A 72,089-nucleotide genomic window follows, 5' to 3' on the forward strand; every position below is an offset into this window, starting at 1 on the left:
GGGCAATATGATGACTGTAAAAAAAACTGCTTAGAGAGGGCTGTAAAACACTGTGAAGTGGTATATAAGTGTAAGTGTTATTGCTATAGTATAGGTATAGTATAGTATGGCATGGCGTAGCATAGCATAGCACAGTATAATAATGTAATACAAAGCAATGCAATTTATCAATATAAATATCTAAAATAAACCTAAAATAGGAAAAAGAGCATTCAGGAAGCCAGAAAATGGTGAAACACATCAATATTGCTACCAAGAAATCTATATCACAGCATCCATGATATCATTGGAATAGAATGTGATACGAAAGTAATTTTATTTTCCATTGCCTAAACAAAAGTGAGCAGATATGATGGGCTGTACTATCCATTGTTATCTATAAGTATAAGTATAATCTTTATTGTCATTGTACTTAAATACAACAAAATTGGTTGCATCTACAGCAAGAAGAGGGAAAATCTGGGCAATTCATTACTCCATGAACGAGCGCTGATTAAATTAAACACAAAGCTTTGGTAGGAAAGAGAAGTACCTGCCAAAGGAGATAAAGAAGCACTTAATTCACTGCTGCTTTTCTCAAATAATCTGCAAGCCACATGGAGAGTTAATGTGTTTGCCTTGCCACATTTCAAGCAGATGCCATTATTAGGAAGACTGTTACGTGCTTTTCTATATGAGAATTAATATGAGTTCCTGCCTCTTGCTCCTTATTATGTTGCATCACAAAATGGCAGAAGCAAGGGAAAGTGGGAAAAGAAGGGGGGGAACCTTGCTATTTAAAGAGCTATGAAGCTGGTTAAGGCAGGAAATCTCACTGATGGGACAATGGATGGGGGGGGGGGGAGACCATTGAAAAACTAAGAGCTTCCCCATTGCAAATAGAATGATTCTTAATGTGCATCAAAAACGGGATTGATGGTATGGGTCAATTTTAGAACTGATTCTGGAACAGGCTGTGATGCTATGGTTCCCATCCCGGAGTGGAAAATGCCTTGGTTTCAGTCCACTGTATCAGCTGGCTAAACCAAAGGGGTGGAGAAGAGCTGCTGCCGGTGGCCATCACCACAGGCAACCTGGTGGCCTCTAAGTGTTTTAGACTTCAATTCCTGTCTTCTCCATGACAGGCCATTGGAGGTCTGTGATGCAAAACAGATAGAGGGCAGCATGCCTGGGCTAGACAAAGTGAAGCCAGCTTAGTCACTCTTGCATGTTCACACCATGCCTTTTCCACCTCTCCCTACAAAAGAATTCCTTTAAGTTCTGCAAGGTAAGCCTGTGCACCAAAAAAAGTGGGGGGTATTCTGAGCCTGCTATTCTAATTCACCCCTCTTCATTTTCCAAGATCAGCGATGGCTGGAAGTACATAGAGAAGCACATTTATTTGGTAACAGTCCATATACTTTACCATACAATTCTCGCAAGTTTTTTTTCTTTAGGGAATAAAAAGCACTCTCAACACGACACAGAGATCTTGGCTTACACCAGGGATGGGGAACTATGGTCCCTTTATGACCTGAGGAATTCAACTCCCAGAATTCCTGAGCCCCATGGCTGGTTCAGGAATTCTGGAGTTTGGAGTCCACAGGTCATAAAGAGGCCATAGTTCCCCACTCCTGCCCTAAACCATGGGTCCCTAAACCATGGGTGGGTTGCTGCAGTGTTACTGCCATTTCGATGCGTGTACACAGTTGCCTATAAATAGGTGTGCGTATGCGCAGAAGATTAAAAATGCCAAAAAAACATGCCCGTCGACTGGGGAACCAGTTCCCTACTGGTTCGGCGATCCAGTCGCAATTTCAACTACCAGTTCACCTGCCCTAATCATTTCATCTCATTGACCCCTTCATGCATCTTCAGATCGCTTATTGATCCCAAACTTTTATTAAATGAAAGTAATTTCATATGTACTACTTTAACCATACTACAACCATACTACATACCACAATAACAGTAACAGTAACAGGAAATCCCATATTGACCACTTAGTACAACTCTGCCCTAAACAGTTCTTTTGCATCAGGTCGTCCTCTGAGAAAACAAAAATAGCTGGAGTAGAAAGCCTGAGATACAACAATGCAAATCAATTTTAATCAGCAACTAAAGGAGTAGATACACAATGGAGAATCAGCTGAGACCTCACAGCTTTTTGTTTTAACACTCTACCAATGATCCCCGTATCATTGTGTTCCTCCAATAATCATCTCATTTTTAAAAGAAAAAAGAAATCCACCCTATAAGCACAAGTATTAGAATCCATTTAATGAAAAGGGGAATTTATTTTTGTTTCTCCGGGTCAGGCGATTGTAGTTCAGTGCTGAGGAGAGGTGCTGGCAGCAGTTCATAGCGCCAAGGTCCTGCTCAGAGGCTGCCAGTGTGAAAGTACAACAATCAGCTTGAGAAAAGCTAATCTGCAGAAAGCATCTGCTTTTGTTATGCAAGAAGAAATCAATAACAGATTGATTCAGTCACATGAGTAGGAGGGAGGGGGCAGAGAAACAAAAAGGAACTTCTTCCTTTCTTCTTCTTATGAGTTATTCAAATCCTGTTATAAGAATATGGTAAGGGGCATGATGTCATTCAAACACGGACGGCAGTACATGAGGGTGGGCTTGTGGCAGGTTCTGGGCAAACACCATGCTTCTTTCTTTCATGAGGGTTGTCTCGTCTGCAGCTTCTCTTCCTGTCACCCAAGGTCATGCCCACAGGCCATTTACAAGTAGATGGTGTTTTCTGACATTATCAGCAGGGACAGTCCTATAGGGTAGAACAGACTAAGGGACTAACCCCATATAAAACTATTCTTTATTAGAACAGCTATAGTAACAGAATCCTGCAGGACTGAATGTGCTTCCTCACTTTATTTCACATGGAGTAGAGCTTGTCTGAGGCTTTTTCTCCAGAGAGTTTCTTGGAATGAGCTTAAGCTGCCTTTGTCAGATTGTTTGCTAATCAGTCTTCTGTTCACTGTTCTTTAAGGCCATTCCCTATGCTCTCTCCACAGAAACCCTTGAGACAATGGTGGGATTCAAATTTTTTTACTACCGGTTCTGTGGGCATAGCTTGGTGGGTGTGGCATGGCTTGGTGGGCATGGCAGGGGAAGGATACTGCAAAATTCCCATTCTCTCCCGATCAGCTGGGACTCGGGAGGCAGAGCATAGATGGGGGTGGGGCCAGTCAGAAGTGTATTTGCCGAAGGGAGGAGTAGCGGGATAGAAGAAAGAGGGGTAGAGAGGGTGGGAGAGAGGATTGGAGGGAGGGTGAGAAGGAAGGGAGTGTACCGGGAGAGAGGAGTGTTAGAGGGGCAGGGGAAGTAGGGTAGAGGGGAATGATGGAGGGAAGATGGAAAGTTGGAGGGGGGGGGCGAAAGAAATGGTGTATGGAGGGTCGAAGAGGTATATTGGGTTTCTATTTTGGGGGGTATTGTTGACAAGAGGAATGGTTGTGTTTATTGTTTAATGTTATATGGCCCCGGTTATGCACATTATATATGTGACTGTACGAAAATGAAAAATGGAAAATAAAAAACACATTATAAAAAAAAAGAAATAAAAAAAGAAGAAGTGTATTTGCCAGTTCTCCAACCTACTCAAAATTTCTGCTACCAGTTCTCCAGAACTGGTTAGAACCTGCTGAATACCACCGCTAGAGCACCAGAATATATTCAGGAGCAGATGTCAAATTTCTCTCACATGTGCTCACCAACACGAAAACTATCTGATTTTCTAAGACAAGAGGAGGTTAAAGGGATCAGATTCTTGACCTGTTTTTCTTCATAGATCTGTTTATCTTTTAAAATATCCGTTGAAAAACTTAGACAAAGCTCTTGTTTTTAGAGGATAGAGAGAGCCACCTTTTAATTTTACTTTGCTGCTGCTGCTTTGATTTCAAATTCATTTGTGTAGCTGTCATAATGTCTTTGGAGGTCAAATTCTTGACATATCTCCTCAAACTTTTCATTTCTACTTGCATGTAGCCTAAGTACAGGATGAGGCGAGACTTTACCGTTTGACTCTGTCCATCTTCCCTCCAGGAAAGGAGGAGCTTTCATCACTATTTTCATTGTTTCTCTAGCATCCAGCCTCCAAAGCTATTCCACTGCCTGAAAATGCTGGCTTGGCCAAGGAAAAGGTTGCATGCTTCACAGAGGTGTGGGTGTTTCCCTGGCATCCCACACCTTAATTGCTTCAATTCAGCGGGATGTCATTTGAAAAATAACATAAGCTTTTCTTCTCCCATCATCCTTTTTTTTTTCTTTTGTGATGTGACTTTCACATTGTAAGACTTCATGCAGGGTCTTTTTTTTCTTCGGAAATATGAAAACTACTTTGAATGTCTTTGAACAGTAGGCTGGGGAGCGAAGCATTTAAAAATAAGCCTTGTCTGCTGCTTTCCCCCTTTTCCATGTCTTTTTCCCTACAGTCTTAATGCAGCCAATGCTGGTTCAATTAAAGCATTGCACATATTTCCGTTGCAGAAAACTATGCATTCAACTATCTCAATTAGTATCTGACTCCGCTGACCTCTAATTCATTCCCTGTTTTTCTGTAACTTCAGGTTAAAGTTCCTGACTTGAATTTCATAGCTGTGTTTTCCATAGTTTTATAAGCACATGAATATAAATGAGTGATACATGGTAGTGTGGCATTTATAAAAGGGGGAACAAGCAGAGAGACACTTACTTACTTACTTACTTACTTACTTACTTACTTACTTACTTACTTACTTACTCATTCACTCACTCACTCACTCACTCACTCGCTCGCTCACTCACTCACTCACTCACTCACTCTTACTGACTTACCGTATTTGCCACCACAAGGAGACATGCATTGTACCTTAAAATTAGAGTTCCAAAACCGGAATTTGGTCAGTTGGCCATGTTTTTCTCCAAGTCATTCTAAACCAAGAGTAACTTGGTGTCCTCCAAAAGCTGTGGACAACTCTCATCATCCTTTGCCATTAACTCTGCTAGTAGGATTAGTGAACGTAGAAACCCAAAGTTTCCAAAAGACATCTGGAGGTAACCTGGTGCCCTTGTGATATTTATTAGATTTTTAATCCCATCTTTATTACGTTGTAAGTAACTCAAGTTGGTGCTTATTAGTTTACAAGCAACTCAAGTCCTCCTATTTTTTTCCACAATGCTGTGAGGTGAGTTGGAGAGAGAGGGGAGGAGGGAGGGAGGTTCAGACCCACAGTGGCTTTCATGTCTGAGGTGGAACTAGAATTCACACTCTCCCCGTTACTAGGCCAGCACTTTCATCACTACATCAAATTAGCATTTGCATATATGTTTAACTTCCTACCTAACAGAGCCAGGTAATTACAAGCTCCAAATAGATCAATTAATGTTCTCTTCGCTCCCTCACTGCTTACTCCAGTTTATTTTCATTTTGCCTTTCAACTGATACTTTTCTTGGATACCACAGAGCACATTCAAGCATCACTGGCTGCTATTTCTCCTTTTTTCATCTTTCTATTCGTTTCATCTTCCTATTTGTTTCTTAGCAGTTTTTTTTTCTGCAATACTGCCACAAACACTTGATTGGACGAGTTTGCCATTAGAGGAAATGCCATATGCAAAAAAATAATGAACGGGGAGTGTGAAAAGCAAAAAGGGAGGTTGAAAATGCGCACATACTCTTTATGGTACTTATTGCATACCAGTGAGTTTATTTAGGTATTATACAATGTTCATCTTAGGTCAAACAAGCAATTAAAAGTTTTTCATCAGTGGTCTCTCGGCGAAGTCATTAAGCAGCCAGCCAATTAAAAATAAACATAAAAAATTAAAGACTTCCCTGTAAAATTGATGCTCGTAATATTGAGATGCAATTTCTCTGTCTTTAGAGAATGGATATAAAATTCATGGCAGATTAGAGCATCTGGGAGCTCGATACTCACCCACTCTTTTAAGACCCCTGAACACAGTGGGGCTGAGTTTGAGTGGGGCTTCGTTATTTTGGGAAGTTCAGATTGTTGAACTGAGATTTAACAGTGGTTTCTGTACCAAAAATCCTACATTGGATCACTTCTCTTTTTTTCCTTAGTCTGTTCCTTTTTCTTTAGAACAGAGCTTCCCCTACTCTATATAGCTTGGGACAAGTTTCCCAATCCCCAAATATAGGTAAAGGTAAAGGTTCCCCTTAGCTCATACATATGTGCTAGTCGTTCCTGACTCTAGGGGGCTGTACTCATATCCGTTTCAAAGCCGAAGAGCCAGCGCTATCTGAAGACGTCTCCGTGGTCATGTGGCCGGCATGATTAAATGCCGAAGGTGCACAGAATGCTGTTACCTTCCCACCAAAGGTGGTCCCTATTTTTTCTACTTGCATTTTTACTTGGTTTCAAACTGCTAGGTTGGCGGAGGCTGGGTCAAGTAACAGGAGCTCACTCTGTTATGCAGCGCTAGGGATTCGAATCACCAAATTGCTGACCTTTCTGATTGACAAGCTCAGCAACAGCCACTGAGCCACCACGTCCCTCCCCAAATATAAATACATATAAAAAGAAGAAAAAATGGGAAACTCCCACTAATGTTTAAAGGTTCATTCTTAAATTTCAAATAAAATGGCCAGTCAGCTCCAGGGTGCACTTTATAGCTTTTATATAAAGCTCTTCTTGAGGATTGCTATAGAAAGACTCTGTACCTGGAGCAGCCTTAAAACAAGAGCATGTTCATATTACAGAGACTTTCATAGTAGGCTCACTCTCTCATTATTACACAAATATACAAGAGTGCACATAGTACAAGGCAGCATCTCCCAGTTGCCTTCAGATATCAACCCTATCAAAAGGTTGCCAAGTTCTGTGCAATGATGCTCAAAATTCATCAGATGATGTTTTCTTGTCTTCAGGCTTAATTCTAAAAGTAGTCCCAATATGCACCTACATTGTCATATTAGATATGTATAGCCTCTCTTTATAGCCTATATTCTCCTATACCTTCTTAATGCTCCCATTCTTTAAGATTATTTATTATATTTTTAGACCTTCTATTGCATCTCTCCCTCCCTCCCTCCATCTCTCTCCATCTCTCTCCATCTCTCTCCATCTCTCTCCATTTCTCTCCATCCCTCTCCCCCTCTCTCCCCCTCTCCCTCCCTCCCTCTCCCCCCTCCATACTTTTTACCAATTATATGCTTGTGGTTCTTCCTAATGATTATATTCCATTCCCTTATGCTGCTCTGTGACAAAATATTGATTTAATTTAATTTATATAACCAAGAAAAGAATTAATGGAGAAAGTAATATTGTTATGTAGCAGTTATATCCGGAACTCAGGTCTTAACAGAATAACAGAATTGGAAGGGACCTTGGAGAGCTTCTAGAGTAGACCAATGTTCTATCTATTTCTATACGTAGTTTTGAAGAAAATCAAATTCAAGAAACTCTTTCTCTAAAAGGATGTTTTATTGCTCTTGGAGTGGAATTCTCTACAGTGAAGAGCGTTACATTTGAATTAAACACCGACATCATGAAGTTGGTTAATGATAGCCTGCTTATGAGACCCATTTTGCCTGTATCTGAATTAGCAAAGCACTAAAATTAATATTTTTAAAAGTTGAAGTATCCTTATAGATGGTAAATATGAATGCTTGGCATATTCTCTCTCCTTCTACCACATTAGGAATCACAACTCTGGGCCCCCTTCTTCACAGCTGTTACTATCATGCTAAACCTTCACCTCCACTCAATATGTGTTGTATAGCAGAGCATTTTTAACATCTGTGCTTAGGAAGCAGTCATCCTTTATTGCTCTACATGTGCGAGAGGGTTTTCTAAGAGATACGTTTTCATGTACCCAGTGTAGCCCTGTCTGAAAAGCTTAGCTTTCAGGATTCTTTTTTTTTAAACCCCAGTTTAGTATTAAAGAAATCTGTTGTTGGCTTGTGCTCTGAGCTTGGCAATTTGGTTGCAAATGTTTCATCCCATTAGAGGAGGCAACTTCAATGCGCTTTGGATTGTGCTTGTCTTGGGGAGCACTGGCCTTTAAATACCTTTCTGAATCCTGCTGTATACTCCCCCACACAAGCACAATCCAAAGCGCACTGAAGATGTCCCCTCGAATGGGGACGAAACATTTGCAACCAAATCGCCAAGCTTGGAGCTCAAACCAACAACATAATCAACCAACCTGAGCTACTAATATTCAAAGACATTTCATTAAAGAAATCTTCTTGAAATCCATATTACTTTTGGTCCCTTTGTTTTTGTCAGCTATGGACAGCTTGACAACATGCTGACAGCAGGAGAGGGGATGAGTTGAGATGTGTGACAAGTCAGTGCAATTCCACTTGCGCAATGGAACATCACATGAATAAAACAACAGAAAATGACTTTAAAAAAAAAGTCCAGTCATTTGGTCACATCCATTGCTAGAAGGTAGCACTACCCACTGTCATTCATATCTCTAGTAATGTAAATGACTGTTCACTTAATTAACACCAGACCAGAGAGCTAGATACACTGGATCTTGACCCAAATATGATCCACTATTTTCTCAGTTAAAAGTCCAAGGCTTTCTAAGCTGCTGTGTTGTAGTCTATGACAAATGAATGTTGACAGCCCCTCTCTGAGCTTTTATTTTTATTCTCATTGTAGCAGCTCTCTCATATACCAGAGAGTTCCTCAAGGGTGGAAGAACTCAACCCTAAATCTAGAAAACACATGAAGAACCACCAATTTCTTTTGTAAAATAGGGGGGGGGTTAGTGCGGGAAAAGTTCATTTCTGATTTCAATGTTAACATCACCCAATAGTAAAGAAAACACTACTGCATTCTGGTAAGAATTTGTTCTGTCATCCAACCATTTTCCATTTAAGAAAACGTCTGTGGATAACTACTCCAAATAAAATATGAATTCAAATCAGTTTGTCAACCTTTAAAAAATACCAAAAATATACCTCTGTTCTTTTTCATCATACTTCAATAGTTACCTTTGGTTTCTTTAATTATTCTTTCATTACAGTTCTCCCTAATCTGATGACTTCCAAAGGAACCACAATTCTCAAGGACTGAGAGGGCCATACATATGGAAATTATAATTTAGGATTTCTGGAGAAACCCAAAAGGAAGAAGATAATTCTATAATTATTTTCATTTTGATAAATTTCCTATGGTTGAATAAGAATTCTCAAGAAAGCACACACATGTACAACTTCCCCATGATGTTAAAAAATATGATGACTCTATCAAGGAGACAACAGTTATCTGCTCCCAACAAAATTTGGGTCCAATTTTAAAAATTTGTGGCCTTGGACTATTCCTAATGATTTAAAAATGACAGGCTATAGCCGGGATGGTGAACCAATGGCACGCAAGCCGTTGGCCAGCTCAGCTCCACTGCACATATGCCTGCTGGCCAACTGATTTTTGGGTCTCTGCCATGCATGCGGGAGATGCACACGCATGCGCGGGGGTCATATGTGCATGCATGGGGAGCACGGGGGTGTGTGGCACTCCCCCCCTGCAGTCCATTTTTGGTCCCAGGAGGCTGCAGGGAGGCCTGCTGCACCTGAAACGGGAGTCACACGCGCATGCACGGGGGCAGGGAAAGCATGGGGGTGTCACATGGACGTGCACAGGAGGGTGGGGCACAGGGGGGTGGGTATCACACATGCATTATGACTGTCGTGCATGTGCACATCCTTTCGGCATGCGAGGACATAAAGGTTAGCCATTTCTGGTCTATAGGAATGAAAGGAAAAAGATGTTACAATGGATATACAAATGAACCCAGATGATGTCTTAATAATTAAAAGGGATAGACAGGAAGTCTTTGAGTTACAACCATGCATTTTGAAACTATTCAAAGTTACAATGGCACTGGGGAAAAAAAGACATGAGTTGTTACCGTTTTCCATACTTATCCCCGTTGCAGTACCCCCATGGTCACGTGATCAAAATTCGAGCACTTGGCAACTGGCATGTATCTATGACAGTTGCATGTCTTGTGGTCATGTGATCATCCTTCAACCTTCCCAGCTGGCTTCTGACAAGTGAAATCCATGGGGGAACTCAGATTTGCTTAACCATCACATGAATTGTTTAACAATGGCAGTGATTTACTTAACAACTGTTGCAAAAGAGATTGTAAAATGGGATGAAGCTCCATTGTGATTGTAAGTTGAGGACTACCTCTACAAATAACAAAGCAAATTAGCCTGGATAACTTTCCTATATTGGATTTAGAAAAGGGATTTGTTAAAGCTTTGAAGAATTTTGTGAAAAGGAATAAAGAAAAAAAATGAAAAGGAATCAAATTCTAAGAGGTGTAATTCAAGGCACTACAGATCAAGATGTTAAAAGCAAAAGAAAAAGTTGGTTTATTTGACCAAGATATCTATTTTAGATATGTTATCTCTGGTAACTCTTAATGGACTTTTACTGGTAAGTATGGAACAACAAGGCTTTAAGGATTTGTTTACAGATAAGAGATGGGATATGGGAAGAAGGAATATTTGTTACACTATCAGAAATGGTGCTAAATTTCTAAAATTATGTATACTTGTTGTGGAGGGTGAAGTCATTTCTTTATACCTTTCTTTTCTTTTTATTATATTCTTTTTTTCTATTTTTGTTTTCTCTTTTCCGCCCTTTCTCTTTTCTTTTTTATACTTTTATTTCTTTCATTTTGCATTTGTTTTCATCTTTTTAATTGTAATTTATAATAAAATTACTACTTAAAAAAAAAAGAAAAATTGTTGCAGATGAGAATGTGCATGGTTGAAAGCGAACCATAGTCATAATAGAGGTTCACAAAATAGGTGCAAAACAAAGACATTTGAGCTTAAAATAGTTTTGGAATATTGAACAACAGCGAGCAGCAGAGAAGACAATTGGAATATGATTAACATTTTCCTTAGCTTCTCCATAATCATAATTGTTCTGGGTTCTTTCAGCCCAACACTAAAGATGATTGTTGCAGAAACTTTGCCTTCATTTAGGTTTAGTCCAGGCATGAAATCCTCTTACCTTCGTTCCCGGTTTGGAACCTTCTGCGCATGCGCAGAGCGTCTGTGATGATGTCTGGTACTTCATTGCCAGTCGCAATTTAAAACACTATGAGTAAGATGCAGGAAAACACAACACCAATGAAATCATCTCAGTTTGCTGTTGCCTTTACTGATATCTCCTGATTGATCCGAAGAATGCGACAATATGCAAATTTTACCTCAGCCATGAAGGGCAATGAAGAAGCTTTTGAACGTGTAACTTGTTCCTAAACAACTGAAATCTCCTCCCCTCGTAAATCTGTAACAATATATTTGTTTACAACTATCTGGCACAGGGCTGTAGTCAAAATCAATCTCTCTCCTGCACTGTTAAAACCAAACACCTCCCTGCCCTAAATGTACCTTAACAGAAAAAAATACCTATTTTGCATTCTTCCAGGGTATGAGTCTCAAGGGAAAAAATCCAGTGGATTTGTACCAAATCCTTCAGATGCCCTAGATTTGAACTATCAGACAACTTATTCAGTCACTCAGATTTAGAGCACTAGAAATAATTTGCTTCAAGTTTCCACGGTGGGAGTGAATCATTTTTTCCCCAAGGAATGGGATGAATTAAGATCTCATTGAACAGGAGAGAGCAATTAGTTGTTTATTGGGGCTAATATATCAGCTCAGCCCAATAGGATTCAGTGTAACATTACAGGAAAAGATGGATTGTTTCCCAATTTTTAGACACAAAAACTCCTCTGGTTTAAGATGCCCTGTGCTGAACCCAAGGAAAATAAAATAAAACATTCATCATAATTAGAAAAAAACACATGATTTAGGCCTCTCCAAAGCATTTTTCTTGAGAGGGAGGTCCTCTCCCATTCACTTTTTAAAGATCCATGCAGAAATCACATTGTGATTAATGCAAAGCACTGCCTTGTTGCAGTGCATGGACTTTCTCCATGAAATTCTTCTTAAAAGGCATCATGAAATCATCATCAAAGTCCACTTCATAAGTAAAACGCTGCCGACGTAATTCCCTCTTTCTGAGAAGATCTTTTGTGGTTGCTTCAGGACTCCAAGACTGGAAAAAGAAAAGCAGTTCTTAGTCAATATGCAGCATGATATATTAAGGAATCATATCGATCTGCTCTGAAAAAAGCAAAGTTATTGCGAATGTGCTAGAATGATTGTCTGGAACTCTCAGTCTATTGATATCAAACCTATCATCAAAATATGGTTGCGTAGCATCTATGTGGCATGTGTTTGTCTCATTAACCAATTCCCTAACTGGCAATGTTTAATAATTAGCAGTATGTTATCAATAAACAGTAATGAATAATGGTGTGTAAGTTACTTCTACTTCATTACATTCAGTACACTCAAAGCAATAGCAATAGTACTTGAGACTTATATACCACTTCACAGTGCTTTACAGCCCTAAGTGGTTTACAGAGTTAGCATATTTGCCCCCAACAATGTGGGTCCTCATTTAAGGTCAAGATTTGGTTTGATAATAATAATTATCTGACTATCCTTTGATCTAGAATAACTTTTCCCAACAAGCCGCCTTAGAGAAAATCAACTATTCTAATTATCAGAAGGATTCCTAACCCTAACTCTATAGAACTGGATGGGAAGAAGATGGAGGTAGGTTAAAAAAAAGGAAAGATGGTGACAACAACTACGCAAATGGAACCCTTGTCTGCTGTATCTACCATATTTATTCTTTGACACACACAACCATCTACCATGGATGCCTCAAGATCTGGAGGGCATTAGGAAATTGTAATATCATCCCTGAGATTGTAATTTTGCAGGCAGCATAATTTCATTATCCCAATGGCTTAATGACAGTAGCATTTGTCATGCTTTTGTTAGGATTTTGTCATTTGTTAGGATTTTGAACCACCCGATTTGGAACAAATGGGAAATATAAACTGAACAGGACAAAATGAATACAATAATCTAAACTAATAGATATGAGCACCCACCAGAAAAATAATCCATAAAATTGGAAGCTCAGTGAATTATAACTCTAGTCCTATTTTATAGTGGTACTTACTCTCTGTGGTGTGAAAGTGATATTAAGTTTCTTTGTAACCCCTCTGGTTATCAGGGAATTCAGATAAACTACATTATCTTTGATGGATTCCTTCTCTTCTTCAAAGAGTGATTTCTCAATAATAGACTCAAGGGGTTGTGGTATCTGAAATACACAATGTAAATTATATTGGGGTTTTCAAGATTTATGTTGCTAAATTTCTTTCTGTTTTTTTGCAATTAAAAAGTTAAAGTCAAAGACTAGTAGCTTCAATGGCTGGAACTTGAGAAGGATGCTTTGATTCTTCTCTTAATAAGCAGGAAAAGGGAATAGAAAACCTGTTGCATTTAAAAGATCCTAGGTTCAATCACAGTAATCTCCGGATAAGACTGACAAAAAAAAAAAAAAAGCAAACAATCATCTTCACCCAACTTCAAACTCTTGAGAACAGTTTGACAGACTTCTGGATAGACCAATGGCATTACTGTGAATGAAGCAGCTTCCCATGACCCTCTTCCTTATTTTTTTCCCTACTGATAATGACACTTCCCTTGTCATGCTATTCTTCAAAAACTCTGTAACAAAACCCAAAGTATTTGCTTTATTGGTGTGTACTCTATTTAAGCTTCCATGGCGCAGAATTTCCGGATTCCCCTGTCCTGCTTTCAAGCAGGGTCACATGCTGAATTCAGCATGCAGAGATCCTTTCCTGTGGTGGTTGTAGGGACTCAAGCAGAGAATGGACAGAAATTGTAAATTGTGGTCCTTCCATAATTCAGAAGGATTGCTTCAATGACATCAAGAGGGGAGGGAGGGTGTTTCTGGTGCACCCCAATGGAAATCCCATGACATCATACCAGAGACAGGAGTTCCCCTCCAGTCACCTTTCTCTTAAAGTGATTTTTCAAACATTATGAAAAAGCAAATTTAAGCCAAAGAATCTTGGCAATCATACCTCTTCTTTCACAGACTCCTTTGAGTCTTCTACAGGCTTTGGCTTGGGAACAACTGGAGCCTGAGCTGGAGCTCCTGATGGAGCTGGAGTAGTAGGAGAAGCAGCTTTAGGCTTGCCCCCTTTTTTTCCTTTCTTCTTATCCGGTTTGACTTCTACGGTTTGTGGCAAGTGGTCCAAGGTATCTTGAATGAAGTGGATCAGTCGGTTGTCTGCATAGGCCCTGGCAATTTCCAGTGAGTTTTGTCCTATTAAATAAAACTTACAGTAACTTCTCTGTACAGAGAACTGAGCAAATATTGCCCTTTGCTGGATCTCTGGCTTAGATTTCAATCAGCTCTCGCTACAACTATCTCCTCTTTGATCTTCTACTATCATACCATGACCTTCTGAACTCTGTTGAAAGTAACTCACCCTTCTGATGACTTGGAGTGGAATCTTTTCCTAAATTCCTGCAATCCAGCATCATTTCTTCCCTCTTACATACAAATCTTCCACTACCAAAGAATCTTGGCACATCCCTTCCCATGGGATCCAGGCCTTCAGCTTCACCAATCTTAGCTTTCCTAAAGATGTCCCACGTATTTATATTTATATGTCCCACGTATTTATATGACTCTGCACCTTCTTCTTTGGTGCTCCTTCCAAAGGCCTACAGGGGATCACCTGGAAGCCTTTCTTTTGCCCATCTCCTGATCCCCTTTTGAAACAAAAGACTTCTTATTTTTCAAAATGTCATTTTATGAAAGTGTGGAGGAGAAAATGCTGATCACTAGAACACATTTATTGAACTGAGAAGCTCCTTTACTATCACTAGATAGTATTGGCTTTTCAACAAATATGTTTGGATTTCGTATGGCTGCAGCACTAAGAAATCAGATTAGATTTCTGATAAGCTTCTACTTAGCCACATCATTGTTTCATTTTCTTTGCATCATCAGAGGTACAAGAGGGGTAATGTGTTGAACTTCAATTATTTAAATTACACTATGTTAATTGATTGTACAGTACTTCATGTTAATATCTCCAGGTTTTCAATAAAATTCTCCTCTATCACATTAAAAATTACATTATGCAGGCAACTTTGGAAGAGGCTCTGGAAACTACATGTAATGCAGCAGTGGGCTGCAGGTGGTATCCCCCGGTACAGGCATACCGGAGTCTGCCCGGAGCACCAGATACCATTCAGTACGGTGCTCCGGAAGGCCCACCTGTCCGCCCAAGCTCCTTACCGGTCTTTTAAGTCTTCGGTGCTTCTGTGCATGCGCATGGCACATACAGTGCCTCCGCGATGCTGTGCTGAGCAACTTGAGCATAGTGGAGGCTCGCGGAGATGCTAAGGCACATGCGTGCGCTGCGCGCATCCATGTGGATGCCGCCAGGCCTGTTCCAACCATACCGGTTGGAACGGGATCCAGAACCCACGACTGATGTAATGCATGTGAAAGGATTAATAACTAATTAAAATGAGTGCTGGTACAATGCAGTGGTTAAGTTGCTGGACTAGAAACAGAGAAATGCAAGTGCCTGTCCTCTCTTAGGCATGACTTTGTGCAAGTCATTCCCTCCAAGCCTTGATCAGTATCATGCATTGCGGCAAGCTGGCTGAAAAATAAAACTTCCATTGCACCATGCATTGATGGCTGCCTTCTAAGAATCACTGTGAGTAGAGTGTAAAACAAGCAAATGTTACAACCAAGCAGGACAGACGCTAGGAATAACACAACAAGGCAGCTGGTAAAAATCAGCTGGAAAGAAAAAAATGAATAAAGCAAAAGGTCAAACCATCTATTTATTCTGTTAATCAATACTTTGAAAACCAATTAACTCCATAACATTATTTAATAAGGGGGAAAACCCTTCCTTTCTATAGCTGCTTGTTCATCTGCATTTAACAGCCAATAATACATTGAGTAATAATAGCAATAGCACTTAAGACATATATACCGCTTCAGAGTGCTTTACAGACCTTTCTAAGCAGTTTTACAGAGTCAGCCTATAGCCCCCAACAATCCGGGTCCTCATTTTACCCACCTCAGAAGATGGAAGGCTGAGTCAACCTTGAGCCTGGTGAGATTTGAACTGCCAAATTGCAGGAAGCCGGCGGTCAGCAGAAGTAGTCTGCAGTACTGCACTCTAACCACGTGGATGGTAATTATAATAACGCAAAACTTTACCTCTTCGGTTTGTCTTCTGCGCCTTAGCACCACTGTTGATTAAATACTGCACGGTGTCCAAGCGACTGCTCTCAATACCCCTCATCAATGGGGTCCCATCATTGATTGAAACGGCATCTATCGTGGCACCAGCTTTGACAAGGAGTTCAGCAATGTCTTGCTGTCCTGCATGGCAGGCATGATGGAGAGGAGTCCACATGAAATTGTCTGTGGTATTCACACTTGCCCTGGAAAATAAAAACTCCGTAAGGCACATCTGTGCTTTTCTAGTTAGTTCTTTGTATTCTTCAACTGATTCTAGGCAAAGGGATCTAGTATTAATGGACTACAGAGATAACAAAATGCAGTCCTTAACTGAATTCTCTTCCTGTGTTGAAAGAATGTCTAAACGCTAATCTCTCAGCATCCCAACTAAATTAACTGAGAAATGGAGAGGGCTTGTTTTTTCTTTCTTTTGAAAGAATGAATCATTCAATGAAAGCAACTGGCAGTCAATTTGAGTCTGATTAAAACAACAAAAGTAATGGCACCAAAGGTAAAGAAATGTATTGCAGTATAAACTGCAATTAACTGCAGTACAGTACAGCATAATAAATGCTGTGGATTACAGCCTACTTTAGTCTATGAAACTCTACCTAACTAAATAACCCAGGTAGGATCCTAAAGAAATGTGAGCCATGTCTAGGGCTGCATACAAAGCTTGAATCCAAATTGGCCCATCTCTTGTATTTGATATTTGCTCAGCCTCTTGTTCTCCCCAACCTTTCTGTCCTGTCTGAAGGGCAGCTGTACTCACAGTTCTCTGTGCACGCCATGGCCCTAATAAGGCTGGATTTAAGATCACAGCTAAAATTGTACTTAAACATTCAAGCAAATATTTGAGAGACTACCTCCTGCCAATCGCCTCCTTGCGACCCATTAGATCACATAGATTAGGCTTCCTCCGAGTTCCATCTGCCAGTCAGTGTTGACTGGCAACTACGCGGAGGAGAGCCTTTTCGGTAGTAGCTCCGACCCTTTGGAACGATCTCCCCGTGGAGATTCGCACCCTCACCACCCTCCAGACCTTCCGCACAGCCCTTAAAATCTGGCTATCCCGTCAGGCCTGGGGTTAAAGAATGTAACTCACCCCCACCCAAATGGTATGAATGTTGTGTTCTATTTTTAATTATGTATTGTCCTTATGTGTTATTGTTTGTATCCCCCTTCCTTTGAGTTGTAAGCCGCCCTGAGTCCCCCCAGGGAAAAGGGCGGCCTATAAATAAATTTTCAAATACTCAAAATATGAATGCACTCCTGTTGGGACCTGCCCACCCAATCTGAAAAGACCGAAGAGCAAAGGGCAAGATATCCATGGAGATTCTCAGTCATCCAGGTCCTGGTTGTCCTGAAGATGCTTTTTCAAAAGGCAACTGGACTTCAGTTTTTCCCCCTTGAAGACATTTCACTTCTCATTCAAGAAGCTTTTTCAGTTCTGACAGAATGGAGGAGAATGGAAAGATTTATATTCCTTGCTTTTCTTGCCAGTTCTTTTTATTCTTCTTCTAATTACCAGATGACTGCACGGAATATAAATCCTTCCGCTCGCCACTGTTCAGTCAGAACTGAAGAAGCTTCTTTGATAAGAAGTGAAATGTTTCGAAGGCAAAAACAAAGTCCAATTGCCTTTTGGAAAAGCAAAGGGCAAGATGATCAAATTGAAAAGCTATCGAGAGCAGGACCAATGCATATCTCAGCCTCTTCCTGAATTCAAACCCTCACCCCTAGAGACAGAAACACAACCAGGACTGAAAAAAGAAGGCCTTTAGTTATTTAGTAGGTTTTGAGGATGAGTTGATTGTTGGACTCATCCTTTGTTACTTACTTAGACAATTCCTCTTTAAAACCTATTCATTACCACCTTTCCTTCTTTTCTGCTAAATCCTAGATCTTATTTATTTTGCCACACTATTTTAATTCACTTTCAGGGAACAGGAGAACTACTGATCTGGAGATAGTGCAGAATTTGATCTCTTTCCCGACGAAGAACATAGTTCCCACCACTACAAAGGGATGCTTGCAGAAAAAAGCAATTACAGACATGACAATAAAGAAACGCAGCAAGCTACTTTGATGGGCACAAACTGATGACTTCCAATATGGAGTAAATGGCAAATTTGTCAAGCACAAATAGGAAAAGCAAGTGTGTTCAACAAAATATCACAGCTTTACCAGATGCCATGCCTGTTTTTATCGAACTCTACCCCGCTCATCTTGGTTTTACATTCTTGGCTTGCCTCCACAACAGTTATGGCCACTGACTAGGAGAGCCTTGCAGTTCAATAAGGAACCCAACAAGCTTGAAAATATGCTCTATCCAACATTAAATCCACAATGCCCTGGTCATCACATGGTCCTCACCTCACCCTGGAAACCTACTACCAAGCCAACAATGAGGTTATTGGGAGGGGGGCGTGGAATTCTATCCTTGGATTCCTGGCAAGCCCTTTTAAAAAGTTAGCTCACCCCTTTTCAAGAAGGAATTGTACTGCTTCCATGTTGCCACTTGCACAGGCAGCCATCAACGGAGTCTTAAAGAAATGATCTCTGATGTCTACTGGCACCCCTGCCTCGAATGCTTTCTTTATAGATGAAAGGTCCCCCTCTTTGGCAAGATAATTGATGTTGGCATAGTTCTTGGGTGGGTCTTCAATGTACCACCAGGAATCATCCTGCAATGGGTGTTCTGGAGGATGATCCCGATTAAACCGAGTGCAGTCGGTTACATTTTGATACGTTTCGATCATGTATTCTGGGGGTCCCCCGTCTGTCCGCCGAGAGCGAGAGCTCTCTGGAATGACACAGATGGGCATTGGCATGGCAAATTTTCCTTTTTTGCCTTTTGCTTTCTTGGGCTTCTTCTTCTTTGGACCGTAACTCCCAAGGAGGAAAGCCTTCTGTAAGTACCGGCTGCCCTTCAGAAATTCTTCAATGTTAACTCCTGCAGCACGTGTTTTCTCGTGACTGTGAGCTATTGCTTGTAGCTGCTCCAACTCAATAAATGGATACCTTTCCTCAATAACGGCTATAAAGTCTTCCTTGCTCACAGTCCCATCCCCTCGATCCAATGGCTCAAGTGCTTCCCGAAGGCTCGCCTGGTTTTCTCCAGACCAATCGTGCAGCCTGATAGCCCAGGGTGGATTGGGGTCCTTAACTCCAGGTTTAGGTTTGGAAAATTTGGCAAATCGCCGCTCAATTTTACGTATCTCCTTTGCAGCTGCTTTGAACCCCCCTTCCTTAGCAACCTGCCTTGGTAGCTTCTTCTCTAAGTTTCTCCAGGTAGGATCACAACCTACAAATTTAGAAGAAATACATTGAAAAACAAGTTGTGGTTGGAGATTAGGAATAGTGTGAATGAGTGGTTCTCAACCTGTGGTCCATACGCCCCTGGGGAGGGCGTGGTGTCATTGCAGGGGTGTGTGCGAAGGCATGAAGAAATATTATGATTTAAATCTTGAGTTAAGTCTTGGTAGTCTGTGGGCATGGTCTGCCCATGGTCATATTAGTTTGTGTGTGTGTGTGTGTGTGTGTGTGTGTGTGTGTGTGTGTGTGTGTACACACATATACTTATTAGGTTTATACCTTACCTTTTTACTTATATTTGCAAAGCAGATTTCAAAAATACAAAACATAAAACATGATGTTAACAGCAAAAAATTAACAAAAATATCTTCACAGAGAGATGTTTTTACAATTGTTATAAATACTAAAGAATGGGGCTGAACACACTTATCTAAGGGAAAACAATATAAACCTGAGAGCCATATAGAAGGAGGACCTAACTTTCTGAAAACTTCAGGGCTCCAAAGGACCACTCCTCTACTCTGAGTAACCATGTAGGTTCAGCTAGGAAGAGGCAGTCTATTGGATAGTCAGGTCCCAAGCATTTGATGTTTTAAAGATCAATTGTCATCCAGTAGAGATCATTCAGTGGGCAGATCAATTGGTCCCTATATCTTGTACTGGTTAGTTTATCTGCTGCACTTGATACCAAACATAATTTTCAATAGCAGCCCTGCATTCAGATTATTGGTTCAAGCTGAACTAAATACAAAATTCAGCCTCACTGCCTAAGCAAGGCCAACTACCAATTGGGACAATCCATGGCCTTTATGGAACACATGAAACTACAAGCCTGTCTTGACTGGGCAACACTGAACACTGAATTGCTAGAAGACAAGAAGTCTTGGTAGTCCATTACTATCTGATTAGTTCAGGAAGACAAACTGTTGTGCGTCAGTTAAATAGTGCACTGATTGCATTCTTACAGCATTTTGGCCGTAGTAGCATAGCACCAAACGTTTGGAAGAAGCTTTTGGCCATGGACTATGGTTATATTACATCCCTGCTTTCCCAACTTACTGTATTTTTCAGACTATAAGACGCACTGGAGTATAAAACGCACCATGATTTTGAGGAGGTAAATTTAAAAATTTTTTTTTGCAATCTGCAGGCCTCCCAAAGCCTCAAAGGGGGGGGGGGCATGGAGAGCTTTGCGAGGCTCTTAGAGTGCTCCTGGGGGCTGGGGGGGATGAGCAAAACCAGCCCATTTTTTTGCAAAAATGGCCCAGTTTTTGAAAAAAAGGGGGAGGGCATGCAGAGACTTTGGGAGACTTGTAGAGTGCTCCTGGGGGCCGGGGGGGCAAAAATTAGCCAAAATGGCCCATATTTTGCTCTTTTTTGCCTTCCCCGACCCCCAAACAATACTCCCAAACTCTCTGCACATCCATTTTTGCAAAGGGGGCAGGGTTTCAGTAGGCCAAAAATCTGTATTCAGTGTATAAGATGCAACCAGATTTTCACCCTCTTTTTTGGGGGGGGGACTGTATGCTGAAAAATACGGTAATCTACTTCATGACACTTTGGCAATATAAATACATGCTTGGTTTGTACTTTCATTCAGGGTTTAACCAGATTATATTTTATAAGTAATGGATCTGGAATTGAGTTCCCATTTTTGTGGATTAAATCACAGTTGGAAAGGAAGAAAGGCCAGCCAATGGCCTTTTTGTATAAGCAACAATGAATTCAAAAATCAGATACTATATCTGAAACTCCACGTTTACTTTAGAGGCTCTTCATTCTCCAACATTTACAATTTACCTCTTTGGCCGATAAACCTGCAGCACTCGGCAAAACCTCCAGCAGCAGCATAATGAAGAGGCGTATTTCCATTCATGGCTATAAGGCCCACATCTCCATTGTACGAAGAAATAATCCTCAGAATCTGGGGAAGCAAGCCCATGCTATTACACACAAAAGCAAAAATGTGGACACTAATAACATCTATCAAACTAAGCAAATACAGACAACTTCACTGAAACAATTTAAAAACGACCACCGTCACTATAACACGGAATAATAGCGATTAAGATAGGTGACTGTATATTGGCACGCAAGCAAAGTTCTTACATGGTAATCCTTCTATAGAAGGAGAACGGATTTTTTTGTTTGTTTTATCTTTTAGGTCAAAACTATATTTTCACATTTGTTCTGCTTTTTTATAAGAGGGTAAGTTTGATCTGCTGAGCTCTGGGGGCTATTAAAAAAGAAGCATAGATGGGGTATGAGAGTATAAGCCGAGTTTTTCAGCCCACTTTTTGGGCTGAAAAAAGCCGCCTCGGCTTATACTCGAGTCAGTGAAAAATTTGCCCGAAATGGAGGAGAAAAAGGGGCGGGGCCATGCCGCTGGGTGACGCTCGTGAATGGCCCAGCGCCCCTGTGAGTTTCCCCTCCCTCTGTGTCAGTTTGCCGTGCAGCGCACACACCGCACCATCCCCCCTCCTCCCGTTCTAATGTAATGCAGGGCTGTCTTACGATTCCCCTTCCTCCCCCTCCTGCCGCTCTGCAACAATGTCCTACCTCCTCCTTGTTATGGCAAGCAGCCACATAGCGATGTCCCACCTCCTCTGGTACAGTGATCCAATGATAGGAATCACTGTGCCGTGTGTCATAGGAGGCGGGACATCGCTCCCGCAGCTGCACGGGACATCATCATCACAGCGGAACATCAGCATCATGAGGTGAGTGAAGTATTTCATTGAATACACCACTAGTTTACTGTTTTTCTTTGAAATAAATATTCAAAAACATTATTGGTATCTATTTTTATTTTTGAAATTTACCGGTAGCTGCTGCATTTCCCACCCTAGGCTTATACTTGAGTCAATAACTTTTCCAGTTTTTTGTGGTAAAATTAGGTGCCTCGGCTTATATTCGGGTCGGCCTATACTCGAGTATATACGGTACCTTGTTTGCCTTAAGAGAAGTTCTTCATTAAATGGATATTTGCACTGTCTGCATGAGCTGAGAGAAGCAAAGACACTGATTTCCAAAGCTCTTATTCTGATTCCAACCAAACATCTTTGAATTCTTTGAATAGCTTTGAATTAAAATGACCCCATCTTTTAGAACTTAAACTCCAAGTCAATTAACTCCCATGAGAACTTTGCCTGCCAGACATCTAATTTCCAATAAGTTACTGCATGAATGTGAACCTGTCTCTGCAAATTGGCTTTCTTCTTACTTGCTTTTGGAGCTTTGCATATATAAACCTTGTTTGGTCCTTGAGCCAATGGAAATTGCAAAGCTCTATTTTAAGAGCAAAGAACCAGTTCAACTGAACTTGCTGGATATAAATCGGCCAGGATGCTATTTCTCGTAACACAAGTTTAGGAGGCGAGGAAGGGTAAATAGCAGCAATAGGGAATGCTGAGGCCCAAACTGATATAAAGGCGTGACCCGACAAAAGTGCGCACGACAAAAGCGCGCCGACAAAACCGCGTCGCTAAAAACGCGACGTCATCAATGTGCCAACAACAGCGCGCCGACAACAGCGTGTCGACAGAAGGGCGATTTAAGTTAAGGTAAGGGTTAGGGTTAGGGTTAGGGTTAGGGTTAGGGTTAGGGTTAGGGTTAGGGTTAGGGTTAGGGTTAGGGTTAGGGTTAGGGTTAGGGTTAGCGTTAGGGTTAGCGTTAGGGTTAGGGTTAGCGTTAGGTTTAGGGTTAGGTTAGCATTAGGTTTAGGGTTAAGGTTAGCGTTAGGGTTAGCGTTAGGTTTAGCGTTAGGTTTAGGGTTAAGGTTAGTGTTAGGTTTAGCGTTAGGTTTAGGGTTAGGGTTAGGTTTAGATTTACAGCGCGCTTCTGTCGGCACACTGTTGTCGGTGCGATTCAGCACTCATTCGTCGGTGCGGTTTAGAACTCGCGGTTTTGTCAACGCGGTTTAGTCGGGCGCGCTTTTGTCGGTCGCCCTTTCGTCAGTGAACCATATAAAGGTATAAAGTTGGCTCCTCCCATCCCTCACAACTGTTCCGCTTCGAGTTGAAAGTCACTGATCTAAGCAAACTTAAAACAGGCAGACAAACAAGTGAGGTTTTCCTGGGGGATTCGTTTGGGACAAATCCCTGGCATAGCAACCTCAAATCTTAATGAAGAGAATCCTCAGAGTGGAGGCTTCTAAACGAAGCAGCAGGAAATATTTAACATTTAAACAGATACACTTCTCAGCCAAGACTGCGGCAGAGAAATCAATTTAAGAGGATGACAGAATGACAAACAAAAACCCTGAGCAGTAATTCTCGATCACGTTTTGTTCCATCAAATGTGGTTCTGGAAGTGCATTAGCATAGCACAGGGATGAATTTTTTTGTCTCTTCTGCTACCAGGAGGAGGAAAAACTACCAAATGGTAGCAAAACACATTCCTTCAGCAGCAGCAGTACCCACTGATGTAGGTGGGTCAAACTTAAGGTCTTAAAATGTTGTGTGTATTTGTAAATCACATTTATGGAGACAATTGGGGAAATTCAGTTCAGAACTGCCATTTCTTGAGAGCAACTTTGCTACATACAGTCCTTCCCCAGTTCAAATCCTTTCATCCATTTCTGGGCCTATAATCCCTTTCACATTTACCCCTGTACTCTATGAACCCTTTTTTTTAAGGATAGCCTCCCCATATTACCAACCCATAGAAAAACCAAGTATTCCAGAATTCCCTTTCTAGTGACAGCTGATTATTAATAATTAACCAAGAGATCCTTGGTTGGGTACCTTTGCTTCTGACAGCATCAAGAAAGAATACCTCAAAAAACCCTCCTTTGGCAGCAAAATGGGCAGCATGGTGTCGCTCGTTGTCAAAAACATTAACATTCCCACCTCTCTCCAGGATACCCCGGACCACCTCTAAAACCCCTTCTCTTGCTGCTTCCATCAAGGCAGTGCGGCCTGTTGCCTGCAAATCAGAGAGACGTGATTATAGATTTTCCCCAAATTTTAAAGGAGACAGAAAAGCAAGCAAGCTTCTATTGATAAAACCATTTGCAGAGATTCAGACTTGCCCAAAGAAAGAGTCAGCTTGGGTGTACCAAGATACACCCATGTTACACCTATCCTCCGCGAGCTGCACTGGCTTCCTATCGGTCTCCAAACGCACTTCAAGGTGCTGGTTATCACCTTTAAAGCCCTACATGGCCTAGGACCCGGATACCTGCGAGACCGTCTTCTGCCGCATACCTCCCAATGGCCGATAAGATCACACAGGGTGGGCCTTCTCCAGGTGCCGTCGGCCAGACAATGCCATCTGGTGGCTCCCCGGGGGAGGCCCTTCTCTGTAGCCGCCCCGACCCTATGGAATGATCTACCCCCAGAGATCCGGATCCTTCCCACTCTCACGGCCTTCCGAAAGGCTACTAAAACCTGGCTATTCCGGCAGGCCTGGGGCTCTTGACCTCATGAAATTGAGGTCTAGCCCCGCCTAGATTGAGTGCATGAAGTGATCTTTTAATCTGTTTTTTCTCTCTACTTTTTAAAAAAATTTTAAAATTCTTTTTAAATATGTATTCTGTAAGCCGCCCGGAGTCCTTTGGGATTGGGCGGCCTATAAATGTATTAAAACCTTAAACCTTAAGCTTGTTTTTGTCCTCTGGTCTGTAAAAAAAGGGCTACATTTCAACCTGGATCAATTGCATCATATCTATAGGAACTTTATTTCCCTTGGATAAGGGTTTCTCAATTGGTTAAGTCCAGGAGACCAAGCCGCATAGACACTTGTAGACTATGACTGTGATGGCGAACCTATGGCATGCGTGCCAGAGGTGGCACACAAGCCCTCTCTGCTGGCGCTGGTGCTGTTGCCCCATGTCAGATTGCCGTGGTGTTTCTTTCATGAGCTCTGTTTCCTGGAAAATGATGAAACAGAACCTCATAAAGAAAAAGATCTTACCTCTTGCCACACTACCAGTATTGGAATGCCCTGCCTCCCGCCAGCCAGCTGTCTTAAGGTCTGTGCTGTGCGAGCATGTTAGTGCATTCCTGCACATGTTCACACATGTTCATGCATGTCTACACACACACACCTTTCAGTTTGGGCATGTGCACGCAGCTTGGGCACTCAGTGTCTATTCTGCCTCAAGTGTTGTAGGCTTGCTCGGGGCATGCAGTTAACTCCATGCTTAGGAATCTCATTCAGATCAAGTTTATTATCAGGCATTCTTAATAGCAAAACGTACAGTTCAGTATTAAGATACTTCTGACTTTCCATAATCTGTCTCATCACGTGGTGTAAAAAGATGATGATTTTGCTCCCATGTTGAGCGGAGACACCAACACTTCTCTGGTTCACAAAGGCATTTAAAATGACCGGCTATAACCTCTGCACGCATGCAGAATGCCCCAGTGGCCAATCAGAAATACAGATGTGATCACATGTCATGGGACCTTCCCATAAGGCAGTCTCTGCCTACATTTCCCAGGAGGTACTTTCTTAAAGGAGACAGCTCCTAATTCCTACACTAGCTATATATTGCTGGGGCAGCACAGCGTCTAAAAGGTTCGCCATCACTGGTCTATGGTATTTTCCAAATGAAAATGCCCCTTATCTTTACAATAGCCTTCTCTTTGATGTATTTGTTTCATAAAAACTAAGCAATTGATTCTGGGAACATTATAAGCAGGGATGTTTACATTGCACATATGTGCAATGTAAAATGGCAGCAGTCCTGAATTCTACCACTGCCCTTTGCACAAAATGATTCCGAATGTGTTGCTATTTCATTCCAAGCACTCCACTTAAGGTGTGGAATAGAATGACATTAAGAGTAATGGATCATGTAGAATAGTTAGGGCATGATTGGGACCTGTGCACAAGAGCATTTCTTGCTTTGTTTTCTAGGATACACTGATGTGTTTAGGGAAGCCTATATTGGACGAGCTATTGCCCTCTGGGTGGGAAAACTGGGGCTGACTTTTATAAGATAGAGCCTGCCACATGCTCCTTTTTAAAGACATGTTTTTAAAGAAATCTAGCCTCCAGTTAATGAGTTCCTCTTTCAGTCAGTCCATCAGACTGAACAAAACGGCTTTATGCCAGAAGTGTCCAAGGTATCCGCGTAAAATGTTAAGAATGCTCTTACTGGGTTTGTTGCATTGGGATCTGCTCCTCTTTCCAAAAATGTCATACATATATCTTTGATCTCGTGGGCTTGCTCACAGGCTTGTACAAAAACTGGCTTCCCCTCAAAAGTGCAGTTGTTAACATCCGCTCCAAATTCAAGGACCATCTGAACACAGCGGAAATGCCGTTTGGTGGGCAGAATGCAATAAAACAGCACTCCTGGAAAGAGCACACAGCACTACGGCTTAGTAAATGCCCACCACGCTGAACACAGCTGTCAACCACTAAGGGAATTGAAACATCCAGTCGGGTCTTCCTGAAAACCCGCCCGCCCCAACCAAAAGGACACGCGGTTCGTCTTACCTTTTCCTTCTGCATCCACTATTGTCATATCTGCCTCTGCCTGGACTAGCACATCCAAGGCCAAGTCATGGCCAAGTTCTGCCGCTTTCATCACGGGGGTGCGCCCCATTCGATCTTGGACATCGGGGTGAGCGCCAAGCTCTAAAAGAAAGTTGCACATGTCAATGTCGTTGGCCACACAAGCCAAGTGAAGGGCGCTGTCTCCATTTTCTGGCTCAGTGAAATTGATGAGTTCAGGGTATCCAAGCTTGGTGAGCTTTTCAATCTGTTTCTTGTCCTTCTGGCGAACACACTGAAGGACTTTGTATATCTGGAGGTTTTCAAGCCTCTTGTCAGCCAAAGACATTTTCAATATCCCGAGGAAAACTCTCCCCTTAAAGAAGGATCCTGAGCAAAAAGAAAAAAGAAGAAAAAAACACAATAAGAGAAAGGGGAAAATCAGACCACTCTAAATTCTTCACGTTTTGTGTTTATGGTCCTTTGGGTAGCTAACAACACCTGTGATGGGCAATTTGCATTTAGTGGATTCAGAATGGAGTATGGGTTGTGTAAGGATTGGGATTCAAAGAAAAAAAATATGCTTTGGAGTATGTGGGACTGCTCAAGTCTACAATGCTTTAAAGCAGCTGCATCTTTCCCCAAGGTCACAAAACCTCTCTACAGAGTTGTAGTCTTTTCCCATGAAAACATACTTTTTAATTTAAAGAGTTGCTACTAGATGTTAATTGTGCACCCATGCACATTCTGAAGCATCTTTTTCCCTCTGAACTAGAAGCACTGCTCAGCCCCATGAAAGGTTCAAGAAATGGGTTTACATCCTTCCCCAGATATTGTCCTGACATCTCCTTCCCTCCTGTGGCATACAAGCAGTGGTGGGATTCAGCCAGTTCGCACCTATTTGGGAGAACCGCTTGTTAACTTTCTAAGCAGTCCAGAGAACCAGTTGTTGGAAGAAATCTCCTTTTGCTTTTTTCTCACATTACAGGGCTAATCCTGGAAGGAAGGAAGGAAGGAAGGAAGGAAGGAAGGAAGGAAGGAAGGAAGGAAGGAAGGGGAAGGGGAAGGGGAAGGGGAAGGGAAGGGAAGGGAGGGAGGGAGGGAGGGAGGGAGGAAGGAAGGAAGGAAGGAAGGAAGGAAGGAAGGAAGGAAGGAAGGAAGGAAGGAAGGAAGGAAGGAAGGAAGGAAGGAAACATTCTAGTGTTGTTTCTAGCTTAATCTTTATTGCCCTGATTACAGAAACCGCCTCTCCGGTTAACCCTTATTACATTTTAACAGCTAAGGCGAAGCGTCCATCGATGTGAGTGATGTTGAGTGGGCCATGCCCACCCAATCACATGACCACTGAGCCATGCCTACCCAGCTGGTCTTTAGGGCAGAGAACCGGTTGTTAAATTATTTGAACCCCACCACTGCATACAAGGATGCAACAAAAGAAAAGTGAGACTGAGATAAACCAGTTCCCTTTTTTGTTAACTTTTATATCCCCCAGTTCTGGTGTCAGCAAAGATCAAAGGCGAGGTTCATTGGAGCCCTGTGGAGTTGCTAGGTTCTCATTGGATTTATCAATTAAATAAGAATACATTGCTTTCATGGCTAGAAAGAAAAAGCTTTGCCATGCATTTAGTCCCATTTAGAGCCTTGTAATAATACAGCAATAGCAAGAGCACTTAAGAGTTATACCACTTCATAGCCCTCTCTGAGCGGTTTACAAAGTTAGCATATTGCCCCCAACAATCAGGGTCTTCATTTTATCAACCGTGGAGGGCTGAAAGGCTGAATGAGTCCTGTCAGGAGAAGGTATAGTACCATTTATATGTATGCTAAAGTCAACCTAACAAAATAAGGATAAAGCTGAACTCAAGTAATGCTATGGAATTTTTCTAAATAAAAGGTGGCAGAACAAGGCTTTCCAACAAATAAACACTACATGTAGAAATAAGGATGGATGTGAGAAAGGCTGGATGGCAGCTCAGATTTTGTCTCCAAAAGATTTATTGTTGATGTTTACAAAAGCATGGATGCAGCTGTTTGTCTGTCTTAAAGCAGGTGTAATTTTTTTCCCTTGTGCTGCTGTAATGCTTCCTAATTTCCTGGTCGATTTTGGTGTCATAGCTCTACAGTATCTTAACTGTGATGGCACTTAACTATTTCTGAAACACTTCTGCCTCATACATGTTTGCAAAGTCTTTACAGTACTCCCAATTCATTTGTCAAGAAAAAAAAAGGTTATTTTGCACATGTTCTGTGCATTGGCTAGTCAAATGGCCTCTCATAGAAACTATGAATTAATAATACATCTTTTCCTACCCCCATGCTGTGGAAACTATGAATCTGAAAGCATATGCTATCGCGTGCTATAGCTCAAGTCAGTTAGCCAATAGTCGCTACTATAACTATCACTTTTACTTTTTATTAACATCACAAAATGTTATACTGAAAGAGCATAAGATGGAGAGAAAACATAATTCAAACAATGTACCTTATCCATCATAGCGCAGCAATACTATAGATATTACCAGCTGGTTTCCATTTCCAAGGGTTTTTTTTTTTTGTTTCCCAGTCCAATTCCTATTAGCATCTTTCCTTATTTTCATGGACCAATCCTCTGCCCCCTTACCAGATGTGTAAATTTTCATACTGTTTGTGTGGAAGGGAGTAATAACTAAGTTTTATAAAGGTTATACCAATCAATTCCCAGACCTCCAAATCTGAGTTTCTATCTTGTTACAAAAATGATGACATTTTAGTGGTCTTGTTACTGTTTTCAATCTAACACATTCTACTCATTTAAAAAAAACCCCAGCTTAACCATTCACATAACTTATATAAGTAGAAGCTTAAGAAGGCATGGACATGGCTCAAATACCCAGGAAAAGTTAAATATACTCAGATTTTTGGAATAGTCACCGATGTCGAGACAACCACTTCTGGAAAAAAGATTCAGTCTGTCCCTTAGTCTTTCATTTCCTAGCTACATTAGGAAATAAGTGATCTGAGACAACTGATCAAGCTACTCGGTAACAAATAATGTAATCACATTATTTTCAATGACTGCTGTCATGCTGCCTTCAACAGTTCCAAATAAATGGAATGTAGAATGCAGCTCTGGAGATTCCAAAGCCTTTTTGCCATTCCACAACTTAGAACCCAGGGAAACAAAACAAAGGCATCTAAATAAATTCAGATGCATACACACCCATTCATCCCAGGCACGTCAACTCAACCCACAAAGCAAGCTTGTTTAAAAGTCCAACATCGTAAACAAAGCTTTCCTAAGATGGGGCAAGCATCGTAAACATTTCACGTTGACACATGTTGCTGTGCAAGGCAGGCCTGTTCGTACAACAATGCCGGAGAATGCCTGCCTTTGTCCACATTTCCATCTTGTATCAGAAAACTGAGTAGGACCTTGGGAGATTTTAAAAGGATGAAGCAGGATGTGTTTTTGTGAACTAGCTGAATACAGAGCACAGAATAACAAAGTTGGAAGGGACCTTGGAGGTCTTCTAGTCCAAGCACCCAAAGGCCAGATAAGGAATAATGGATGGAAGCTGATCAAGGAGAGATTCAACCTGGAAATAAGGAGATTTTTTTTTTTTACAGTGAGAGCAATCAACCAGTGGAACAGCTTTGCCTTCAGAAGTTGTGGGAGCTTCATCACTGGAAGCTTTTAAGAAGAGACTGGACTGCCATCTGTCAGAAACGGTGTAGGGTCTCCTGCTTGGGCAGGAGGGGGGGTTGGACTAGATGACCTACAAGGTCCCTTCCAACTTTGTTAATCTGTTAAACTCCCTGCTTAAGCAGGGAACCCAATATCATTTCAGACAAATGCTTGTCCAATCTCTTCTTTAAAGCTTCCAGAGTTGGAGCATCCACAACTTCTGGAGGCAGGCCGTTCCACTGATTAATTGCTATCCACTATCTGAACCCAGTTTTTTCCATACAAAAGCTATGTACCAAAATCAATCCTTCAGCAATAGAGGAGACATTCGCAGACACATCTACGGGTTAGCACCCACTTGATGGTCTCCTCATCCCCACCTGATGTCAAGACGTTGTCCAGACACCTCAGGAGGCGTCCTGTTGGAGAAGGTTGGATGACATCATCTAAGTTTAACGGCCATTGTTTCCCCGTTTTGTTGTCCTCCTCTTTCTCCTCTTGCATTTCGTTCAACCTGCTCCCAAGCCAGCTTACCTGCAACCTTGCCGATGCTCCGGGAGAGCAGGACGACTCGCCGTAGCGCATGACTTCTTCCAAAGACCCCGCGCGGGCTGCGGCTTGGAGAGCCAAGGCTGTTTCCCGGCGCCGGCAGCGGGAACAACCGGAGCCACGCAACCCGGAGGATTCAGGCGAAAACGAGATTGTTAGCCAGGAGCTCCTATAGCAACAGAACCGTGGAAGAAAGCAGGCGCGCCGGCACATGCGTAACAATGGTAGCCAGATCCAGCCCTGCCGACGACCTCCGGGGTGCTGAGCTGAATTCATCCCACCCTGAGATCACGACGGGGTTGCGGGGGGGGGAGTGGGGGGAGCGAGGGAAATGTGTCCTTCACCCGCGGAGAAGGGCGGCGTGAGCTCAGGGCGACGGGGGTCTTTGGACTGCGGCTCGCCATCGAAGTCTTTTGCTTCTCTCAGCGTAGGGCTGAAGGTTGAAAAACCTCAAACAATTGCTGGTAGGGACCACGGTATAAAATGTGGAAGTCAGTCTCTCTCTCTCTCTCTCTCTCTCTCTCTCTCTCTCTCTCTCTCTCTCTCTCTCTCTCTCTCTCTCTCTCTCTCTCTCTCTCTCTCTCTCTCTCTCTCTCTCTCTCTCTCTCTCTCCCCCCTCCCCCCCTCCCTCCCTCCCTCCCTCCCTCCCTCTCTCCCTCTCTCCCTCTCTCCCTCTCTCTCTCTCTCTCTCGGGGGGGGGGGGGTAATCAATGTCTTTCTTCGAAGGAGAACCGGATCAAAGGCATGGCCATCCCGGCTCATGTCTCCTCGGCTGACCAAAAAAAAAAGAGGGCAAACGTTTAAAAATGCGCTCCGGTGCTCCAGCAAAATTAATTGGAAACGTGCATGAGATGCATGCCGAATCGATTCAATTGTTGTTGAACCGATGTAAACTGTCTATAAATTACTGCAGCCAATTAGAGTCCAGCCTGCATAAGAGGGGATAGGAGAGGAGAAAAAGAACGGATCACTCCCCCCCCCCCCAAGTATTCTGATATTAATTAAGGAGAGTTAAATCACTGGGATTTTTCCCTTGTGTAATTTGAACATATGGTGTTTTTTTTAAGATTGTTGCAATAGCTAGGTGCATATTTCAGAACTCTCAAGGAATCTCCAAGCTCCTAATGGGGTTTTAGGATGTGCTGTCTCAACAAGTCTGCAGTTAGTTTTTGGATCACTGACTTGGCTCCTGTGTCGTGTAACCCCACAATTTCTCAGAAGTTGGAACAATAGTCTACTATGATCTTTCCTTTGCAGACAAAGAGACTTCTGTCAGTCTTTTCCCAGGGTCTTGTGGGACTTGCCCGTGGTTTAAGGTCATCTGTGATATCCCAAAGGTGCTTTTTCAAGAGGCAACTGGAGTTTCTGGTTTTTCTTTGAAGATGGTTGAAGAATTGAAGAAATTTCTTAGGTGAGAAGCAAAATGTCTTCAAAGAAAAACCGGGAAGTCCAGTTGCCTCTTGAAAAAGCATCTTTGGGACAACCATGACCTGGATGACTGAGAATCTCCATAGACATGTAGCTATGTCTCCTGTGATACTTATCACAAGAAGAGCATTTCTGACTTTTTCCTATGTTTGCCTTCAACAAGTCAGCAAACATACCTACAACAAGCTCACTGCAAGCCTCAATCAATTTGTGGTGTATGTTTTTTCCATAAGTCTTTTGTATAGTAAGTGAGGCTGGAATGGCATGTACCTTCAGATTAAAGCAACTTTAAAGAACTCAGGATCCTTCTTTAAATTAAAGACATGCTTCAGCACCTGCAGGCACGGGTTTATTTGCTGACCAGCTTTACTGTAACTTGAGAAGGAGCGGCTCCCACTTTTAGTAACCAGCCATTATTTATTTATTTTTTTTAAAAAAAACTGGTTTGAATTACCTAATTTCTATCAAAAGATCACCCTGCAACAAAAACAAAAAAAACCCCACCCTATTGTAATAATTTCAGTTTATTATGTATTTTGTCAACTCAAGCACAAAAATCAGTGGATGCCATTTTCGCCATTTATAAAGGTATCAGTTACCACCACTAGTTTTTATACAGAGCCTTGGTTAAATAAGCATGGAAGAGTTTACTTACAACCTTTAAAAAAAAAACGCTGAAAATTAACTGGAAGAGTTTTGAAGCATTTAAAAGAAGTCACCGTTATAGTTAAAATAAAGGCATGATCCTCTTGATAAAGGTCTTCATTTGGAAAGCTGGAATTGGATTAGTTCTTTTGCAGGTAGATGATTTAATGCAAAACAATTTCTCCTCTGAATTGTGGGAGGACACACACCACATTCATAAGTTGGCCACATGCTTTAGAGTGACTTCAAAGGACTCACCAGTTGTACAGAAACTACTAGTTCCAAAATACCTTGCCGGCTAGGAATTCCAAGAACTGAAGTCCCTGCAAAATGGGAAGAGACCAAATTGACAAGCAGTGTTTCTCAATCTTAAGAGAGATGGACTTCAACTCCTTTTGGAAGTCCGCCTTTCTTAAAGTTGGCATAGTTGAGAAACACTGCTGCAGAGGGGTCCTGCTTGACAAGTTTGAATTGCTTTCAACAATGGAAAGACAACCTTAGTGAATCCTTGAATTGCTGGCTTTTAAGAAGCACAGCCTCTCACAATCTGATCTACAAGTTATTGATTGGCAAAAAGTTGCTCCCTTTCTCCAGTGCTGACCTTTTGCCCGGAAAGGCCAGGTTTCTAGAATATTTCTGAAGAATGAGGAGGTTTGAGTCTCATTAGCATTTGGATGAGAGGTCCTAAGGAAATACCAGGACTTCTGAGCTGAAAAGTCATAAAAAAATTTTTCATGTTAAAGACAAGTTGTATCCATAAAATCACCAGGAGTTTAAAATCACCTCTAAATGTAAAGATAAAGATGACCTCAAATTGAATTCAATTCCTCAGCACTTGGCCTAAATCCAGCTTCATCTTACATTCCTTTCTCTTCTGCATTATTTATTTTTGCCTGAGATGTACCCTCTATTGCTGCTACACAGTATATACTGCAAGCCCTTGCTTTCACTTTTAAAACCAATTAAAAACAATAACCACCTAGATTAATGCTCAATTTCTTCTTTCTTATATACAAGGTTAGTGGATTATTTATTTGCATACCATTGTGGATAAATAGCCAAATGGTAAAAGAGAACAACAACAACAATTATAATAAAATGGGCCAGAAAGAGAAAAGAAGAAAATTGGAGCACAAACTTAAAATAGGGGCCTGCTGTCTTTTTACCAGGCTAAATTCTTGCTGTGCACTTTGCTAAGAGACCAGTGGGGAGGGCAGGGAGGAAATCAAGCAATGCAAAATGAACATTATTGAAGAAATGGAATCTTATGCCAGCTTGCTCAAATATCTACTGGAATATCCTGCAGCTACTTAAGATTTGTGTATCTGGAGAGCAGAATCTCAGGGTTGGAAATTTTTACAACCAGGTCATTAGAGGGCCAGTAAGAATTGTGTTTTCTACACATTTGCTGTGATGCTTGGACAAAAAATATCTAAATGCATTAAGCAAACAAATAAATACACACACACACAGCATTATATTACTGCAGTGGGTCATCTGTTGGTTTTCTTTTGAACACTACAAAAATATCTGTGGATACAAAATAAACAGCACTTAGCTTCTTATTTGGGCTATTATGGAGTTAAATGGAAGTTACTTTCTAGATTGGTTGCCTCCTTGTCTGAGAGCATAATTCGGGGAGATGCTGATAAAAATAAGCAAGGCAAATATGATTACAGTGCACTTTTAATGTTTATAAAACAGCACATGTATCAAAAGAGGGAAATTAGAAATTAATTGTTTTTTTTTTGCTTTATTTTTCTTTTTTTCTACATTTGAGAATTTTAATTAAAATTTAATTTAATTTAATTTTAATTAAAGTTGCTCTTTTTCATTAAAATAAAAAGTATCTATGTGTGTGAATTCAATAACAATACTTTGGACACTTTAACATTTAAAAAAAAAGCTTACTTTTGAAAACTTTATTAATGAAACTTATATACTACCATCTCACTACATAAGGGTTTCTAAATAGTTTTCAATAAAAAAGACCATTTGGGATAGATAAGATAGGCATTTTTTTTGTAAATTGATTACAATAACACTTGGGTAATAAGAGTTTTGAAAATTTAACCTTGTCTTTTTTATTATTATTAGTGTTCTTTCTGTTAACTATTTTGTCATTAATGTAGTAGATAGATGACAGGTCAATAATTTGCAAATAGATTTACTAAATAAAATAGGGGGGCTTTCTCTCAAGGGGTGGGAATCAATATTATAGTAATGTATTAACCAGTATTCAATTAGAGGGGATAACTGAAGACCAGTTTTTTAATTAATACACAATTATGTGTATGCATATTTAATGCACTTTTTAAATGTCTTGATTGATTGTTGGGGTTTTTTTAATTTTTTTGGGGGGGGTTGTATTTTAACTTCTCTTTATAAAATGAAATAAAATAAAATAAAAACATCATAACAAACATACCAAAATATACAAAATATACAAAGATAGCGAGAGGTGCCCTCAAGGTACCAGCCACACCCAGCCTATGAACCAGTCTTGGATTTCCATGCTACTTAAAGAGCCAGACCTTTTATTGTATGACAAATGCTTTGTTGTGAGGGGTGGCAATTCTTTTTTCAAAGTAATATTCAACTTTGAATGAAAACAGAAAATAATTGTATGTTTGTAATATTGACATCCTAAATTATAGTTAACTAGCTGATAACCCGGTGTTGCCCGGGAATTTATAGAGGGGAAATGTCCAGACCAAATGTAATTTCTAATGTTGGATTTTGCCCCTTACCAGAGGGAGCCCCCTTGTGGAGTACTATGAAGCCGTTATCATGGCAACTCCACTGCGCCGTACAATAGTAGCCATTTTACGGCTGTTCAGTAGAAGCCATTTTAAGGCACAACAGGTTGCATTTTAACAGAAAACACACCGCAAGGGGTGTAAGGGGTGTCTTATCCCCATAGTTTTTTTTCCCCAGAGAATAAGTCATCTGTGTGCCAAGTTTGATTGAAATTGCTTGAGACGTTCCAGAGTTATGCTGGAACACACACACACACACACACACACACAGGGGGGAGGGGGGAGGGAGAGAGAGAGAGAGATCTTTTTACTTGTCTGTTTTCAATCTACGAAGTTATTTAAAGAATAAAATGTCAGTAATCTTTAAACATCACTGTATTTAAAATAATACAAGTTATCAACATTTAATCCCAGCATTTGAGAGCTAGTTCTTAAACAGCCTCAAGCAAATCCCCTGATCCAAGATCAGTCCATTACTCAAATAAGGAACAGTACAAAGCATCTCTCCTTCTTAAAAGGAAGATGTTTCTGCTTTATTGCATTGCATGATCAGAAGAAAGAAGGAGAATTTGAATCTTGATTTCACTCCTAATTGCATTTGTTACAGAGCAGTCACCTGAAATCTTTCATAATAGCTTCTTCAGCATTTCCATAACATACCTACCAGTGGTGAAATCTACTTTTTTTCTCACTGGTTTTCTGGGCGTGGCTTGGTGGGGGGATCATGTGACTGAGTAGGTGTGGCCAACTTTTTTCACCTTTTAAAGCATTTTTTCCCTGCCTATTTGCCCGAACCAGCAGAAAAATAATGCTTTAAAAAGCAGGGGGGGAAGCTTCCCAAGATCACGCGGCTCACAGCTGAGCCGTACGATCCTCAGAATCTTTTTTTAACTACCAGTTTGCAGAACCAGGGACAATCATCCATACTGGTTCGGCCAAACCGGGTAGAACCGGGAGGATTTCACCTCTGATACTTACTTTCTAAATATTCCTGTATCTTTGGGTGATTGTTTGTTTTCACTTTGGCTTGTAGGAAGAAGCCTGACTTGGTATCTTCAGCCAGGGCTGGGAAAGGATCTGTCCGAAACATCGAAAAACTGTTGCTGTTATTCAAATAGTGCTCCAGATGTTTTGGAATTGCACTCAAGGTGCCTATTAGAATTGGTATTTTATTTATTATTATGATTCATCACACAGTCGGCTAGATGTTTAGATGGGGTTTGGCATTTTTATCCACTTATTGCATCTTTCCCAAGGACTTGGAGTAGAAAGATGCTGTAGTTTGATGGTATTAAAGGTATCATTGCAAGATGTAAGCTGTAAACTGCATTTTGTAATTGACTATAATTGTGATTTTTGTCAATGCCAATAGTGTTCAAGTGATTCTCCAGATATTTCAGGATTACACCCAAAGTGTCCATTACTATTGGTCCTATTTTTACTTTCTTTGGCCACAGTCACTCTCTTTTTATTTGCAGGTCTTTCTGTTTTGCTCAATTATTATTTAGCTATTATTGTATTTTCCTTATTTGGATTGTTGTGAGCTACCAGAAATGATGAGAGCCAAGCAACATTTGAGTTCGATTAATAATAAAACAATATGTGGAATATCACAAGCTGCCTTTATTTCCCCCTGATATCGTTTAGTTGCTTGTACATGACAGCTTGTTGAAACTCTCAACCATGTCGATCCCTGCTTTTCATATCTTTATTTATTTATTTATTTATTTATTTATTTATTTATTTATTTATTTATTTATTTATTTATTTATTTATTTATTTATTTATTTATTTATTTATTTGTCTTGTATGACGCCCACTCCCGGAGGACTCCGGGCGGCTCACAAAAGACAAGGGAAAGAGGGGAACGAGACAAAGACAACATATTAAAAACAAAACCAACATTCACAATTTCCATGGAGGTAAATGCTTCTCAGCTCCCCCCAGCCTGCTGGAACAGCCAGGACTTGGTGGCTTTGCGGAAGGCCGGGAGGGTAGTAAGGGTCCGGATCTCAACAGGGAGCTTGTTCCAGAGGGCCAGAACTGCAACAGAGAAGGCTCTCCCCCGGGGAGTCACCAGCCGACATTGGCTGGCAGATGGAATCCGGAGGAGACCCAACCTGTGCAATCTAATTGGTCTGAGAGAGGTAATCGGCAGGAGGCGGTCTCTCAGGTACCCAGGTCCGATGCCATGTAAGGCTTTATAGGTAGTGACCAGCACCTTGAAGCGGATTCGGAGACTAATAGGTAGCCAGTGCAGCTCGCGGAGGATAGGTGTAACGTGGGTGTACCTTGGTGCACCCACAATTGCTCGCACGGCTGCATTGGAGTCTTCGAACACTCTTCAAGGGCAGCCCCATGTAGAGCGCATTTAGAGATGAGCAGAGAAATACATTCATACATTAATTAAAACACACAAAGAAGCTTTTACTCAAGATTCATTGCTGTTTGGCATTTGACTGAATGTAGGTGTGCACTGATTAATTGGTACAAGCTTATTTCAGTCTTGGTTTATGCTTCTGAATTCGAACAAGGAAGCCACCAAAAACTAAACAATGTACAATCTTGATTAAACAAGTGCATAAATGAGTAATTGTGAAAATAAAGACGCTTCTCTGCAGGTGACCTAAATCAAAAGAGAATGTTTACATATCTCTTTAGCAGCAAACAAATTTCCAGAGCAAAGCAAAATATATGATAGGAGATCCAAGTAGAGAACAAGACTGCCATAGCCAGGAACATGTTATCTGATATTCTGCAATGGCTATTTCAAGCAAAACCCAAGACATATCCTATGCATAGAAAATATGACAGATAGTCCTCAAATTAAGACCAAAACTGAGCCCAAAATTTATGTTGCTAAATGAGAAATTTGTTAAGTGAATTTTGTCCCATTTTATGACATTTCTTGCCACATTTGTTAAGTGAATCACTGCAGTTCTTAAATTAATAACGTAGTTGTTAAGTGAATCTAATTTTCCCATTGACTTTACTCATCAGCAGGTTGGAAAAGGGGATCACATGACCACAGGACACTGCAGAGGTCATAAATGTGATGTCAGCGTTCCAAATATCATGCAGAATTAAATCAGAGTCCAAGGCACTTTAAGGATAGCTCTGCCTTGGACTCTGATTTAATTCTGCATGATATTTGGAATGCTGGCATTATCCCAATTCTGGAAGTTACCTAGGATTCCCACCCAGTTGAAAATTCATGATCTTGTCCCCACACCCACAAATCCATCACATGGTCCAATCTTCTTCTTCCATGCTGGCATCTCCACCCAGCTGGCTCCGGTCAGGTGCAGAGGTGCGAAGACAAAAGATGACCTTGGGCTTCTAGAAAAGAATGACAACAACACATTCCACAATTCTACTCTTTTCCATTGCCCCCTCCCAACTACTACACTAATGAAACAGCATAATGAAATAAGAGAGAGTATGGCAGGCCAAAGATCCTAAAAGGGATATAACTGCAGGCCTGACATGTGAGTTGTCAAGTATCCAAATGTAAATAACATGACCATGGAGATGCTGCAATTGTCATAACTCTGAAAAATGGTCATAAGTCACTTTTTTCAGTGCTGCTTTAACTTCAAATGGTCACTAAACAAACTGTTGTAAATCAAGGATTACCTGTAAAGCAGCCAAACAGAAGTAATATTTTGCCTGCTTTTAGATAGCTCTACTAGCAATCCTTTGAGATGGATTGGTGATGTAGTATCTCTTAATCTTGCAGGGAACTCAGATATGTGTCACTGATGGTGCATGTTTACATTTACTACCCAATTAAAGTCAAAGCAGAGACATTCCATTTTCCAAGAAAAATGTTCCTCATTAAAAGCATCAGACAACCAGGTATTATTATCCTTGTTCTAGAAAGGAAGCATCCCGTTTTACATCAGTGATTAAGGAAGTGGTGCATGTGGAATCCTGGGAGTTGACGTCCGCACAGATTAAAAATTGCAAAAATTGAGAAGCTCTGGATTAGGGAATGAAATTATCAATGGAAAGATACCAGCTCTGAGATGTTTTCCTAGGTCATAGTCCAGCAGAAAGAAAGAACTTGAAAAACAGGAGGAGCAGGTAGAAGAACATGGTTGATTAAGGCTTAAGAATCCTAGCCTGGGAAAATTTCTACCTACCAAGGAACCAGGATTAGGAATGATTTTAATGCTAAAGTACACTAATATTAATGGAGCATAGATACTCCGTAGGAATAAATAACCTTATCTAAAAGCCATGTTTTAGCTTTTTAATAAAAATCCCTTTGTCCATTGTTTCTCTATTAACCAAGTCTCAGTGCTAAACCTATATTTTCACCATTTTCCACAAACTTCTCTTATTAAATTTCTAAATCAACAGGTTGTTTATTTGTTGAAGCATAACAAAGAGATAATAAAAAAAAGATTCTCACGACAAAGATGATACATGACAGCAACAACAACTGGTTTATAATAATGTAGTTTTCTTTCTTTCTTCCTTCCTTCCTTCCTTCCTTCCTTCCTTCCTTCCCTCCTTCCTTCCTTCCTTTCTTTCTTTCCCCCCCAAACATACAGTAGTGGGAAACTTGTGAGTGCCCAAATGTTGCTGGGTTCCTTATCACTTGTGTGGTCACCAATTTAGACTGATAAGAGCTGAGGTGCAACAATATCTAGAAGGCCACAAGCTTCCTAACCCACCTTTTTTTTTTCTCCTTCAGTGTTTACAATCTTAAATTCATTCACAAAAAATGCATTATTTGTCCACAAGATGGCTCTTTATACAGTTATATGTTAAAAACATAAAGCAGCTTCTTCTCCCCTGGATTTTAGAACAGAATGACAAATTGATGAGTTTGATTGTCGTATTGCAATTATATTAACATTTGCAACAGCATGCAAGCATAATATAGTATCTTTCTGCTAAGAACATTTATTTATCTCAGCTTTTTAGCCAAGAACTTTGCCATCATAGATTGTACGTCTATGAAAACAGAAAATGTCAAGGAGTGCATGGATATCCACCAGAGGTGGGTTCCTATCGGTTTGGATTGGTTTGGTCGACTGGAAGTAACTCGGCCGGACACCCCCCCCCCGGAAACGGTTCTATTGGCGGTGCCATAGGCACTGCCATCTTGTTTTTTGCTTCTGCACATGTGCAGAAGCAATTTTTTCACTACTGTGCATGCGCACGTAGCGCGGTCCTGAGCTAACCAGCAGTACAATAAGCCAAAAGCCACCCACCCCTGATATCCACATATGCACAGACACACAAACCTTTCCCGAATTACATACAATCTCACTTTCTTCTCATTCCCAAAGTGATAGAGACAATAAGGCCATCTAATCAAAACAGGGAGCAAGAGGATCCAAATATGCAAAGTGTCATGCCTGCAAGCCATCTTTTCTTTTTGGACTTCAGGCCTGCCACACTTTTTACTGTGGGAAAATAGGAAGGGGGATTATATGGAGTTGGGTGATATGTAGCCATAATAACATTCTTCTTAGAAATCCAAGGTCATCTTTGTCTCTGCACCTGGCCGGATCCGGATGGGAGGAATCTGTCTTCATGGCAGTGGGAGATTGGACCATGTTATGAACTTGTGGGTGTTGGGAGAGGATCTTGAATTTTTAACTGGGTGGGGAAAACTGGAAGCTTTCAGATTCAGGTTTCCCCAGATTTGCCAACATGGCTCTTTTAATAAATTGCAACTTTGAGGAACCTCTAGCCTTGGAGTGTTATTCGTTTGAGGATGCTATTTGGAACCCTGACACAAAGATCTTTCCATGCTTTATGCCTTAGATCAGGGTTGTCAAACGCAAGGACTGGGGACCAGATCTGGCCCACAGGGCTGCCCTGGAAACAATAAAGGACCAGCCTGCAGTCCCTCTGACAGCAAAAATAGAGCTTGGGAGCAATGGTGGGATTCAAACATTTTTATTATCGGTTTTGTGGGCATGGCTTGATGGGTGTGGAATGACTTGGTGGGTGTGGCTTGGTGGGCATGGCAGGGGAAGGATACTGTAAAATTTCCATTCCCTCACCACTCCAGGGGAAGGTTACTGCAAAATCCCCATTTCCTCCTGATCAGCTGGGACTCAGGAGGCAGAGAATAGATGGCTAGTCAGAGGTAATATTTACCGATTCTCCGAACTACTCAAAATTTCCGCTACCAGTTCTCCAGAAATTGTCAGAACCCGCCGAATACCATCTTTGCTCGGGAGGAACGTGTGTATCCCTTCAGAGCTCCATTTTCATTGGCAGATGATTGCAGGAGGTAGTCACAGCCAAAAACGGACATCGGGAGCCCATTTTCACTGGCAGAGTGCTTGGACCACCACAGGTGCCCCCAACACAAATGATGTCGAGATGGCCATGCCCCCCCCCTGCTCCCCAAAGTCAAACACAACCCAGATGCAGCCCTCAATGAAATAGAGTTTGACACCCCTGCTTTAGATAATAAAAACAGGAATACAACTAGAGTAGTCTTCATCTCATAATCAAGGTTACAATAGCCCATTTTATAGCATATAATTTATTGAGCAATAGCTGTTCTGCTGATTTGAGAACAATTCAGAGAGCAAAGAAAACATTTAAGATGGTCGTGGTCTCATCTATTCTAATATCTTCTTCCTTCGCTGGGAAAGTCTGTAAGCTGCACATGACAGCTGCACATGACAGCAAAAAGGCTGTCTCTAAAACAATATATGGAAATTTATATTTTATAAGCATCCATTCCAAAGTAGGGAAAAAAGGTTGCTTTTTTTGGAAGCTATTTGCACAGGAATAAGGTTGTGTGTCCTTGGCTGTGGAATGTTGCATATGCTAAAAGTAAAAACCGAGGGATTTTCTTTCATCATCTGGAAAGATCCTCTGAGGTTTGACATTATCTTGTTCTTTGGGATTTAGTGAGAGCCACTAAAAGTATGCTTGTTAAATAATTAACAACTCAACAAAAAGCTGCTTGCACAACAGACCTTTAGCTCTTCCCTCCCTCCCTTCTTCCTCCCTTCCCATATATTACCCAACAGTTGAAGGAATCCATTACAAAAGTTAAAATCCCAACACAGGAACAAAACAATAGGAATAATCTACAAATTAAAGAAAACCAAGAAGAGTAGCTGCCTGGCTGGTCTCCCTGAGTTCCCTACTGTTTTCCTGATAAAAGACAAACCAATGTATGCCATATGGCCCTTCCTGCTTCTCCAAAGCAAACTTGCTTTTCTCAAATGGTATAAAGACTGACTTACCACCAGAACTAGGTGTGATTCAGTAGCTGGTCTAACTAGCACATGAATCTGTGGGTTGGTCCTACAAATTATCTATTATCTGTTCCCTTCCCAATTAACAGTTTTTAATGTTCTCAATGTACTTAATGTTCTCAAGGATTAGTTCAGTAAACTTCCCAAAAGAGTCTGTTCCACGGGATTAAAACTGCCACTATGGGAATGAAGTTGGCCATTTGGAGTGCGGGAAACTAGAATTGGCACCAATTATAATAACATGCTACCGTGTTTCCCTTTTCTTTTGACCCCTGAAATAAACATTTGGCCGTATTTTCAGGGAGGTCTTATTATTTTTTAGGTGCAGGAGGCGGCAAGTGTGGTCACCTCATGGCTGCTGCTGTGTTGCAATATTTTCAGGAGGGCTTATTTTAGTGCATATGCTCAAAAGCCTGATTAGGTTTATTATCCGGGAGGTCTTATTTTGGGAGAAACAGTATTATACTGGAAGTCCATGTTATATTGACCACGTATCACCAGATACAGAGTTGAAGAGTGAGCTATTTAATAGTTAATCTTTTCTATTTTGACCAGGAAAAGTTTTCTTACGTTACAACCAGTTTTTCTACTAGCACACTGAGTTAGTGAGTGCAAACAGGACTGTATCCATAAAATGCCATCCATCTGGCACACAAAAGAAAGTCAACTTACTTGAGAATATCCATATGTTTGCATAGGTGCGGTTTGGTCTGTGTGGATGTTTTTTTTTGTTTGCTTTTTCTTTTATATATCTCAGGGAAGTCAATCCATCATTGTCATAAAAAAAAAAGGAGAAGTAATTTTAAAAGTATGGTATGGATTTTAGATTATCGGGAAGCAGATTAATTATTGTTCCATTAAGGGATATAACTTATCTGTGATTTATCATTCCAACTTGTTCCTTAATGGCTACCCAATATTCTCAGTGTCTAGGGACAGTGAATCTCCTTCGGATGAAACTGATCATAAACACACACAAATGTTTAGAGTGATCCATATGTGATGCTATTGCAGATCACTTGGGTGATTATAAATGTTTATAAATGCTTCTGTATCACTTTATAACTAGAGAACATGGATTCCTGATCTTGGCCTTTTTCACAGGGCTACATATTGTAAAGAATTGAAACTTTTCTTGCGTGACTGAAAGTTAAATGTCACTTTTTAAAAAAATACTTAAGGATGTGCATGAAGTTGGCACTGCTTTCCAGGAACGCAAATGGGAGGGTGGGAGGGAGGAAGGAAATGATATGAGGACCCAGATTGTTGTTGGGGGCAATATGCTGACTCTGTAAACCGCTTAGAGAGGGCTGAAAGCCCTATGAAGCGGTATATAAGTCTAACTGCTATTGCTATTGCTATATGTTGTTGTAGTAAAAATCATCTCCCAAGAGAGAATTCTGAAAGGCAAGAGGAGCGAGATCTGTTAACATAATAGTCTTTTTATGAATACTCCCATTGGTAGCCATTTTGTAAGACTGTTCACAGAATGCTTTCAATGTCTAGTTACCCCAAAGGTTTTCCACTCTGATACTTACAACTTACAAACACTTTCCCAGTCATCAGTAAACAAAGATGCTGCTTTTTCCTCTAATCCAACAAGTCCATTTTACATTTATCTCAGCAGATTCTGTCATCTTCACCAACAATTCTTCAGCCAAGGAATTGCCATATCTTTCCATCTTTGTGCATACAATGGTCTTGCTGCAATTATCACATATATAAATAATGTTCCATGGTGTCCCCCCCCCCCCCCCCGCTCAACTGCTTATCTACCAGTCTCAAAAGGAAAAACATATCCTGGTTTCACAGGGATACTCCCTTTTGAATAAAAATGGAGAAATTGAGCTGTTTTGCTCTCACTCTTTTCAGAGAAACAATTTTTGCCTCGGGAAGATCCAGCCTATGTATAAGGCATAGTTAATATTCCCCCTGAAAACCAAGCTATTTTTCAATATACAGGTTAACTTAGAAGTATCATTTCCATCCATGTGAAACTGGCCAGAAATTATATTCTATTTCCTATATCCAGCAGAGTGCTAGAGTCATTTCCCCTTGAAAGTTATGACGAAGATATGTGATCTGGGCATTATATTTCAAATCGATTCATCAGAAGGTAAACAATCTGTTTACATCTCTGGTCTCATGTCCACTAATCTTAGTATTTTTTTGCATCCCAGAGCACGTGTGTTTTGCACCAGATGTTCCTTCTCTCACAGGGTGATACAAATTAATTTTCAGGTGGTCTCCATTTTTAAATCATGGATAATATAGTATACTTATTTGTGCTATTACAAAAAGAACACATTGAGAGAATTCTGAGTAGAGAGCCAGCATTTAGTGCCTCCAATGTTTCATCAGCTATTTACGAAAGCTTTCAGCCGAATTTTCTTCCTGGTTTTCTTGTATTTCAGATCACTTATGCCTGCAGGTAAGATTTCAACATACTTCACCCAAACCTAATTTGCGAGTTACTTTACAGGCTCTCAAATTTTTCTCACTGCCTTCATCTGGTAATTTCCTCACTGCTAAGCAGGAATTTTTTTTTTATCCTTATCTTTTTTTTTCTTCCTGAATTCTTTGTATCATCTATTATTTCTGCCTGTGATATATACCTTCCAAATAATGCACCTAGGAAGTGGAAAACAGAAATGTGCTCGATTATGTAAAATGAATTCTGATGTTATTCGGAGGTAGATCAGTGTGTCTCTAAAATCACATCACTTATAGGTGAATCTGTGCAAAAATACAGAAGAGGCATTTTAATAAACTGCATTTTGGCAGGAAGTAACAGTTCACACGTTATGCCATTGCCCAATGATTTGGGGGACAATGCCACAAAAAGATTTCAATTAAACATAGTAGACTCTTCTCTTAAAAAGTCTATGGAGATTCTCAGTCAACCAGGTCATGGTTGATCTGAATGTGCTTTTTCTGGGTTTTCTTTTAAGATGATTCACTTCTCATCCAAGAAGCCTCATCACCTCTGACTGGATGGTGGAGAATGGAAGGATTTAAACTCTTTGCAGTCAGTGCCATTAATGTGTGAACAATCCCAATATCCTACCTCCCAATAGAGCCGAGGTGGCGCAGTAGTTAAATGCAGCACTGCAGGCTACTTCAGCTGACTTCAGTTCTGCAGTTCGGCTGTTCAAATCTCACCGGCTCAAGGTTGACTCAGCCTTCCATCCTTCCGAGGTGGGTAAAATGAGGACCCGGATTGTTGTTGGGGGCAATATGCTGACTCTGTAAACCACTTAGAGAGGGCTGAAAGCCCTATGAAGCGGTATATAAGTCTAACTGCTATTGCTATTGCTATTGCTATATCAAATCAGACAATTCATCCTGTAGTATTAAGAATATCTGTGGACACAGAATGGTACAAGCAAACACTATGAAACCCTGATTTTTAATGGAAAATTTAATGGAAGCGTGCAACGATGAATATCTTACATGGTTACCATTTCTTCATGTTCAACACTTGTTTGGGACCTATCCTCTTCAATCCTATGGACAAGATGCCCCAATCCTGCCCATATACTGACTTGCATTTATAATACCATGCTTGAGTCTCTCTCTCTCCCCAAATTATATATTCATATTCATGGAATCAGGTAAAGGTCCAAGTGTTCGTCATGAGATTTTTGCAACAAAGTAAGCAACCAACAATTTCTCTCTCCAGACATGGGCAAACGTTGTTCATTGAAGTCCATAGAAAAGCAATAAGAAAACCTGAAAAATAGAAGGAAAATCCATCCAACAAAATTATATCCAGCCTCTGCCAGAGAGTGGCACTCAAGGCCCCTTTATTTCTGATAGCGCAGGGGTTAAATGAAGTTTTGCAGGTAAACTCCACCCACAGCATTTCAGGCAAACTTTGCCCACAGAGTTTGACCCTTGAGTCCACAGCTCAAGGTTGACTCAGGCTGGAGTGAAGAGCATGAAATAGGGCAGAGACAGGGTTAACATTAGCATCTGAGCTGATATGGGCACAGGATGATGTACTTCCCTATATCATTTCTGCATCTTTAGACCCAGCATATATCAGAGATATTTATTTTATTATTTGTAGACATCCAAATAAAATTGTTATCCTCAAAGATATGTGTTCAGCTCCAGGGCAAAACCTGGATTTTTATTCTGATGCCATGTTGGAGAAGCTGCTGAAAATACTGTAGAGCAGGGGTGTCAAACTGGCGGCCCATGCAAGCCATACCCACCCGAGCTCCACAAAGGCAAAAAAATCACTGTACATCATGATACTGTCAGCATTCCAAGTATCATGTAGAATTAAATCAGAGTCCAGGGCAAAACGATCCTTAAAGTTCCAATTTAATAAATCAGACATTTTAGCACATCTGTGGAATCCCAATTCTGGAAGTTACATCGGATTCCCACCCAGTTGAAAGTTCATGATCTTGTCCCCAGACCCACAAATCCATCACGTGGTCCAATCTTCTTCTTCCACACTGTCATCTCCACCCAGCTGCTTCCGCTCAGGTGTAAAGGTGCGGAGACAAAAGATGACCTTGGTCTTCTAGAAAAGAATGACAACAACACATTCCACAATCCTACTCCTTTCTATTCCCCCCTCCCATCAACTATACTAATGAAACAGCATAATGAAATAAGAGAAAGTGTGTCAGGCCAAAATTCTAAAAGGGATATAATTGCAGGCCTGACAGATACATCATGTGACACGATCGAGTTTGACACCCATGCTGTAGAGAGCCAAGAAAAGAAACCCAGGTATCACTGAACAAATCAACCTTGAGTTCTTGACTGAGACACAAATAACCAGGCTCAAATGATCCTACTTTAGACACATTATACGTAGAAAGGCCTAGCAATCAAGAGAAGGCTGTAATACTGGGAAGAGCAGAAGGAAAGAGTGGGATAACCAGCAGCAAGGCAGATGGACTCAAGTTACAGAGGCAATGTGAGACTTGAAAGACCAGGTTAGGGACAGATCTCACATTTTGGTTGTGGACTGGTACAATGTTTGAAATAAATAGATCATAATGGAGAAAATCTAACTATGTGGTCACTAAAAGTTGACCCTGACTTGATGGCACATCATTTATCAAAATTAAATAAATAAAGGGTGCCCTGGGTTTAATTGAGTTTTAAAACGGAAAACTGAATATCCTTAGAATGCTTCTTCATGAGCAATTATAATTCGGGTGGGCAAAGTGCTTGGATTTTTAGTCTTTGAAACCCAATGGAACACTGGATAGATGTTATATAGAGGAGTCAGGATTCTGTATGTCTCTCTGCCTGCAGGATAATTCTCCTGAAGGGAACTGTCTGATGTGGGGGATGAAGCCAGCAAAAGAAGGGTGTACTCTTGAAAATGAGCCAAAGGGACTGCAGGAGAAAAGATCCAGAAAATAAAATTCCTCAACTCATCCTTCTGAAAGAAGCCTTGGGACAGTGGCTTGAAATGCTGTTGACTGCTCCATTCTTGAGCCCCCCGTTTGTTCCTCTGATCATTTAATTGTGTAGGACTCCAGCTGCCATATCTGCTTGCTTCCCCCAACCTGTTTGGTCTCACTGCTGGAGGTAGAAGCAGGAGTGAGCAGTAGGGAGTGGGAAATAATGTTGTTTGTGAGTTTCCTAACTTACAGTACATAGTGCCCATAGTCTTTGAAAGGGAAGGCTTCCAGGACAATCTAAAAATAGGATTGTCTGGGCTTCTAAATCATCTCAAAACGCTGGTTGATAAATTATGCTCTCCAAGTTATACAAGGGAGGTATTGTCCTACAAGCAGTGGAAACAATAGCACAACTTAAAATAAGCAACTATGCTCCTCCAAAATATCGCCAAACTATACAATCCCCAGTTTCCTTAAGGAGTGTGGCCAATGCAGAGAGAAGGGATGGGTGGCATGTAATTTAGCAGCATATGGAACACAAAAACCGTATTGAGGTCAGAGTTCCCACATACAGTTTAGGACACATAGCCTCCAGGGACTTTTAACATCTGGATGCGGAATTTTCTTGAATGCTAGCAATCATAGTGGTGGGGAATAACAACAGGTGTTGCAGCCCAAGAATATCTGGAAGAGGGCCCAGGTAAATAAGTCATTTTCTTCAATCCTTCATCGTGGAGCCAAAACTATGACCAAGTAGAAAAACATGTCTCCCAAATCTGCTTTATTATGGCAGTGGGTTATTCCTGGGATGGAGGATCAGAGAATGCTGGGAGAGTATCCCAAGAGTATATTTGTTTGTTTGTTTGTTTGTTTGTTTGTTTATTTGACACATTTATATGCCGCCCAATCCCGAAGGACTCCGGGTGGCTTACAAAAATAAAGAGAAAAAAACACATAATGAAACACATAACGAAAGAAACAGTTTAAAAACAGCAACACCTCATGCATTCATTCTAATCGGGGCTGGACCTCAACAGTGAGGTCAACAGCCCCAGGCCTGCCGGAACAGCCAAGTTTTTACAGCTTTCCTGAAGGCCATGAGAGTGGGTATGGTCCAGATCTCCGGGGGTAGCTGGTTCCAGAGAGTCGGAGCAGCCACAGAGAAGGCTCTCCTCTGAGGGCCCGCCAGCCGACACTGTCTGGCTGACGGCATCTGAAGGAGGCCCAATCTGTGGGATCTTACTGGCTGCTGGGAGGTATGTGGCAGCAGGCGGTCTCGAAGGTACTCTGCCCTAAGTCATGTAGGGCTTTAAAGGTGATAACCAACACCTTGAATTGTGTCCGGAGACCAATTGGTAGTCAGTGCAGCTCACGGAGGACAGGAGGACAGTCTCAGCAGGATCAGCAGGATCTCTTGGACTTAAAAGTAACTTGATAGGACATAATTGATCGATCAGAAAAATGAACAGGACATGGGGTGGAATTGGGTGGAGTGCAATTCCTTGCTATTCATTTTCAGAGGTCAGAACAGTGCAAGAATCAGTTTGGTGTAGTGGTTAAGGCATCAGGCTACAAACTGGGAGGACTGGGAGTTCCTGTTCCGCCTTAGCCACAAAGCCAGCTGGGTGATCTTGGGCCAGTGAATTTTTCTCAGCTTTAGGAGTGAGGCCATGCAAACCACTTCTGGAAAACCTTGCCAAGAAAACTGCAGGGACTTGTTCAGGCAGTGACCAGGTCTCCATGCTGACTCAGCAGCATATGTTTGCATGCACAGACACACACACACAAACCCTCCTACAACTGTTCCATAGATATATAGTTAAGTCTGACCTAATTACATTGTTCCACTTCCTTCCTCCCCCATCTAGAGCTGATACGAACAGCTAATACAAAATCTTTCCATCTCTAATCAGAGGAGAGACTGTGATAGTCTCACTCCTCTCTAGTTCCCATAAGCATTCATTTTCTATCTGCAGCTGTGAATTAATTTCAGAGAAAGGAGAGATAAGCAAACAACAGAATACTGTGTTGCTGAAATAAATGTGACTAATGGGTATCTTAAACATTTCTCTAACTGTGGAATCTAAAACTCTCCTTTTGCAATTTAAGAGTGGCAGAGTCCATGCCAATCCTTATGATTAGCCAGAAGGTAACATGTTACCGTATAGTGCAATACGATATTCTGTAGTATTTGTCTGTGAATGTGTGTTGAAATTATGGGTTCATGAGAAACTTGATATTTACTTGTGTAAAGTAATACTGACCGAATTCTTATATGCAGTGTAAATATTGAAAACATGAGACATTTCTCTTAGCATATAAAGGGTCATGCAGCATTCATAAATTGTAATAGTTTATTCCTGAAATCCAACCTCTTTACATTTAAATAAATTTAAATAACATGTTTTGTTTTCAGGTGTCAACTTTACAGTGCCAACTCCTTAGACTTCTACACACCGACTTAAATCAGATCATTTAATACCATTCCTTGTATTCTTGTATACGAAATGTAAACAAATAAAATTGTAGTCCTTGCACATATTCACTTGGAATTGAATTGCAAATGTTTACAGGGATAAAATGTTAATGCAGGTATAGAAAATCCAACCCACTGCAGAACAGAATATTGTCCATAAACTTCTCAGGTCCCCTTGGGTGTTAAAAAGGTATTCTTATGCTCATGAGGCACTTTTCTTTCATAATCTTCTGACATTTCTGTCTCCTCTTCCCATATAATGACTGAAGGTTTCTTCATTATTCTAGACATTTCTGCAAATTAAAAAAGGAAGAAGAAGATGCAAATTATTTGGTTTTTAAACTTTTCTATATTATTAGCATCCTTCATTATTTCTGGACATATCATTCAAACATTTGTCTGGAACCACACTCATCAGTTCTGATAGGTACAGATGTTTTGTTTGCAACTGGATCCTTTTTTAAAAAAAATGGAGATTCAGAATGCATGTTGATTCTGAAATTCAGGATTCAATTCTGTGTTCTCTTCAGGAAGGTAAAGAGACTCTCTGGGCTTACATATAAACCTGTCAGAAAAAGGACAACCAGATTTGGGCTGAAAAAATCTGAATGACTAGAAGATGGAAGCAAAAAGTTAGAGGTTTCCATAGTATGTTCCAGTGGTGGATTCCTACCGGTTCGGACCAGTTTGGCCGAACTGGTAGTGTTTGGCGGCCTGGGTCACTGGAACCGGCAACAACCCAGGCCTGCCATGCCCCTGAACCGGTTCTCCGGTTGGCACCATCACTGGCGCCATCTTGTTTTTCAGTTCTGCGCATGCGCAAAACAATTTTAATTGCACTGCGTATGCATGCACAGCACACGTCAAATGCACATACGAGTGAAACGGCAGTAGTGCTGGCCAGAACCCACTCTTGATATGTTCTGTATGTTCTCTAGTCAGGAACCTCTGAGTCTAGTTTCCTCACTCCCCACAGCACATTTTGACACACAACTCCACCAAGTTATCAGAATGGAAACTGGCGAAATCATCCATTGTGCAAATCTATATTTCATGTTGAAATCCATGTTTTATTTTGCAACTATTTTTAAGTAGGTCAGAAAGACCTAAAACAGAAACAGAGTAATATTTCCTTGAGGACCTTGAACAATATAATGCAATTTGGCCAGTATGCTTGAGGTAGCCTCATTCCTTGTATCACAGCTGACATTTTTTGCCTTAAAAGCATCCCTTTCGGTTTGAAGAAAGAGGGGGAGGGGAGAGATGTCAGATGATCCTGACATGTCCTCAATCCACAACCAACTTCTTCAGTAAAGATTAGAGCCAGAATTCTGAAAGAGGAAATTTTGCATCTCAAGGAATCTTAAGAGAAGCACTTGAAAATCTTCCTAGGAAGATGTTCCCAGGAAGGGACTAGATATAAGGATGCTGAAAACCTTCAATGCCAGTAAAGAATCAGCTCCAGCCATCTGTTACATGCCTTCCAATGACTATCTTAACCAAGGTGTGGGTCATTGGGACACAAAAGACTAAGACCCAGAAGCTACCAGTGTTTCCCTCTCTTTCCTTGTGCCTACCATGTTTTCCCAAAAATAAGACCAGGTCTTATATTAATTTTTGCTCCAGAAGATGCATTAGGGCTTATTTTCCAGTTAGGTCTTATTTTTGGGAAAATACTGTACTAAATGTGTGTGTCTGGCTCACGATATTAACTGGGGCTTATTTTTGGGATAGGGCTTATATTACAAGCACCCTGAAAAATCATGCCAGGGCTTATTTTCTGGTTGGGTCTTATTTTGGGGAAAACATGTTATCTCTTCTCCATCACTGTTTGCCTATCATTTTGCAGTTAAATGTTGGTTATTACCTTTAAAGCCCTACATGGCCTAGGACGAGTATACCTGCGAGACCGCCTACTGCCACACTCCTCCCAGCGGCCGGTAAGATCCCACAGGGTTGGTCTCCTTCAGATGCCGCCAGCCAGACAATGTCGGCTGGCGGGTCCCCAGAGGAGACCCTTCTCTGTGGCTGCCCCGACCCTTTGGAACGAACTACCCCCAGAAATCCGGACCTTACCCACTCTTATGTCCTTCAGAAAAGCTGTCAAGACCTGGCTTTTTCGGCAGGCCTGGGGCTGTTGACCTCATTGTTGAGGTCCAGCCCCGACTGAAATGAATGTATTTGTGTCGTTTTAACTTGTCTTATTTTATTTTTATTTTCTATTATTTTCTTTCTTTTCCCTTCTGTAAGCCGCCCGGAGTCCTTCGGGATTGGGCGGCCTATAAATAAAATTAAACTTACAAATTTACAAATCCATAATCTATCCCGTGCCACACAGAGAGAGCAAATAGCTTGCAGGCCTTGGTGCAAATCTTATTATTCTGTGGGAAGGTTCATATCCTTTGATTTGATTTGCAGAACTCAAACCATGTCTGGCCCAAGACGTAACGCGTGACCACAAGAAGCCACAATATGATGAAATCAAATAGAAACATTGGATCTCTTAAAAGATGAAAGCACCTCCCCAAAGCCATAACAGAGTACATCACACGTATATATCAGGACTTAAACTCACCCGAAGGCTCCAGAGGATTACCTCTGTTTGTTTTTCATTATTGATTATATTTGTCATGGTGGTTATTCACTCTGCTTCAGCATAGGCATAGCTCAAAGTAAAATGTGACACCTGAGCTGTAGCTTATAACCGGCTACGTGTGCCTACATGTACTAACTATTGTGTTTGTATTTGCTAGGGCTAAGTGTTCCTTGATCAACCAGGAGTACAGCCAACAGAGTTGGAACTCTTCATGATAAATGGCTTCACAAATTTCTATCACGGCTTAATATTAAACTATTTGATAATGGAAAAGAAATCTCTGAATCAAACTTACGATGAATTCTGGAGCTGACAATGGACAATAGGTTAGGGGAAAGATTGATTAATTAACCAGACTGATGTGAAGAACCATCAGTGTGGAATCTTGTATTATCTTTGTAAATACAAAAAGGAAGGAATGAGGAAGGGATATATCTTAATTAGCCGTGTGTGTGTGTGTGTGTGTGTGTGTGTGTGTGTGTGAGAGAGAGAGAGAGAGAGAGAGAGAGAGAGAGAGAGAGAGAGAGAGAGAGAGAGAGAGAGAGAGAGAGAGAGAGAGAGAGAGAGATTTCTTGAAGGTGATCCTGCTAAAGAAAATTACATGTACTACAATGTGTAACACTGGAGCACTGAATCTAATAGAGGCAATAACTGGCTAATATGTAGCATAGCAACCTTGCTGAAACAAACCTGGTTTTTAATCTGGTCAATATGTAAATAGGATATTGGCTGAGATCCAGAGAGATTGTGTGTGTGTGTGTGTGTGTGTGTGTGTGTGTGTGTGTGTGTGTGTGTGTGTGTCTGCACGCACACACGCACGCACACACAGGTGTGTGTTGTCCAGACACAGCTTTCTTGTTAAGGTTTTTCAATAGTGCGTTTGCCATTGCCTGCTTCCTAGGGCTGAGAGAGTAGCTGGCCAGCCGTTTGCTGGCTTTATGGCTCAAGCAGGATTGGGACTTAACAGTTTCTAGCCTGATGCCTTGAACAACGTAGTTTCCAAAGCATCTCACCAGCTTACCTTGCCTGAAGTGAAGAATTTACTGCTTCACATCACATTCTGTAGTTTTTTTAAAAAAATGAAGATGAGGAGGAAAAAGAAATGCTAGGATTTCCGGAGAAAGAGCATGGTTTCAAGAATTGTTAGATGCCTCTCCCACCCAAACCCTTTCCAGGCAATATTGATTCCAGTATGTGCTACTTCACATTCCCTTTGCTCTGCAATTAAAAATAAGTTCTGGGGCATAGATATATCATTAAATGCCAAGTTGGCACATTAGGCTGCAATTACAACTCTACGCTCCCTGATGAGGGTTTGTAAATGTCTCCAAGTGTCAGAAGACAAAGCCCATTGCATCTGTATTATTATACCCTGAATTCTTTCCCTGCTTCTATAAGGAGGATGAGGTGGGTGTGATAAGAGCTACAGGTCTCCTCCCAAATGTCAGATACAGGAAGCCATTCTCCATACCTGACGGAACAATACCACCACAATCTTGCCTGCTCACCTCTAGCTGTGAAAGATAGCCAAAACCACGGAAGACTGTGCCATCTTATCTATGATATCTAGAGATGAGCCTTGCTTATCTTGCCAGGTTCAGTGCTTTTCTGGATGAGGGACTCTCTGGTGTCCTGTACCTGAACTCCAGAATGGAGGTATGATTGGATATGAATTCAATAAACAACTTCATGTCGTCCTTTCCTTTAAAAAACCCTCCATATCCATGATGACGAACCTATGGCACGCCATCGCCCCATTTCAGCTCTGCTGTGCATGCACGCGTGCCTCCCGCCACCCAGCTGATCTTTGGGTCTCTGCTGTGCATGTGTGGGGTCTGCGGATGCGCGGGGTCAGAGTGCAGGGAGGGCATGTGCGCATTCACAGGGGAGCATGCAGGGGGGGGCATGCGTAGAGCTGCCCTACGTCAATGGTCCCCAACCTTTCTGGCACCAGGGACCGGTTTTGGAAGAAAAATTATCTTCCACAGACCGGTGTGTGTGTGTGTGTGTGTGTGTGTGTGTGTGTGTGTGTGTGTGTGTGTGTGTAAGTGTAACCTAGATTCCCCTCATGCTCAGATGAAGCTTCACTTGTTTGCCTCCCACTTGTTTGGCCCAGTTACCAACAGCCACAGACTGGTACCAGTTTATGGCCCGGGGGTTGGGGACCTCTACTCTATATCACAGTACTACTAATAAAGTTTAATTGAACTTATATTTAGCATTTCAACCTATACAAGGCTTGAAGCATTATTCTCTAATCCTAGTCTTTTTAAATTATTACCTTATTTATAAATAAATATTTATTTAAACCTTCTAGGCTTCCCAAAGGGGTGGGAATCTCAGCTACTTCTTGCAGAACACCTACAGTCATCTTCCACAAATGCCACAAATGTGTGCCATAATCAATCTGCAGGCTTGAAAAATGTACGTAGAACTCTGAAGATGGCAGCGATCCCTGTCCAAGCTGTGCTATTGTCTAAATGACACTGTAGACCTAGCTTGAGACTTAATTGAAGGGCAATTTTTTTTTCTTGTTTGTGGACAGGTTAATTGTGATTGCTACTCAAGGACTACCTATAGATTTTCTAAGCTCAGGGGAAGTAAAGCTCAAATGATTCTAACAGCTAACTCAACATTTTGATTGCCAACAATATGACTTGTTCCCCGCCCCCCACCCCCAGGCAATGTTAAAACTAACCCAGATCTGGTCTGCAAAGATCCAGACAACCATCAGGGGACAGCAAAGAAATAACCTTTTATGCCTCTTTCTGCCCTCTAGTGATATTGATTTTGCCCTCTAGTGATATTGACCTCAACTGGTTGCTCTAGGCTAGGGCAAGGCTCCCCAACCCCCGGCTGAGGCCCACTACCGAGCCATGGCCTATTCAAACCCGGGATGTGCAAGCAGCAGGCCAGCATGCACGCACGCACACACACACACAGCTTGACTCATGCAAATGGCAGACCAGCTTGAGCAGCTGGCCGATAGGCACACACATCCACATGTGAGCATGCCAGCACGCTGTTCGCATAAGTTAAGTTGCACATGTGCGTGCGGGCCAGCCCTCCACTTATGAGGCCCAGTTCCCCCCTCAACTCTGCCCAGCTGGGCCACCAAGCCACAAAGATTGGGGACTGCTGCTCTAAAGAGTCCAAATGGTAAAGGTTCCCCTTGCACATATATGCTAGTCGTTCCTGACTCTAGGGAGCAGTGCTCATCTCCATTTCAAAGCCATAGAGCCAGTGCTGTCCAAAGACATCTCCATGGTCATGTGGCAAAGGTACATGGAACACTGTTAGCTTCCCACCAAAGGTGGTTCCCATTTTTCTACTTGCATTTTTACATGCTTTCAAACTGCTAGATTGGCAGAAGCTGGGACAAGTAAGGGGAGCTCTCTCCGTTACGGGGCACTAGGAATGCCGCGTAGGGAGTCTAAGCAATGTCATATACTCTCATTTCCAAAAATTTTTTACCAAACTTTGCCTTGCATGAGTACATCTGGAGGGAACATTCATTTTGAATGAACACAATCTTTCCCAAAACTGAGAATATATTTCTAATATATTTCCCAATTATAGTTATTAATCAATCATTATTATGAATTCAGTATCACTAACTGCATAGCCACAATATATTCCTTTAATCTACAAACATGTATTTTCAGATCTCGGAAGAAAAGTACTAGATGCAAGTCAAAATCCTTAGGCAAGTCTTTAAAATATAGACTCTATTTTATATGGGGAAGTTAATTGTTCAGCTAGACCAGTATTACTTACTCTTACTTTGAAGTAAGTGTCTAGGAACCTATCACTTGCCAATTGATATGAAGAGACTATCCAGACATGAAGTGGCTTTACTTACTTGGCATCATCACACTATTTCCCTCCCCCCGCCCTCCGCCAAATTATCTCTGTTATAATTAAATGGTCCATTGGGCTGGCTATTGATTTTCAGGGATTGTTCACTACAGTCCCTATTAGTTCAAGCAATTGATATAAACTGTTGTGTCTGAATATTTTGTTTCTTTCAGATGTGCTCTTTTGTCTCTCGTTCACATTCCATTCCATTTCCCCTTCAGATACTTTGCTTTCCAAAAAAACAATAGACCACGATTGCAATGCTATGCACTGTTTTTCTCACTCCTGTGCGATTAAACTGGCTTTGCACAAGTGGAATACAATTCCAAAATTTAGCTCCATTCTGAGTGATCAGGGTTGATTGCAGAAAACATGCTTTCCTCTTGGCATGACCTAAAGGTCAATCTGATCTTAAAGATTCTCCTTGAGATTTCCTTGTTCAACATCTAAAAAATTCTCAGACATTCCCCGTGTATTTGCTGCCTGTGTTTTGATATAAATCTACATTTCATTTTAGAATCTGAAACCTGGCAGCTGTTATTTGTCAATATTTGGTGCTGTATCTGCAGTAGCATGTAGTATTCTTATTAGCTTCTTCATTCACCTTTGAAGCTCACCACAATCCAAGCAAGCATTTGCTTTTTGAGCTGAAAATATCACATACAATGTGCAACCCAAATATGTCATTCAGAACGTGATGGGGAAACTGGGAAAATTTCAAAATGTTAACTAAATGTGTATGTATTTTCTTCAGTGCCAGGAGCAATGATCAACTATGCTTAAAAGACTTTTAAAGCAGCGTGTATGCATCCGTGTGAGCATGTACCTGGATGTGTGCATGTGCCTTTAAGTCAGTTTTCTTGGGCCTAACGAGACAGTTTCTGGCCTGATGCCTAAACCCAGGGGTGTCAAACTCAAGGATCTAGGCCGGGTGCTTAGATCTGGCTCAAGGGGCCACTCTGAAAACAATGAAGGACTGGCCCGTGGTTCCTCTGGCAACGAAAATGGAGTTCAGGAGGGCCACATGCAGCTCTCAGAGGCTCCATTTTCAGCCATGATGGCCTCCTGCACCCCTCTACCAGTGAAAATGGAGCTCCGGAAGGCATGCATGCACACACACACACACACACACACACACACACACACACACACACACACAAGCCGGGAGTGGGTTTCAAATTTTTTTACTACCAGTTTGGTGGGCATGGCTAGATGGGGGGATGCGACTGAGTGGGCATGGCCAACTTGATGTCACTCACGCACATTCAGTCACATGGCCCCCTCAACAAGCCGTGCCCATCAAAACAGTGGCCAAAAGTTTTGACAAGGGGGGGAGGGGGCCTCCAGCGAGCGCCTGCAAACTATCCAGCTCTCAACAATTTCACTTCCCCCTTAAAGGATTATTACTGCTGGGTCAAGACTAATATCCAATTAAAGAGGTTTAGAGGTTTAGAGGTTTATTCAACTTGTATGCCGCCCTACTCAGGGCGGCTCACAAACCTGGAGGGAAGGGACATCTACAAAAGGGAAAGAACAAAGACAAACAACAATACAAAACAGTTTAAAAAGGTCTCAACTAGCACTCCAGTTCAAGAGGGGATGGAACTCAGCAGCCCCAGGCCTGCTGGAACAGCCAGGTCTTAACGGCGATACGGAAAGCCTGAAGGGTGGTGAGGGTCCGAATCTCCACGGGGAGGTCGTTCCAGAGGGAATTAAGTTCATGGAGTCTCTCCTTCTTCTCTTCTCTTGTCCTCTCCTGTCCTCCCTCCCTGATTTTCTGACACTGTCTTTTGCTTCCCTCTGTTTCCAATGGTTTGGCAAGAATAGAACAGATTTCTCCTGTCAAGCATCTGATCTTCATCTGTTCCAGAAGGCTATTGACATTGGGGCAAGAGCAGGGATGAGATTCAACCAGTTTGGACCGGTTTGGGCGAACGAGTAGCTAAAACTATCAGCTGGGAGCGAACCAGTTTGCTCCGACTTTCAGCTGGGCCCACGCACCCCCCACCCCGCCCCACCCACCACCCGCCCCTGTGCTATATTCACCTATATTTCCTTTTCTGAAGCCCAGCTAACAGGCGTGGCAGTGTGGATTGCCGCGCATCATCTGTTTTCCTTCCCAGCAGTAATGGGGAAGGTGATTTTTCTGTAAACTGTGCATGCGAACCGTTTGTTAAACTGGTAGGATCCCATCTCTGGCCAAGAGCTGTATGCAAACAATAGTGACCCATCCTATTTTTCAAGAAAAAGACTCTACCCAAAATACCTCTGATTTTGAGATAAATCCCCAGAAGCAAATAAAACACCTGTGATTTCTCACTAATTGCAGCAGTACAACAGAAAATATTATTACATCAGCATTCTATCTTATCTTTTTAACATTTAGATTTTAAAACGCTATTGCAGTATCCAAATGAGGTATCTTCTCAGTAATTTCCTGCTGATGGCCTCCCTCTTACCACATTCTTAAAGAGGGCTCTTTTCTGCATGAGCTTTTGTAACATGATACTCTTACTGTGGGCCATAAAAGTTATTCCTTATGCACTGACCCAGTTACATAAAACATGAATACTTTATTTCAGGGAGGAAAAAAAAAAGCCTTTGGACATATCCTCTCTGATCATTTGTTTGACATTTTGCACAAAAAAACCAAACCACCCAACAACTGGATGATTGTGTATAGCATCAAAAAGTGAAATCATGCCTGTCTCTGGAGCAGTTGTGTGTGTGTTTAAAAAAAATTGGAAAATCTACTTCATGCAATAGCGATACACAATAAGAAAAGTTTTTTTTTCTTGCTTCATAAATATATTAATGTTTGTTGTCATAGACTAAGCTGCTTCCCTTCTGCCATTAATCATTGAACATCTGGAGAATAATGTGCTTCCCAGTGGCAATCATAGGGAACCTTTGACCTGTCAATCTAATTTTCTATCCAGCCTATAAAACTTTTAGGGGGCCTCACCCAAATTCCAAATCCCTGCTTCCTCTCCCACACTTTGACTTTCTGCCTGTAGATGTTCTGCCATATCCTTACCTTTAAAACAGGGGTTCCCAACCCCCAGGCTTCAGGCCGGTACGGTCCGTGGCCTGTCGGGAACCAGTTGGAGGCAGGAGTGGGCTTCAAAAATTGCAGCAATGGGTTTGCTGCCCTGTTGCTGGGTGGGTGTGGTCATGGTGGGTGTGGCCTAGTCAGCCTCCTGCACCACCGGGGTGTGTGTGTGTGTGTTCATCCTACCCAATCTCCGGAGGCTTTCCTCGAGCCTCTGAAAGGGCGAAAACTGCTTCCCCTGGAATCCGGAGGCTGGAAACAGGCCCATTTCCAGAACTTCTGGAACATCTAGTAGGCCCATTTTTCCCCTCCTTGAGCCTCCATGCCTGTCCTGCACTTACCTGGCCTTAACAGGGCATGTGAAGACTCCTGAAAGGGAAGGGAAAAGATGGGCTGGGAGGGGTGGAGCAGGGTGGGCGTGGCCAGCCAGGGGTGGCATTTGGGGGTTGGCCGAACTGAGCAGAATCCTAGCTGGAGGATCGCCCAAACCCTATGAATCCCCAGCAGCCCACCCCTGGCTGGAGGTGAACAGTGAGCAAACGAAAATGTGCAATTGCAAGATGTAGGTTATGTACTCCACCCCAACTCCCACCCCTGATCTGGAAAAAGTGGTTCCATGGAACCAATTCTGAGTGCCAAAAAAAGAGTGCCACTGCTTTAAAATACAGAGAGTTGCCATGATTTGTACTTGTGATTTTCCACAGGAAGACTAGGTACACTATTCCTTTAATTCCTCATTTAAAAACACTTCCGGGTGATTTGGGAGAGTTTGAAGATGAGGATTTTGGGGTCAGAGTCAGGGAAGAAGATTGAAGCTGGCATTCTAAAGTGATTTTTTAGGGGTGGATCTGTGAGGCAGGAGCTGAAGAGAGAAAGTATCATTGTAGGCCAAGGTTTGTGCTTTTTCAATAATTGGGTAAATCCAGCTACACAGAGCAGCCCCAAAGGGAAAAAAAAACCTTGGAACACTTCAGTTCTTCCTAAACCTTTGTTTTTCTCCCATATGCCAGTGGGATAATCTACTTACTCACTCACTTCTCCCTGGATGAAAGAAAGGGTAAAATGTGCTACTTCCAGGACTAGTGTCAGGATATAGCAACTGTGGGTCCAGGAAAGGGAAGAGAAGGAAGACATTTGCCAAGCTTATTTTCAAATCTTGAGGAGTGACCTAGATGGAACGGTTCCACCACAAAACCGCGGTAGACTAAAGCGTGCTCGACGAAAGCGCGTACGTGACGTCATCACAGCGCGACGAAAACAGCACGCTGTGAGCGGTAAACTTAAAATTAACGCGAAAACCTTACCCTAACCCCCCCCAAACCTAACCCTTAACCTAACCCTAAACCTAACCATATACCTAACCCTTAACCTAACCCTAAACCTAACGCTAACCCTTAACCTAACCCTAAACCTAACCCTAACGCTTAACGTAACCCTAACTCTAACCCTAACCCTTAACCTAACCCTAACCCTAACCCTAAACCTAACCCTTACCTTTATGTGAATCGGCTTGCTTTAAAAGCGCTTTTTAAAGCACCCTTTTTTCTCCGCGGTCGTATTTGTCGCGCTGATGATGACGTCACGTACGCGCTTTAATTGGGCGCACTTTAGTGGACCGCGGTTTTGACGGGTCACGGATGGAACACCAAAGAACTAGCCCTACTTTCTCCATGTCTTTCCTCCTTCTTTCCTCATTCCTCACTTTCCTTTCTGCATTCCTCACTTTGATTTTGGAGAAGGTTCCGTAGAATACCATGGACAGCCAAGAAAATAAACAAATGGATAAGTAACACATAAACCCAGAATTCTCACTCAGGATAGAAATGACCCAGCTCAAATTTTTCTACTTATGGCACATTATGTGAAGACCCAGCTCTCAGGAGTAGGGACTAATATTGGGAAGGAAAGACAAGATGAGGACAACTAGAAGCAAGGTGGACATACAATAGTGATAGGTGCATCATTGGAAGACCTGGAAGGACCAGGGTGGAGACAGATTGTAATCTGGAAAAATCTTATCTGTGTGGGTGCTAAGAATTAACATGAACTAGATGGCACATAATCAAATCAAAGAAAATCCTATCATTAACATAGCATGCAATAAGTTATTACCAATACAAGATAATGCTTGTAAATTAGAGTTGAAATGAGAGGTCCTTGCTTGCTTGTTTTCTTACAGACATTTCATTACCACACTAGGTAATAACATCAGAGATGCTGCTGATGTTTCCTAGTTTGGGTAATGAAATGTCTGCAAGAAAAGAACCAAGCGCAGAGAGCACTAAGGACCACTCAAATTATTATTAGTTACTAATGATTGACAATTAAATGATAATGTAATATATAATTATGAACACAGTATGCAATAAATTATAAATTTATATAGAACGGGGAGGAGGGAAAATGCATCTTGTAATATTTCATATAGGGTAGCACGCAACCAATATTATGAAATAAGTAACACAGATAAAATAGAGCCTTCAAAACATAGTAGCATAGTTAATGTCTCTAAGATAATGTCCATGGAAACATAATACAGTAAAATTTCAACTTAAGAGACTAATTTGGAGAACAGGGTGTCCATTATTCCCAGTTGTCCATTAAATACAAGCGTCTATCTTTTGCATTAACTTAAGCCATTTGCATAATGACTTAAATAGATGGTAATGACATAATTCACTACAGATGTCATAACATGAAGATAAAATTAACATAAATTTAGCTACATTTTCCAGGCTACTCCAAATGCCTTTTCTTTATTTTGAGCTGATGTCTGGAGAATTCTCAGTGGATTGAGACAATTGATCCATTCCATCTGAAATTTGCTCAAAGGTTACACTGAGAATGCAAACTCCAAAATAAGAAAGAGGTTAAAAAAAAAAACCACAAGGATAATTGGAACTGGAGAAGCCAAGGCACAATTTAGTTGCAACCAATGCTAGCCTGTTAACAGTCCATGGGGACAAACAGATCTTGGGTAACAAACAGTTGAAACTGCTCTAAGAAATACCTTTCAGGAGGCTGTCTCTCAATCAGATTCTGTACCGCCCTCAGCCAGAAGTTGTTGTTCCACCTTGGTGTTTGAAGACCATTCCTCCTTCAGGAGAGGACCAAATTCTTTTCCCAGGGAATGGTACATTGCCAACACACTGAACCCTGCCTTGTGTAGTTTTCTCAGGAGCTTCCCTTCCAACTGCACTCTTAGAAACTAAGATCATGGTTGATTTTCCCCTTCCGGTTTCTCTTCATTTCCCGAATGACTCCATAGGAGGACAGGAAGAAGACAAAGCCGATGATACTCGCAAGGCAAAAGCAGACAAGCATATAAAAGATACAGGAAAGGGTTGAAGCAAGAGTTAAATCTGTTACTAGGAGAAACAGCTGAAAGAGGTGAAGTCCCATTACACCAGGCAGAATTGTGCTTCTTGCTCCTTTGCTTACTAGCTTGCAGAGAAATCTTCTGGAGGGGAGGTGCATGGCATGCATTTATGTCATTAGAAAAACACCCACTCTTGTGAAACCTGTAAAAGTGAGACCCAGCCCTGTGGGCAGATTGAATCATTGTCCCAGCTAGAGTAGCAAACAGCATTCCTAACTCATTTTCTCTGTAGAGAAGGCCAGGGGTGCTCATGAGATCTGGCAGCCTTGTATTTAGATTTTTCATAATAGCCTGCTAGGCTGAAGGCCAAGATTGGTTGAAAAGTTGCAGTTTCCCAGAAAGACTGGTTGAAAGGTTGCAGTTCCCCATGCAAGTGAGTGGCATCCAGACTAGTCGTAAAGAACCAGTCGAAGTTAATTTCACAAGAAAGGGAGAGGAGAGGGGAGGAGAGACATTGCTAAATTAAGGTTTCCCTTTTAAGATACCATACCAACATTCCAGCTTAGATTTATTGGGCAAAGTCAAGATCAAAGAATTCTTTAGCAGTGAATTGCAGGAAGGAGAGCAATTTTAAAATGGCTTATGATCGGAATTGGTATTTATATATAACCTTTTAAAAATCTGTACAGCCATTTCTGTTCTGGATGATGATTCGTTCGTTCTGTTCTGGAACGAACTCCCCGTGGAGATTCGAACCCTCACCACCCTCCAGGCCTTCTGCAAAGCCCTTAAAACCTGGCTGTTCCGACAGGCCTGGGGCTAAAGAACTGTTGCCCCTGTCTCGAATTGGTATGACTGTTGTGTATTTTAAATTATGCATTGTTTTGTGTCGTTTTAAATTTTTGTTTGTATCCCCCTTTCCTGGTTGACTTGTGAGCCGCCCTGAGTCCCCTTCGGGGGAAAAGGGCGGCATATAAATAAAATCAACATAACAACATAACATAACATAACATTTTGCAGGGGCTGTGAGTTCTCTTAGATTGTGGTCTAGCTTGCCCTTTGCGTCCTTGACTTGGGGTGGTAGGAATCTTACTGTAAAACCTTAAGATTGTCAATATCTAAGAATTGCTACTAAATGGCTATTGAAATCGTCATTAAGCCAAGGTGCAGTCTTTTTTTGTTGATATTCAGTATCTATTAGGATTCTACAGGTTCTGGCATTAAATAACAGTGAATGCAAATCTAAATCTTATGTCTTGTTAGTAGGAGTACCAGAACTTCTTTATTTCATAAATAACTATTTACAAAACAATGCATAATTTTCTTTGATATTATGACCTCTAAAATGATGATAATGAACAGGAGGAAGTTCCCATAGAGATTATCATGATTAGGTCACCAAACACCTGTATGCCTCCCTTGTAGAAGCATAAGTCACACCAATAAATATGTGTATATTCTTATAAATAAGCTAGCCAAATCTGGGCTGCAAAAATCTGAACCACCAGAGAGCAGCAAGAAAATCCCTTACTGCCATCGTGTCTCTAAAAATTTTGGCAGTCCAGATTTCATAATTTTTGTTCAGAACTTAACTTGTTGCTGGTTCCTAGTAATGCACACAACAGTTTACTGGGATTGTAATTGTGCTTTGAGTTCTTGTAAACTCGTGCAGGGACCATCAGTGATTGAATCTAGCCACATTTGTTGGCCTCCTTTTAAATTGTTTTCAATTTTTCCAAGGATTTAGGTCTGCTCCAATGACTCTTGCCTTGGTGTTATGTTTCAAATAGCTAAACTCTAATTTCATTTTTCATGCTTCCAGTGAGCAGTCTGGTTTCCAGGGTACAGGTAGTCATTGACTTACAAGCACATTTGAGCCCAAATTTTCTGTTGTAAAGCAAGACAGCTGTTAAGTGTTCATTAAGTGGATCTGGCTTCCCCATTGACTTTCCTTGTCAGAAGTCCTCAAAAGGTGATCCCATGACCCTGGAATCCGGCAACCATCATAAATACACGCCAACTGTCTGAATTTTGATCATGTGACCATGAGGATGTTGCAATGATTGTGTGAAAAACAGTCATAAGCCACTTTTTTCAGTGGCATCATAACTTCAAATGGTCAATGATTAGTTGTAAGTCAAGAACTATCTGTATTCTCAACCTTTTCCTGCAGTATTTTTTTTTTTGTCATTCAGCCTTTCTCATGGGTCAAGTCAACCTACATAGCCATATATTTCAACTGGAAAGATCATGGCTGTCACAATATATGAAGTTGCCATTTTTATGTCTTAAATTTAATACTTACCATTGTTTTTCTCCCAACATTCTTATTAATGGAAGACCTATGTGCAATATCAATGAAGCACTTTGTCTATCTGAAGAAGTAGAATTAAATCTACAAAAGTTTATCTATAATATATTTGTTCACCATTCAAATGGCATAATATATTCACTGCTGTTCAATCGATCAATTGGAATAGAGCTGGAAGAGATCTTGGAGGTCTTCTAATCCAACTCTTTGCTCAAGCAGGAAACCTTTTACCATTTCAGACATGTGGCTATCCAGTCTTTTCTTAAAAACCTCAAGTGATGAAGCACCTACCACTTCTGAAGGTAAGTTGTTTCACTGTTTAATTGTTCTCGGGAAATGTCTTCCTAATTCCATGTTGTTTCTCCCCTTGATTAATTTCCATCCATTGTTTGTTGTCTTGCCTTCTGGTGCTTTGGAAAATAGTTGAGCCCCTCTTCTTTGTGGCAGCCCCTCAAATACTGGAATTCTGCTATCATGCCACTCCAGTCCTTCTTTTCTCTAGACTAACCATACCCAATTCCCGCAACCATTCTTCATATATATTTAGTCTCCAGGCCTTTAATAATCTTAGTTGCTCTTCTTTGCACTTTTTCCGAAGTCTCAGCATCTTTTTTGTAATGTGGTGATCAAAACTGGATGCAGCTATGTTGTCTTATTAAGGATTTATGAAATGGTATTAATACTTCACTTTTAAAAAATTATATTTGATTTTTGTTGCAAGTCTTTGTTCATTCCAAGCCTTTGCTTTCCTGACTTCATCTTTGCAGATTTGGGCTATCTGCTGATGATCTGGTTTAGTTATGTTTGTTTATTTATTTCCATTTTTTTCTACTTATCCTTTTTTGTCTTTCAGCTTATCAGAGAGATCTTTGTGCAATCATCCTGGTTTCTTCTTGGATTTCTTGTTTTTCTTTTTTAGTGGAATTGTGCCTGTACTAAGTTTTTATGCTCATATTTTTCAGTTTCCCACACTTCTTGAGTTGTTTTCCCCTTAGGATTTTCACCCATTTATTGTTACGGCTGTCTTTGGAAATGCAAATATTGCAAACAAAGCTAGTTCTGCAATACTGTTTTCAACTTTATAATACATTTGTGCCTAAATGTGGCCAGAAAGCACATAATACTTTAGTTGTGGCTTTTCCTGAGTACACATTCTGTAATTTAAAACAAGAGTTCAAGCCTGTTCATTAAAATACTTAAATACAGCAATAGCACCATCTATTGGCCTTTGTAGTCTACAGCAAAATAAGGAAGGGAAATTGCAGTATGTTAATTGGGATGCTTTATTTTGAATTCTTGTAACAAGCAAATCGCCTACCTGCCGACTTTTCACATCTTCCATTCTATGATTCTGTTATTTTGCTAAATACTATTTTATATTTCTTCTGATAAAATAAAACCTCACAGGACAACTGACAATTACCTGGATAAAAAGGGGGAAAGGCAATGGAATGAACCAGCTTTTAAAAAGGAATGGATGCAGCTTACAAAGAACATTTATCTGAATATGCCCATTTTCTGAATTCACTATGCCTACTTTCTATTTTTCCTTTCCTGTTTTATGCAGACTACAAATACTGATGGTACAGAAGTGTCCTTTTTTCTGTAAATGAGGTCAGTGACATTATAGATCAAAAGGCATTTGGCAGCTATACCCTTTTTCCTTCCTTAACAATCACTTCTAATATTAAAAATATGGGAAAGAGATAAATTAATACTAATTATTAATCATACAATTAATTAGAATAGAATTCTTTATTGGCCAAGTGTGATTGGACATACAAGGAATTAATCTTTGGTGCATAAGTGTACATAAAAGCTATAAGTGATAAATAATGATCATAGTCATCATAAAAATACATTCATCATAAATCATAAGATACAACACTTAGTGATGGTCCTAGGATACTAAATAAGCTATCAAAATCATACCAGGAAACTAAATAAACAATATAAATCGTAAAGATAAAAGCAACAAGGTTATAGTCATAAGTAGAAAAGGAGATAGGTAATAGGAAGGATTAGAAGAATAACAGTAATACAGCCTTAGTAAATAGTTTGACAGTTGTAGGAAGTTAAAACCCACCCCTCTCCTAGAAAAATGAAATATCCTGGGAAATATTGAAAAGGAAGAATATTATATTTCCCTGGATAAGAAATGGAGAAACATGTTTTTAGGCAGGAAACAGACTCACTCTTAATAGCCCACACCTTTTTCAATGGGCTATTTAAAAGCCTGTGTCAGTCTATTCTACATAACAAAGATCTCCCCCTTCAGCTTCAGGGTGATGGTATTAAGGCATGATAGTATTAGCCCTTTACTCATCTCACCACAGGGCCCCTGGGAAGAAGTAATACTCAACCAAATGTGGACTCATAGCCTAGAGCATTGCCCCATGTGAATCTGACAACCAATCAGAATACAAGATCAAAATCAAACGCCAGAGTGGGCAGAAAACCAGGAACTTTCAGTCTCTCACTCACTTTTCTGGAAAGATCACACCTGGAAGCATGTGATTCCCCCTTTTCTGTTCAGGAGCTCCAAGCCATGTGATCCTGTCCACCATTAAACCATCTTTCCAAGCAGCCTCCATGTTTCCAGTGTCTTTTTCCCCACTTGGAACTGAACCCAGAAGGACATTTCTTCCAACACAGTGTTGTGGGAATTAGTTGTAAGGGAAACACTAATGGCTTACACCAATGTTTGCATTTCGTTCTGATCCTGGAATTATGGCTGCACACAGTCATACCTGAATACCTTTTCTACATTTACTTTGCAGAATAAATTCCTTTAATGCCTGGAAAGACGCTACCTCAGAGAATGAAACAACAACAAAAGGAAAGACGGTATGGATCCTCTTCCTTCATTCCAACCTTCTTTTCCTCCTCTGGCTCCCCTTAAGTTTGTCTGCCTCTCTCAGGCTTCCCCAGTCAGGCTGGACAAAGGAATTGTCCATACATCTGGAGTGCAGCTGATTGGGGAACTAAATTATATTTTAGCAGCTTCATGTACAGAGTGTTAGGGTGTGGAGAGACCTTTACATGCACATGTATGCCCAATTTCATTCCCCGGCCACGCATAAATTGTCTAGATTAGGGGGGGGGGGAATATTCTGCACTTGAAGGCCTGTTGGAAAAAGTGAAGAAAAGTTGATAACTTGTCATGCCCCCATCAGAGCCTGAATCTGTGAAGGCGGATGAGCCAGAACTGGAGCCAATGGAGATCGAGGGGGGCAGCTTTATTGGCTTTGGGGGAATGTGGAAAGAGCAGACTGAGGCAGCCCAGGGATTGGGACAGCTTGTTAGCAGGGAGGAACTGAGGTAGGATGACTGAGAGAGGGCAAGCAGTGGACATGAGGCGCAACAGAGCTCAGGCAATGAGCAAGGACCGCCCCCTCCTGATCCTAGAGCATGGAGAATGGAGAGAAAGCAGGAACAGCACAGGCTGACCTGACGATTCGGGAGGAGAGCAGACTGCCCCTCTTCACAAGGCACACCTGGGGACTGAGATTTAAGGAGACACTGTGAGAAGAGATGTTTGTCAGGAATAAATGCTGAATTAGTAGAGTTTGGTGTGCCGGTACAGATATTTGCAGGACTTGCTTCTTTCTGACTTCATGGAATTAGTGCCTTGTTCCTGACGATGTGGACTCATTGTTTGTTCCTTGGTTTGTGAACTTGTCTAGATTAGGGCGGGGGAGGGAAGAGCCGAGGTGGCGCAGTGGTTAGAATGCAGTACTGCAGGCCACTTCAGCTGACTGCTATCTGCAGTTCAGCGGTTCAAATCTCACCGGCTCAAGGTTGACTCAGCCTTCCATCCTTCCAAGGTGGGTGAAATGAGGACCCAGACTGTGGGGGCGATATGCTGACTCTGTAAACCACTTAGAGAGGGCTGAAAGCCCTATGAAGCGGTATATAAGTCTAACTGCTATTGCTATTGCTAACTCATTCCCCTGTTCCCTTGTTTTGCTGGACTGGGTGCAGCCAGAGGCTGGTGTGTGTGTGCGTGTGTGTTTTTCCTAGGACTTTTCAAGAATGTGGGAGTGTTTGGGGGAAATTCAGAGCATTAAAAGGGAGTTTGAACTCTCAGCTGGCCGTGTGACCTTCGTGCCTTGTCCCGTGTCATCACAGTAAACAATAATGGAGAGATCAAATAGTTTCCTTCTGAATAAAGGGGGAAACGCTTAAGGTATTAACTTTATGGAATTGAGGTATAAAAGAGAAGTGATGTTATACAGCTTTATAAAGTCAAGTATGGTCAAAATGGAGAAAGAAGGATTTTTTAAAATCTCCTCTGTAAACACTTGCACTACTAGATGAAAATGATCAGCAATGCAACATGAAGTAATGGTGATGTGCTACTCCCAGCAGTAGAGGTTGGAAGTGCCTCAGTGACACCTCAGAACTGTAGAATCATATGCTCTTCAGTTGCTGGGGAATTCAAGGAAGGTATTGAATCTTTAGAGCTCAGTTCTGGACTATCCATTTATAACCGATAACAATGGTTCTTAGAGCATGAATTAAGAGCTTTTGTTTTTTGAATTCTACAAATTGTTGGAGCAAATCAATGTTCCCAAATTGGCCTCCTCTGAACCCTTAAATAACTTTTTTTTAACTGGTCATTAGTATAGGGCATTATCTGGAAGGCATGCAAGCAAATCTGGATGAGTTTGACCAGCAGGATTCTCATATAGAGGAGTTACCAAAGATATCAAATTGGTGAAAACTGGTTAAGTATTTGCTTCAATGATATGGGGATACCAAGCATACCGTACTTAACAGTCATTGTGAATTCAATCCCCATTACTTTGGAATAATCCGGCAATTTCTTGCATAACAGTAACTTAGGCTTTTAAAATATTCTTAGATATTTCAAAGTAAATATATAAACAAAAGAACAAAGAATGGGAGAATAAAAGCAAATTACAATTGAATACATGAGATTTATAAGTATCATAGAGGATTTTTTGCAGCATATTGTTCGTTGGTTGACTCTCTCTCTCTCACTCACTCTCTCTCTCTCTCTCTCACTCACTCTCTCTCTTGTGTGTGTGTGTATAAAATAGAAAATATTATATTGCTTTAATATATAAACTATTAAGCATAAACATCAGGAACTGTGCTCAGTAGACCATGGAGTTAAATTATAGTATGAGCTACAATAAATTATATATAAATTGCTCAATGCCTATTCTAATTTAGAAATCCTACATTATTAAAACATGTACTTTATGCATTAAGTTAATGGAATATCCACAGAAATATGTCAAACAAAATAAAATAGTTAGGTCCTAACTAAAGTATGCCAGCAAATAGGTAGAACAACATAGTGGTCAACAGATTAGAAGAAGTCAATCTACATTGGAGGTGGAGGAGGAGGATTTAACAGAGTGTGCAACTATCATCCAGGATCCTTAAGTTCACATGCTAGCAAAATAATGTTTAGGATTATCCAATGCAAATAAGAGTCCTACATAGGAAAAAGAGATGCTAGATATTCAAGCTGTCACTGGAAAAGGATGAGGAACATGAGACATTATTGCTGGTGCATGCAGGATAACTGAGAAAGCCAAAAAAATAATATTTAGAAGTCAATATGTGCTTCATTGTTTTAGAAAGGTCTTCAGTTCTGTCAATCATGTCAAGTGGTCACAAAAATGCAAATCCCAGAGTATCTCATTGTCCTTATGCAAAACCTTTATACGGGTCAGGAAGCTGACAGAACACAATGAAACAGACTGGTTCCTGATTGGCAGAGAAGCGTGCCAAAGCTGTATACTCTCCCTTTATTTATTCAACCAATATGCTGAATGTATATTAAGGGAAGTTGGATTGGAAGATGATAAGCATGGTTTTAAAACTGGTGAAGAAATATCAATAACCTGTACTAACTATGCCGATGATA

The 72,089-nt window shown here is 41.2% G+C and overlaps 1 protein-coding gene and 1 long non-coding RNA gene across 3 annotated transcripts in view; one reads left to right on the forward strand and one right to left on the reverse strand.

The window, feature by feature from the left end:
* Nucleotides 1-11,594: 11,594 nt before the first annotated feature.
* On the reverse strand, nucleotides 11,595-43,985 carry ANKEF1 (ankyrin repeat and EF-hand domain containing 1). Of its 2 annotated transcripts, none has more exons than XM_087716862.1 (10): nucleotides 43,870-43,985; nucleotides 26,912-27,298; nucleotides 26,568-26,767; nucleotides 24,239-24,388; nucleotides 21,263-21,386; nucleotides 18,626-19,451; nucleotides 16,121-16,347; nucleotides 13,947-14,191; nucleotides 13,013-13,156; nucleotides 11,595-12,031 (listed from the first exon to the last, which is right to left on the reverse strand). In XM_087716862.1, exons 2-10 carry the CDS (start codon nucleotides 27,255-27,257, stop codon nucleotides 11,867-11,869), a joined length of 2,427 nt encoding a protein of 808 aa, XP_087572988.1. In that variant the 5' UTR covers nucleotides 27,258-27,298; nucleotides 43,870-43,985; the 3' UTR covers nucleotides 11,595-11,866. The 2 variants fall into 2 exon arrangements, with proteins under 2 accessions (XP_087572988.1, XP_087572987.1); XM_087716861.1 differs by lacking the exon at nucleotides 43,870-43,985 and adding an exon at nucleotides 31,107-31,610.
* A 20,164-nt stretch (nucleotides 43,986-64,149) lies between these two features.
* The window catches only part of LOC148045639 (uncharacterized), a 12,205-nt gene continuing 4,265 nt past the window's right edge, over nucleotides 64,150-72,089 (forward strand). The window contains exons 1-3 of the long non-coding RNA XR_015696808.1: nucleotides 64,150-64,306; nucleotides 66,424-66,486; nucleotides 68,965-69,031. This is a non-coding gene — a long non-coding RNA (uncharacterized LOC148045639). The remainder of the gene's footprint in view (nucleotides 64,307-66,423; nucleotides 66,487-68,964; nucleotides 69,032-72,089) is intronic.

Source organism: Thamnophis sirtalis, unplaced genomic scaffold (assembly GCF_051295495.1).
Source record: "Thamnophis sirtalis isolate CommonGarterSnake01/CBP01778 unplaced genomic scaffold, rThaSir2_p1.2 scaffold_5, whole genome shotgun sequence".
Classification (NCBI taxonomy): domain Eukaryota; kingdom Metazoa; phylum Chordata; class Lepidosauria; order Squamata; family Natricidae; genus Thamnophis; species Thamnophis sirtalis.

What these genes read in the sequence shown, in the direction of transcription:
- ANKEF1 (XM_087716862.1), bottom strand. Translation starts at nt 27,257, where the DNA reads ATGTCTTTGGCTGACAAGAGGCTTGAAAACCTCCAGATATACAAAGTC. An exon ending in CAGGTTTATCGGCCAAAGAG is followed by an intron (nt 19,452 to 21,262) that starts GTAAATTGTAAA and finishes CTAAATTTGTAG; the next exon opens with GTTGTGATCCTACCTGGAGA. An exon ending in GCAGAAGACAAACCGAAGAG is followed by an intron (nt 14,192 to 16,120) that starts GTAAAGTTTTGC and finishes TTTATTTAATAG; the next exon opens with GACAAAACTCACTGGAAATT.